This window comes from Pan paniscus, chromosome 1, assembly GCF_029289425.2.
Source record: "Pan paniscus chromosome 1, NHGRI_mPanPan1-v2.0_pri, whole genome shotgun sequence".
Taxonomy (NCBI): Eukaryota; Metazoa; Chordata; class Mammalia; order Primates; family Hominidae; genus Pan; species Pan paniscus.
In genome coordinates, this window is record NC_073249.2 from 83140769 (window position 1) to 83212857 (window position 72089).

The 72089-nt window shown below is 37.9% G+C and overlaps 2 protein-coding genes across 2 annotated transcripts; one reads left to right on the top strand and one right to left on the bottom strand.

Annotated features, from left to right (window-relative positions):
- Window positions 1-4836: 4836 nt before the first annotated feature.
- On the bottom strand, window positions 4837-15493 carry LOC100990887 (flavin-containing monooxygenase 5-like). The gene is given in 7 exon segments (XM_034933027.1): window positions 4837-5185; window positions 7255-7327; window positions 7473-7825; window positions 10800-10999; window positions 12503-12645; window positions 14263-14425; window positions 15308-15493. Coding segments are annotated over 7 exon segments (1452 nt in total). The 5' UTR covers window positions 15479-15493.
- Window positions 15494-25535: 10042 nt separating this feature from the next.
- LOC117974943 (endogenous retrovirus group K member 8 Rec protein-like) lies at window positions 25536-29880 on the top strand. Its single transcript, XM_034932956.1, has 4 exons — window positions 25536-25579; window positions 26185-26292; window positions 27926-28193; window positions 29824-29880. The coding sequence occupies exons 1-4, from the start codon at window positions 25536-25538 to the stop codon at window positions 29878-29880; spliced, it is 477 nt and encodes a 158-aa protein (XP_034788847.1).
- Window positions 29881-72089: the final 42209 nt, after the last annotated feature.

The window sequence follows — 72089 nt, forward strand, 5'->3', positions numbered from 1 at the left end:
TATAATGTATATGAATTCATGTATTCTACATATAACTTATAATTCATATAGAATATAGTGATATATTTCTATAACAATATATAATTAATTCATCATTATATATTATATTGTGAATTATATATATATATAATTCATATTGAATAATGACCTCCAAAAGATATCCATGTCCTAATCTTCAGAACCTATGAATATATTACCTTATATGGCAAAAGTGACTGAGGATGTGATTAGGTTAAAAATCTTGAGATGGGGAGACTATCTTGGATTATCTAGGTGAGTCTAATCTAATTACATGGGTCCTTATGAGAAGGAAGCAGGAGGATCAGAGTTAGCGAAAGAAGATGTAAAGATAATGCAAAAGTCAGAGAGAAAAAAAGATGCTGCTGGCTTTGCCCATGGAGAAAGGGCTATGAGCCAAAGAATGCAAGCAGTCTCCAGAAACTGGAAAAGGTAAGGAAGAGAGTCTCCCTTAGAACCTCCCAGAAAAAATGTAGTCCTGCTGACATCTTAATTTTATCCCAGTGAAACTGATTTCAGACTTCTGACCTCCAGAAATAAAAGATAATAAATTCATGTTGCCTTAGGCCACTAGGTTTGTGATAATTTATTACAACAGTGATGGAAACCTAACAGAGACACATTAACAGAATGAGAGATTTGGGGGCATTTGCAGATGGTTTAAGTAATGCAATGTCTATTTGTTCTCCTGGTAGAGCAATGAATCACTGTTTTGAGCCCATTATCATTATCCCAAAACACAGTAGTGTCTAGGTTTTTAATCTTTTCTATCTTTCTACTTTTTCTTAATTTCATATCAATTGTCTAATGGGGCAAGGGAAGTAAAGGCCAGAAAACAGTTCTTAAAGGAGTTGTAATTTTAGCCAAGTTTAAAGGACTGAATAGCAGCTTACAAGTGAGAAAAAGGAGAAAGAAGATTTTCCAAACAGAATAGTCTGTACAAAGATGTGGAGTCAACATGAACGTGACCTATTCAGGGACTTAGAAGCTGCTGGTATGCCTGGAGTGTAGGCTTATCCCAGGTGTCTGGGAGCAAGGCTGGAAGTGTCGGTGCAGGGAAATTCTTGAAGGGTACTGTCTGTCCTGGCTGAAGGGGATGTAAGGAGGAAGAGGATCAGATTTTCCCTCTAGATCTAACCACGGTGTTGTTGTGGAGGATGAATTGGAGGGAGGCTAGACAGATGGCATGGGCTTGGATAAGGAGTCTATTTCAATAGTCGAGATGGGAAATCATAAGCTGAACTGAAACAATGGCAGTGAGTTTGAAAAGGATGGGACAGACTTTAGAGATGTGCAGAAAGTAGCACCAGCAGGCATCAGAAACTTACAGCCCATTACAAGAGACAAAGGAGTATAATAGGACTTTCAGATTTTTGATATGAGCTAAGATAAGGAGTGTGGGAGAAGAGCAGTTTCTTTGGAAATAAAATGAGTTCAGTTTTAAAAATGAGAGTCTGAGATGCTTTTGTAGAAGACAGGAATAAACATGAGATTGTAGCTCAGGAGAGAAGTCTACGCTGAAAGATGAAGATATGGAAATTAGGTTGCAGCGCAAGATTGTACCTGAATGAAATAACCTGTAGAAGGAGGGAATGATAGACGCTTGGATCATCAATATTTAGGAAATAAGTGGGTGTGAGAATGAGGCTCACTCACAGAGGAGGCTAATCCAGGCATACTCTGTTCTTGTGGGGCTTGTAATATTAAAAAGCAATTAACATTCATGAGTTAGGGTTCATCCGAAAACATCTTGTTCTTGAAACACATGTATTATTACAAAATAAATTGGTATTCATGAATTAGGATGCATTTGACTACACCTTGTTCTTGGAACATGTACTATGTATCAAAGTAGTCAGCATTGATACATTGTTTTGGTATACCTCGTTTTTAAATATGTGAACTATGTATTACATAAACCCACATTGTACAGCAAAGAAAACAATAATAAAAAAGTAAGCTACCATGAAAAAATTCTAAATTAAAAAAAGCACTCTGTAATTTGGTTGAAAGTTGCAGATCTGTTTAGAAGATTAGGGGAGAGCAGGCAGATGAATTTCTGCAGAGTACCAAAACATACCCATGTAAAGTGAAGCAGCTGGTACTGTGTGATAGACTGTATGTAGAAAGGGCCAAATGCAGTGGCTCACGCCTGTAATCTCAGCACTTTGGGAGGCTGAGGTGGGTGGATCATCTGAGGTCAGAAGTTCAAGACCAGCGTGGTCAACATGGTGAAATCCCATTTCTACTAAATATACAAAAATTAGGTGGGCGTGGTGGCAGGCGCCTGTAATCCCAGCTACTTGGGAGGCTGAAGCAGGAGAATCTCTTGAACCCAGGAGGCAGAGGTTGCAGTGAGCCAAGATTGCGCCATTGCACTCCAGCATGGGCAACAAGAGCGAAACGCAAAACTTCGTCTCAAAAAAAAAAAAAAAAAAAAAGTCCAAGATTCCACCTTTAGCCATATTTTCTAACCATCTCTAAGCCTCTGCTTTTTTCCCACAAGGTGGTTGTTCATTCACGTATTAAAAAGTAGATTAAAGTGGGAAAAAAACCATTGCTCATCCTCCTACAATATGATTAAACTAGATAATATATGTTGAAATCCTTCATTATTTGCTATACCAAATTTAGTCTACTTTTAGTTTGGAAAAAAGTTTTACCCGTATTAATTTGAGCTTTACTGACCAGTGGGATGATGCTTATAGAATCCGGTGTAAAAAAACATGCTAACAAAGCATGAAGGAAAAAACTATAAAACGAAGGCATTTGAAGGCTTTTTATTTTTCAGATTAAGTCACATTCTTTATGGTCACTAAAGTACAACAATTATAAACATAAACATTGTTTTTTAAACCAATGGTCTTAACATTTTCGTTCCAGTTTTTAACTGTCTTTCTACACTTAGGAAGTATATCAATTTCTGATTGATGCTATAACAAATTATCACAAATTTAGTGACTTAGACAATACAAATGTATTCTCTTGTTCTGGAGGTCAGTAGTCTCACTGGGCTAAAACCAAGGTGTCAGCAAGGCTGTGTTCAAGCTGTAGGGAATAACTTGATCCTTTCCTTTTCTATTTTCTAGAGGCTGCCTGCATTCCCCGACTCATGGTCCTCTGCCTCCTGAAAGGCAGCAATGGCCTCCCCGGACCTCTGCTTCTTTTGCCACATCTCCTTTGACTCTCTTGCCTCCCTCTTTCCCATTTAAGAACCCCTGTGATTACACTGGGCCCACCTTGGTCATACAGGATAATGTCGCCATCTCAAGATCCTGATCTTAATCACGTCTTCAAAGTCACTCTTTTTTTTCCCATGGGTGGTAACATAATCACAGGTTCTGAGCATTAGTTGTTTAAACAGTTGTGAGTAATTATATTGTTCGTAGTAATGTTGTTCTTATCATTCTGAGGTGCTCATGCATGTCTTGTGGGATAAGGCAGCCACCATTCTACTTGAGTTACTGAGAGAGATGTGGAGAGACTTTTTTTTTTTTACTGTGTGTAATAAAGTTTTGCTGTGTGTAATAAATGTCCAGTTTATCATTATGAGACATTAGTAAATATCTAAATCTCTTTATGATGTTTTTAGTATATTTTACCAATATTTCTTCTTAATGCTACAGCTGTGCAGGCTGCTCAATTCCCATCCCTCACCCCACTCAGTTTTCACACTCTCATTCCATGGTGGTTTTGATTTTAACTGGGGGACAGGAAGAACACCCCTTTCTTGAATAATAGGCTGAGTCTTTGGAGGATTTCACATAGTCAGTTGGGGGAGAAGGCATTTGGGACAGAGAATTCTTCTGGCATCCTCGAAATCACAACAATGTGGAAGTCACCTCTTCTACATAGGGACAGGATCACCTCAAAAGCCAGGCAAAGTTACCATGTCAGCCAGCATGCCGTTGCGTTTGTTACTTAGATATCCACGTAGCTTTAGCTTAATAGAGTATAGTGACTGCTTTGTGCTAAATATTAAAAGTTTAGAATAATTAAATCATTAAAACTTCTGAAATATATTGCACTTTTTTCTTTAGTTGTTTCTTCAAAAGAATAATTTGTAAATGAATTGAAAAGAAAAGCATTTTTATTTGTTTCTAGTAAATTAAAACCTAAAACATTTAAATGTGTGTTTCTTAACTTCTATGCTGTAAACTGAACTTTCGTTTCTGAGTGAGAACTTTATAGAATCTCCTGAAAGGAAGGTTAAGGTTAAAAATAAAATCAGTGAAAAAGCAAAACTTTATGTGTAAATTTATTTTTATTTATTTTATTATTATTATTATTATTGATAACAGGGTCTCACTGTGTCACCCAGGCTGGAGTGCACTGGCACTACCTCAGCTCACTGCAACCTCTGCCTCCCAAGTTCAAGCCATTCTCCTGCCTCAGCCTCCCAAGTAGCTGGAATTACAGGTGTCCAGCACCACACCCAGATAATTTTTTGTAGTTTTAGTAGAGACAGGGTTTCACCATGGGTAAATTTCTACAAGAAGAATTCAGCTTAATGAAAACAATTTAAGTATACTCTGTTGCAGCATCATTTTTAAGGCTTAAACAGGATTTTTTTAAAATAAGATTTTCTTGTGCATTCATAACATTATGAATATATATAATTATACCCATTTTAAAAATAATAAATCTACTTGTAAAGTCTATCTAAACATTTCCTTATGGCAGTTATAGTGGTACTAAATAATATTGGACATATGCTATTGACTTTAAAAGATATAACGATCAGGATGAGTAGAAACTATTCCATGCTTTTCCCCCTCAGTGTTCTTTCATTTATTTCCATTTACCGTAATGAGTATATCAAAAGTATGCCAAGCCAGCAGCCAGAAATGCCAGGCCCACTGGGGCCATCTTTATCCAAGAGAGCTGTGAGGATGGGTGGCTGTCCTCACTAGTAATGCGAGTCCTCAGGGGCTTGATGATCCTCTCTCTCTGGATCAGGTTAGCTCTCCGGGCCCCATCCTATTTCCCGGGCCCATGGAGGTGGTACTGGTATGGGGTGCAGGGGCCAAAGAAAACCTCCATGGCCAGCTTTGGATCTGAGAGAAAGAGGAAGAGCAGGTTGGGTTTCACCCCTGCTAGCATGGCAATCTCATCCATGTACTCAATGTGATCCACTTGGATTGTGTGGCGGGGTGTCTTTACATATCTGAAACAAAAGGGAAGAATGTAGAAGACTCACAGTCCCTGGACAGAGATTTATATCATCCAAGAATCACACAAAGTTTAAACTCCTTCTACTCACTTTAGAGGTGAAGAAACTGAGAACCAGAAAGCTGAATTGACAAACCCAGCATCACTCAATCATTGAATGGCAGGGCAGACTCACAATCCAAGTTTCCATGCTCACTGTCCCTTCATGGTGACTGAACTGATGATGTTTGAAGGGATCCCTATCCTTTAAGATGTCCATTTTTTAAAATGAAGAATTGTCATCCAGTAAAATACTTCTGTGTATACTATGTAAGCAGGATGGAAAATTTTTAACTTTTACCCCCCCGTGTGTCTTTGTAGTTAACCAGGGGATAGATGATCAGCAGTCATTGATAACCTGGCTCCAGGAGTTTGATGACCACAATGGGAATAAGAATGTGGGGAACGTAGTCTCCTTTGCAGAGCAAGGTGACTCTGCAGCACTGCTGAGAATGGCAGCTTCTTGGGTAGCTCTCCCTTGCCCCAGATGCTTCAACTCTGAGCATACATTGCATGATGCAATGGGGCTGCATAACCTTAGAGGCCCCATTTGCATTGTAGATATTGTAGATTTGATGTTTATAATGAGAATTTGACTTCCAGCATTTGGAAGTAAAGTGTCCTGAGGAAGGGCTGCCCTTTTTCTAATTTGCAAAAACTTATTTTATGAGATAGCAGCAGCCCTGTGCACACCTGCTGTACAACACAGGGCAAGGGTAGCATGTCTTTCTGATGCAGGAATGCACAAAGTGTCATCTTAGAGATGTGTGGGAGTTGGCACCTCTACTGCATGTATTGAACTTTTGTTCATGTTGTAGGACCTTCCCCATAACATGGAGTTTGTAGCCCTCACAATTTTTCAGGTACTGTTACATAAGAAGAAGCAGCAGTGTTGCCATTTAAATTGCTCTCCATTTACATTGTACATAATCCTTTTGGAAATGCTTAGCAATATGACTAATACAATAGGCACAAAATACATTTTAATGAATTAACTTCTTCTTCCAAATATTGATGAGTACAACACTTGAAGGCCTTTTCAACGAATGGTTTTCTCTGTGTTGCAAAGTTTGTAAAACTGTAAAGTGTCTGTGTGTGGGGGCAGTTAATGGGAATGAATTTCATATCTTTGTATGGACACACACACACATAAAGTCTTTAGAATGCTGAAATAATGTGGCAAGGTTATTTATTAAGATATGAATTTGTATCTTTTCTATCTATATTCCTTTCTTCTGCTCTCTGCAAAAGTGGCCAAGCCTTTCCTGTTCCCTTGTTTCAGAGACATTTTTTGTTACATGACCAAAGAAGTACCTTATTCGCAAGACAACTCCCCTTCTAGTTTGTTATTTCTTAAATTCTGGGCTCATGGAAAAGAATAATATAAATGTATTTTAAGTTAACAAGAGAGGAGAGGGAGAGATTTCACACAGCAGGAAATTGAAAACTGGTTTGAAAAAGTCTAGGAATCTAGGGCAAGATGTCAATGAGAGTAGCTGTGTGGGTTCCTAGGGAGGCTGGACTCCAAGCCCATCTTAGCTGGAGCCCCCATTCTCAGTAAGGATTCCTGCACTCTACTTGTGATAGGGAAGCCAAAAGCCTCCAGACATGAAGGGTATACTTTAAACTTAGGCAACAAGGATGTCAGTAAAGAACACGATGTGGTGAAAATCAGAAACTATTCTCACATTTTGGGAAATCACATAAGCTTCTTGAGTTCCTGGGAAGAAATATTCATAATAAGATCCTGGGAGAAATATTCATAATGACTGAAATTGATATAGAGGGCTTAAATTCAAATTTAGTATGACTTAAAGAGAATAAATATATGACTATTCGTTGCAAAACTGAGTTAGGGAACTAAGATTCATACTTGTTTTGGTGTTGTATAACAATATAGTGTAGGAAATGGAGAAAAATGCCTGCATAATTCAATGAGATGAAGCATGTATTTAGAATTTAAGATTTAAAATTTTGTGATCCCTATGAAGGTCTCCAACTAGTTGCTACTAATTATTTATTTACCGTTTTTCCATAGCCCTTTTCCTCTGGGCAATATCTGCCATCATGTTCTCCGCTGAGGGTAATTTGATCAGCCCTAGAAGAGAAAATTCAGAGTTTGTCAGGATTCCTAGGAATAAGAGGGGTGCATTTTGCTGATAAGAGAGAACTAGTGTTGAGAAAAAACAGAATATTAACTTTAGGTGAAATATTAGGCCTTTATCCAACATTTATTCACATACCTTTGAACACTCGTGTAGCCCAACGAGATTGGAGCTCTGCAATAGGTAAGATGATGCCCAGTGGTTGGATGAGACCGATGACAGCCAAGGTTGGCTTCTCCAGGTCAGGAGGGAACATAAGCTTATACAGAGATACTTCATTGTTAGTAACCTTGATCAGACCATCAAGGAAAGAAAAAGAAAAACTGTATCCTGTAGCAAAGATGACAACATCAATATTCTCCTCTACAGTGCTGTCTTCAAAAATGGCATCTGTTTCTGTGAACTCCTTCACACTGGGCTTTACTTGGACTTTTCCAGAAATTATGTGATTTGGCAGGTCATCACTGATAGTTGGATGCTGACTTAAAGCCCTGTATGTAAAAATAAAAGTCCTGAGTAAGCAAATATACAAAAAGAAAATAATGCATATGAGAAGGGATTGAAGCCAACAACTTCTATTTTTCCTCTGACTCTGTACCTATCCTACTTTTTGCCTCTAATGGCAGAAGTGGGTAATTTTACACCTAAGTGCTTTAGTGGCTACCTCAGCTCTACATTTTTTCTAGTCTTACATTGTCTTGAAAACTTGCGTATATTTTGATTCTGTGCCATAATGCTTATTTGTTTTAGTGCTAAAATATTTTAAACTACTTAGAATTGAGGGAAAAATGATATATGACTATGGATCCCAGTTTGAAAAGATGTCATAAATTATTATTAGCCTTCTCTCCACCTTATTTTCTACCAAATTCTTATCATTTGTAGGCAAAATCAGTACTCAAGTTAGATATATAATAAATATATCTGTAGCAGAATTAGCTATAAAGTTGCCTGATATAAGTACCCATTCAAATATTTGCTAAATGGCAAATTGTTGTCTTAAAGAACTGTACCTCCAAGCATTGAAACAACATTCCAAAGAGGGACAATGAGAAAGAGGAGAGGCAAAGATTTATGTTGAAAACATTTGCCTTCTCAGAAACGCCATGCAGTGGATTTTCACTCACTCTTATTAGAGAAAACGGTGTCACATTACTGCCTTGTCCAGACAGTCTTCTGTTTTAAGAAAGGAGGAGCTACTCAGTAACAACCAGTGGGAGGATCTGTTATGGGTAGGTAAGACCTAGACTGAAAATGAAGTAGAGGGAAAGAAGTGAACAGAGATATAGGTCTAGACAAGCCAAGCATATATAGAAATGTGTGGAGCTAAGTTTGATTTAAGAAACTTTAAGGGAAGGAGTAGAGAGTAAAAATGCAAGGCCACTGTTTTCTACTTAATCTGAGGGTAATGTGAGCATTACTAGACATATGTAAATAAAATTCGACCCTTATAGTTACCAGGTTGAAAATAAATTCTTGATTGATTAAAGACGTAAGTATCAAAATTTTTAAAAAGCGAGAATCTTGCCAGTAAATTTTGGAGACTATTTTTACAATCTTGGGGCTGGGTAGACCTTCTTCATCTAGTTTAAAAACTCAGAAATGACAGAAGAGATGGAAATATATCAGTATTGAAAGTTAAGATTTCTCTGTATTTAAAAAGCTAAATCAATGGGAAAATGATATGATCAGAAAAAAATGTAACAGATGATTCTAAAAAGTATTGATTTCTGTAATATGCAAAGTATTCTTACAAACACAAAAACTCAAAATTAAAAGGAATCTCTGACTCTTGGTTTTTTATTCCACCAGGCAGATTAATTTTCTAAATTGTAGCTCTAGTCAAGTCACTCATTGTTCTCTTTTCTTTCTTCTTCACTCCTTGAGTTTGTTGCAATTTAACACATTTATTAGAATTTTCCTTATGCTATACATCCTTTGTTTAAAGTCTTTTTTTAACACTTACATTACACAATCCCAGATGGAATCTATCTATCTATCTATCTATCTATCTATCTATCTATCTATCATTTATCATCTATCTATCTAATCTATCTATCTATCTCTATCATCTATCTATCTATCATCTATCTTTTGTATTTTTTAGCGGTGGCTTGGGAGTTTCTGCAGGGGAGGGTTTCAAATTGTTCTGAGATGAAACTGACTAGGATTCTGAAGAAAGAAGCACTAAATGCCAGAGTGATCATTGCAAAGTGTTTACTAGGGGAACTTATGTACAGACGAGGCTGCTGTGTATCCTGGTGATGGACAATAAGACAAGGGATGTTCTGCTTAGGTATATCCACAGTGAGAGGGTCAGGTTACGATATTTATCTGAGAGCTTAAGGAATCTGGCTTAGGTCCAGGGTTAGTATCCTTTGGTGTTTGGGGCAATAACCTAAATACCTTAATCAGTGGCTGAAAATGTTCAAGGCCCAGGCCTGGGTTTAGGCCTGCAAGGGAAAACATGCAGCTGGCTGATATCTCTTGATCAGGAAAGAGAAAAAAGTAGGGGAAATGGTGGAATCCTACATGACGGTACATGTATGTGAACGGGTATATTTGTGTGCATGTGTGTCCACAATCCATCCTGGAATTCAGTGGTCTCTTTTCAATCTGAAAAAAATTATTCTATTATTTATTTAAGCACCAAGTCTTCTCCACCTATTCCAATTTCTCTTAATCTATCCAGTAACCATTTTTCCCTCAATTTATCTACTCTTGTCTTTAGTTGCCAAATGATATTCTTAAGCTCTGAATAATATTTCGTGTTTCACTTGAATTCCCCTTAAGATCTCTTCCTATTCCAATGCAAGTTGACTTCTTTTTCCTCCTCAATTTGCCTAGCTAGGCATGTGCTCTGATTTTCTGAATCATTTCTCTGGATACCGATTCATTTACATGGGATGGTACATTTTTGATAGCTCATTGGGGCTGATGTCTGGTTATCAGAATGCTCTTTGTGGTCGCTGTTCTACAGGCGGTAAAAGGTGAAGAGGACTACTTCTTTCTGTCCAAGATATAGAAACCAGTAATGCATTCTCTTGCTGATGTACATAGAGAAGGCCTTCCTGTCTCCTAATTTTTAGTCCTTTCCTGGCCTCAGGAAGGACTCAGCCTACTCCTTCATATTTTTCTTAACCTGTGCAGTGCTATTGCCAGGCATTCTTCATGAAGGGCTGACTTTGACATTTACCAAAGTCCACACCAAGTTCTTTCCAAGATCTGCCACTCTCCCATTCTCATCTTGGAGGTTCCTGAAGCTGTTCTCCAGACACTTGTCTGACCCATTTAGGTGCAATAATATATATTATATACGTCATAATATAAGTGATTTATATTAGCGAGTGTATGAGATTACTTGACCGAAATACATGTTAATTGCCAGAAGCTGAACTCTCTTTAAGGTAACTTCCCTTTTACACATACACATAATTGCATAAAGTAAGACCCCTTGGTGATCACCTGTGCTGAGGCTGCAGGCCACAGTGCGCATGATTAAATCTTGAGTTCATTATTTTCTCTAGCTGGTTATTTATTTGTGTTGTAGTTAGTATTTTCTGGAGAAAACTATTGAACCGAGTGAAAAATGAACTATCCGTGGGATACCCATTATCCCAAACATGGTGTAAAATCCATGATCCACGTCTAGTACAAAGGAATACCTGAAGGAGGCAGAGATAGAGCAAACCAGTGAAGGTGAGAGAAAGAGAACATTTTACAAGATATTATTTTATTCATATGCTACCCATTATGCAGATTTAACAGTGTTGGCTACTAAGGATTAGGTGGTAAAATACTACACAGTGGTCGCCATGCTGTGCTTGACCAGAGCTGCCCACTGATTTCCAGATAAAGGCTGCATCTATGACAACAAATTTCTGAATGAAAAATAGAAAATTGTATTCACTAGTTTACATGTTTCTGATTTACTATTTAAAAATGCTTCCCTGGACATTGACATAGCTATGCTTCATATATAAATAAGGATTTAAATTTAGAAGCGAATTATCATCATATTAACTACTACAGACTTCCACTCTATTGTATGCATCAAACCAAAGATACAAACATTAGAAACTTTAATACATCAGATTGTTCAGGATTAGTGTCCTGCTTAACTGAACGTAACCAGAATCCCTCTTCAAATCTTTCTGTAATATATATGTAAACTTGTCTGCATTCTGATCCAATTAGGAAATATATTAATTTGTTTGATTGTAGGTACTTTTGCAGTCTTGGGGACGTTGAATCTCAGTTCCTACTGGTCAAATCTGTAAAGTACAAGATAGATTAGATGGGTGCTAGTGACCAAACATTTACCTTTTTAAATGCTTATTAATTTTTTAAAAAATAAACTAAACTTCAGTAATTCACTTAGTAATTTCTTCTAAAAACTAACAATAAATGATGACAAATAAAGACAAATAAGTAACGATAATCAGGATATCTGAACATCCTCATAGGTAGGGTGCTTTATTAATTAAGGCTTTATTAAATGTGGCCAGCAATCCTGAATGTAAAAGTATCTCATTTTTAAAATAAACTCTGAGTATTATTAATTTTTTAAGAGAAGAAAGAATATTGAATAATCAAGCATAAATGGAAGTCTTAGATAACTTGGTTTTGCAGGAAATAAACTATGTCTAAAGCAAAATTTAGTATTTTATCTTCCCTCATAATTGTAGATACAACATAATACTTTAGCTCAAGAGAACTACATATTTATCATCATCATTAATTCTCCTCTGTTTTCTGTTCTTTAATTCTACCACCAAAACCCGCTGATCCCAGATGGATTTGCAATTTCTCATCTTTACCACTATTTGAATTCTATTTCATGACTAAGGCACTGCTGTGGTAGTAAAAAAAAGTCAGATTAATTATCTAACATTTTCTTTAATCTATGCTAATATTTTACTGAATTGGCTCAATTAATAGTAATTTGTTTACATGTATTTTTCCACTGTGAATATGAAGGATTTATTTTGCATTTATCCTCTGCTCCCCATTAATTTAAACACCTTGAGGCCAGGGTCCATAGATTTCACTTTCTTTTCTGGTCCTTCACAGACTAAACCTACATTCTGGATGGCACCTATAAATGCAGAGATTTCCATTAGTGAAAGTTGTGTTTCCATTAGTGAAGTTGTTCAAAACAAACAAACCTGTTTTGCTACACGACTGAGCTCCACCGCAATATCCACTCCAGAATTTCCAATGCCGATCACTGTGATTCTTTTCCCTGAAAAGTCCTCGGGACTTTTGTATTCCCGACTATGGAAATAACAGCCTTCAAACTTCTCAATGCCTGTGGTGGAAGAACATTTCTTATTATTAGGAGTATTTTTCACATTGCTAACTCAACACATAGAAAGTTATATTCTGGTTCATCTGGAAGAGCAAGACTTTGAGTCTGGGTTAGCTATATGGAACATTACCCTATGTCCTAAAAATGTAATTATATATTTCACAGAGCTCAGGAAAGCAGGGAGTAAACTCAGACTTAGTACCAATAGATGCTAAATATAGACTAGTGACCATATAAAGTATTTAGTAAATAGTAGATCTATCTGTCTTGGACCTATTCCAAATTGAAAGTTTCACAACAATTTCACTATGATCTAATTTATTCATGATTACATTGTCCTCTGCAGTCTTAGGCAAAATGATGAAGCTGGAAACTGGTTGTTGTTTGGTTTTGTTTCATTATTCAATGAGGAAGTATAGGGCCTTTCTTCACCAACTTGACATCTCCTCTGACTTCCAAGTGCCTAATACCCTCATGTTGTCCCTGGCTCTGCTGAGAGCTTCAGAACAGCCCTAATCTGTGTCTGGCATTCTCGGACATTGTCTCACTCTAGGCATGTTTGTATCTCTGTCCCCTGAAACCTATTAAAATATATATGTCCCACAAGTGTCTCTGTAGGGTGTGTCTCTCAGCCAGGAAGCAAGTCAAAAAGAAGCTGATACATATATTACAGTTATTAATATAATCTATATATTTTGTTATAATTATATAATAATTTCCAGAATATATTGCATTTTAACATTTAGAAAATCAGGTATTTTTATTTTGTAAATGTTTGTGTTGGTGTGCAGACACAGAAAGTTCAGGTATTTGTCATACATGACTCAGCTAGTCAGTTGGACAACCAAAATTCAAGTTTAAGTCCCTTGATTTTCATCTAGGACTCTTCTGTTTTCAGTTTGCCTCAACCTCCAAAGAATTTCTTATGATGGCTTGTTAGACATCATGGAAAGGCACTGAGATATCGAGTATTTCTTGATTGACTTCTGATAGCAATTGATGTAAAGGGAGGGGAAAGGGATCAGAAGTAAAGGGAGAGGCTTTAGTTAGAGGGGATAGGGAAGCTTTTTTGTTTTGTTTTGTTTTGTTTTGTTTTTTTTCAAGTAATAATCTCATTTGAGATGGGCACCATTTTATCAAACAGAATTCAAAGGAAACAGTAAGTTGCCAGTGTGTTTTTATCAACCAGTGCAAACCAGTGATAAATGAATGTTATTTAAAATTTTGTCTCATACTCTAAAATTTCTAAGTTTGTGGATTTGCCAGCTTTTTGCTTGATTTGCTTACCATTTGTCCCTTATTTTTAGTAATTTCACTTTCTCTGAGAGGAAGTGAGATAAGATGAATGGACACAAAACTAAAACCAGTTGAAAGTGGGCCAGGGCTAATTGTTATCATTAATTAGAATCTATTTAAAACTATAGAAAGTAAAAAACAGATGTTATGTGTTTGCCTATTTTTGTTGTTTAGTTTTGTCCTGTTAACAGAAATATTGGGCATTTAGTTGTTTGTTATTCAATGTGACCAGAGACTAGTAATAAAGTTCATGCTCAATCATTTTGCTCTGTGGGTTATCTGGAAAGTACTTTTCTACCAAACAGATTCTTAGCGACATACCTGGGAAGGACTGAAGTGGTAAGTAGGGATCTGTGTGGTGTCCACTGCAAACTAAGACCCCATCAAAGACCAAAGTCTCTTGTTTCTCTTCAGTCTCCACAACAACATCCCATTGTCCATTGATAGAAAAATCTGGGTGCTTCCTCACACTTTGCACTTCAGTCTGAGAACAAGATGATACACTATCACAGTCCTCAGGTTTAATCCCTCCTCCCCAAAACCCCATGAATCTGAGTAATATAACTTATCTGAGACTCTTCTATCTTCATCAGAGGCATTTGCTCTCTCTTTAGTTCCCACTCCCATAGTGACTGCCTTTGCCATGTGTGCATTTTCAAGATATTGTGGGTATTTTATTTAAAAATCCAATTTTCCATAGAAATAGAAATAGTTGATACTTAATGGTGAAAAAACAGAGGAGTGACTGAAGCTGCAAGAAAAATATCCTTCCAGGATGACTTCCACATGAAAGAGACTAATATTCCTTATATTTTTCATATTTTAGCACAAACTTCTCCAGTTTCCCTGCACTTGGCTTTTGAGTTTCAGACAGGAATTAATATCCCACCGTGACTATAGAGATAGATTTTTAAGTGTGAGTAGGGGGTCACAGTGGTAGATTATGGGAACTACATGGATCTGAAAAAAGTCTTCCTTGTGTTGTTTATATGACCTTCATTCTTATTCTACTTACACACAATATAATATGGCTCAATTACTACTGCCACTATTGTAAGTCCTTCAACAGTTGAATTTAAGGGTGACATAAAGGACCCTTACGATGCCACACCAAAGTCTTGTTAGAATAGGTTCTGTTGGGCAAAATTCTTCAACCTTATATTCAAGTGAAATATTCAAAACATTACTTCTTTATAAGTGGTGATTTTCTAGGGTGGAAGCTCACTGATGATCTCTTCCTCTGATCATACCAGAAGATGCCAAATATAGCTCATGTGTGTACAAATGAGTGTGTCTGCACACATACATGCAGGTGTGCTCACATGCACACACACATTTACTATGCAATGATTCATTTAGATTTTACCTTAAAACGAATGTAATTCAGGAGGCCAAAGTGTGTGGCATACATCCTGAAGTAGTCCATGAGTTTGGAGTTGTGCATGTAGTTGGGAAAATGATCAGGGACAGGAAAGTCACTGAAGCACATCATCTCCTTGGAAGTATTGATGGTCACAGATTTGTAGATACTAGGCATTTTCTCTGAAGTATTTTTCTATAGGAGAAAGCTTCTCTTAATAAAATAAGCTTTACAATAACAAGGGAATCTAAATAAAATATTTTAGAGAAGAAAAGTAATCGGGTATAATAAATAACATTGCCTTTTACTTTTCCACGAATATTTTCTCTCTTCTGTCCATATCTACTAGAGAAAAAAGCTACTCTGAATCAACAATAGGCTTATGCTTGATTGCTCAATGGAAATGATAGAAGTCAGAAAAACTGGAATGTTATCTTTAAAATGCTGAAATAAACTTCAATACCCAGTGAAAATATCCATCAAAATTGAAAGTGAAATAAACCTGCATTCAGACAAACAAAAACTGAGAGAATTTCTTGCCAGCAATCCCACACTATGAGAAACATGCAAGGAAGTTCCTCAGGCTAAATGGGAATGAACAAAGATGGAACCATGCAAATACAGGAAGAAATGAAAACACTAGGAATCATAAATATGTGGATAAACATAAAAATATTGACTAAAACATTAGTAATAGTAATATCTTGTGGGGTTTATAAAATATTCAAGTAAAATACATAATAACACAAAGGTCAGAAAATGAGGCTAAACTGTTGTTATAAGAGCTTTGCCTTCTTCAGGTAGAAAGTAATAAGTCAAGGATATGCATTAAAATTAAAAAGGATAATTCAAAAATGGATATCTAAATAATTAATGTACAAAAAAATGAGTAAAACCAAAAGAAAGAAGGAAATGAAGAGTAAAGAAAGAAAGATATAAAACAAATCAAAAGCATACCAGATAGTAAATTAAAACCCAATATATTAATGCTTGATTATATGTAAGCACTCCAATTAAAACAAAAAATAAAATACCAGACAAAAGCCTCTTTATTTTATTTACAAGAGACTAAAGGCAACTAGAGTGGCTACATTAGACAAATTAGATATCGTGGAAATATTAGAGATAAAGAGAAAGAAATAATAACAATATAAAGGTCAATTCTACAGGAAGATATTAAAATCTTAAACTCAAATGCACCTAGTAACATAATTTCAAAATATGTAAGGTAAAAATTAACAGAATCAAAAGGAGAAACTAATATACAAAGTTTTTCTAAGAGAAACTCATAAACTCATATTCATAGCTGGAGAATTAAACTCATCTCACTAACTAATAGAACAATAGAACAAAATTTGGTAAAGGCATAGAATATTGAAGAACATAATTAAACAACTTAATTGATATATATGGACAAATAAACCCTACAAATTTACACATTCTTTTGAGGTACATATGACATATTTTCCAATATAGGCCTGTGTTGGGACACTTAAACAGTCTAAATAAATTTTAAAAGATTAAAGTCAGAGTATGAGGCCAGGTGCGGTGGCTCATGCCTGTAATCCCAGCACTTTGGGAGGCCGAGGCAGGTGGATCACTCGAGATAAGGAGTTGGAGACCAGCCTGGCCAACACGGTGAAGCCCCGTCTCTACTAAAAATACAAAAATTAGCTGGGTATGGTGGCGCACGCCTTTAGTCCCAGCTACTCGGAAGGCTGAGGCAGGAAAGTTGCTTGAACCCAGGAGGCAGAGGTTGCGGTGAGCTGAGATTGTGCCACTGCACTCCAGCCTAGGTGACAGAGTGAGACTCTGTCTCAAAACAATAAAAAATAAAAGTAAAATAAAATAAAGTCAAAGTATGTTCTTCAATAACAGTGGAATTAAATTAGAAATTAATGAGAAAAAAATAACCAGAAACTCTCCAATTGTTTAGAAATTAACACATCTAAATAACCTTGGGGTCAGAGACTATATTACAAGGACATGAGAAAATGTTTTGAACTGAAAAATAATGAAAAGATAATGCATCAAACTTGTGGATGAAACAAAACAGTGATTAGAGAAAAATGTATAGATTAAATGCATATGTTAGATAAGAAGAAAAAGCTGTAAATGAAATAGCTAAGCTCCAAATCGAGAAGCTAGATAGGAGCTCCCAGAGAGCTGAACCCATGGAAGCTGACAGGAAGGTGAATCAGTAAAGACAAATTTTGACGTTTTTTGTCGACGATAATTGGTGCCCTACACAGGTGTCTCAGAGAAGACTCAGAACTCCCGAAGGAGTTGCCTGAACCCAGATCTAAGGTACCAGCAGGGGCCCATTGAAAGATCCCCCGACTTCACGCTTCCCCTCTGGTGGAGCTGCAAGAATTATCAGTGGAATTTAAGATAGTCAACTAGACACAGCCAGGAAACACATCTCCCTCCAAGAGACTAGGACATGGGAGGACTGGCACACTCAGAGCAGATCTTCAGAAGGAAGAAATGAGAGTGGATGGAGGGAGGACGCAGGTGCTGGCCTGAAGAGGGAGGAAGCTGGGAAGCCTGCATGAGGCAGCTGAGCACCAGGACTCATTCCTAACCCCCAGCAACTCCTGGGAAAGGGGTGAGTTGAACAGGTGACCTGCTCTTACTGTAGACTTCTGTAATCCTAGCAGCAAGAGACCCCATACCTCCCATGGACACTTGAGCTGACAGGAAAAGCTGCTTACAGAGGTGGTGGGGCAGGACTCAAGCAAATTCAGAGCCCAGAGGGTTAGGCATAGTGGAGCATGGCTGGAGCACCCATCTCCCAAGGCTCACTGTGTTCCTCTAGGAGACTTTAGCTTTAGGGTGATGACATTGGACTTGGACAGAGCAGGGTGGTCTTGCCTGTGGGATCAGGACAGTCTGATCTGAGTACCCCATCTGCTGGCCTCACGTGGGGTCCCAGCCTGGCTGCACCCGCTGGCAGTGCAACCATGGATGCCCAGCTAGGGTGCTTCCCAGGTCTTTCATCATAGCTCCTTCTTGGGCTGCCTGCATCCAACTATAGGAGAACTCCAGCAGAGAGCCACCCTTCCCCCACCAACACACAAGTAAAAGTAATAATCTGTATACCAAATCCCTGTGACATGCAATTTACCTATATAACAAACATGCACATGTACTGCTGAACCTAAAATAATTTTTTTAAAAAACAACCTAGATATACAATAAAATAAACATAAAAATGAAGAAAAAGAAAATAATAAAAACATAAGCTGAAATCATTGAAATATAAATTAAATGAGCAGTACATGGCATGATATTGTTTGTTATTTTAGAGGATTAAGAAAATGAATAAATCCCTAGCAAGATTAACTACCCCCAAAAAGAGAAAACATAAATTGTCAATATTAGGAATAAAAATAAAATAACACTATAGAATCTAAACATAATAAAAAATATTTTAAGAGGTTATTATGAATAATATCCCTCAAACTGTTGACTTAGAAAAAAGGACAAATTCCTTGAAAAACAATACTTACCAATCTGACATGAAAAGAAAAAGAAAATTTGAAATCCTTGTATCAGTTGAATTTGTCATTAAAAAGCTTCTTACAAAGAAAACTGGCTCAGATAGCTTCACTATTGAATTCTTCCGAACATTTAAAGAAAATAAAATAATGCCAATTGTACAGAAATTATTTAAGAAAACAGAAAAAGCAGAAACATTTCTCAACTCATTTCATAATCTTGAGTTAGAATGACCTTGATATCAAACCTGACATAGGCATTATAAGAGGGGAAAATTATAATACAAGGTCTCATAAACATTGATGAAAATTATATTTTAGCAAGTTAGAAATATCAGAAAAAATTAATCTAGCAATGTAGTCTAGCAATGATTAAAAATATTTTCAAATGACCAAGTAGGTTTTTCTGAAGACAAAAATTTATTTTATCATGTGAATATTAATCTATAAAATGTGTTGCACTAACATAATGCTAATTATTGAGATGTTGATCTCAGGTGATGCAGAAAAATCATTTTATAAATGTTAACATATGTTTGTGACTTTAAAAAACTCTCCATAAACTATTTATAGATGGAAATTTTCTTAATCTACAAAAATCTTAGCTAACATCATGCTTACTGGTAAAATACTGAGCAGTTTTTCTTTTAGGCGAGGTTGGGAAGAGTAAAAAGATATCTTCTATTAGCACTTTTATGTAACATTATTCTTAAGGACCCAGCTAATGCAATAAGGAGCAAAAAGAAACAAAAGTCATAAATATTGGAAAGTGAGAAGTAAATCTGTTATTAAGCATAGAAGTCATGATTACATACATAGCAAATCCAAAATAATCTACATTCAAAGCATTACAAAATTTAGCAATGTTGCTGGTTACAAGGCTCACATAAAAATTAATGGTTTAATATACTAGCAACAAATTGAAAAAGTGAAATTTCATAACAGCTATTATTTACAATAACATAAAAAACATCAAATACTTAAGAATAATATAACAAAAGATATGCGAGGCTTCTACATGATTGCTGAGAGAAGTGAAAAAGTCATAAATAAATAGAGAGAGATACTATTACATAAATGAGATGACTCAGCATTATTACAAATTTAATCCTTTCCAACTACATCCATAAAGCCAATGCAATCCCAAATAATATTCTAGCAGATATTTTTGTGAAATTGACAGCTATTTCTAAAACATATTAAAATGTAGAGATCCTTGAAAATTAAAGAAAATACTTATGAAGAAAAACAAAAATACCAAACTTTACTATAAAGATACAGCAATGATGCATGGATAGAAACATGGACCAGTGAAACAGACTAAGAAACAAACTCACATATAAACAGCCACCAAATTTCCAAAAATGAATGAATAAATAAAAGGCACTATTGTAACTCAATGGGGGAAATAATGGTCTTTTCAATAAATGGTGCTATATCCACTGGATATCCGTATGTGGGAAAAATGAATGGGATCCTTATATCTCACCATACACAAAAAATAATTCAAAATGGATCATAAATCTAAACATTAAAGGTACAGCAATAACAGTTCTGAAGGAAATACAAGGAACCATCTTCAGGACTTTGGGATAAATAAAAGTTTCTTATCTATAACACAAATAATTACAAACCATTAAAAAACTGGATAAAGTGGGCTTCATTAAAATCTTGAGCCTCTGTCAAAAGTTATACTATCTTTATGACAATAAAAACACATAACACATACTAGGAGATATTCACAACAAATGCAGGCAACAAAAGACTCATATACAAAATATAAAAAACAATTCTTACCAAAGAAAAAAGATAGATGAATTAGATTGACAATGGACAGAAGACTTGAACAAATTTTTAACAAATGAGAATATCTATGCCAATAAGCATATTACAAGATGTGCAGCATCTGTACGTATGAGGGAAATACAAAGCAAAACTACAATCAATACCACTCCATATCTACCAGAATGGTCAAAATAAAAAGACTAACAATACTAAGCATTTGGAAGGATGTGGAGCTCTCATACGTTATTGGTGGAAATGTAAATTGATACATTCATTTTAGAACACTGCTTGGCAATATCTACTGATGCTTAAACTTTGAGCCAGTATTTTACTCCTAGGAATATTCCCAAAAGAAATAAATTCGTATCCACCAAAAGGCATGTGCAAGAATTTTCACAATTGCCAAATAGTAAAAACAACCCAAATTTCTACCAAAAAAGAAAGAGTAAATACGTCGTGGTATATTCAAACAATGGAATACTATGCAACAATTAAAGTTTTTAGATGAATTAAAGCTATTCTCATATAATGAATACATTTGACATACACAAATGATGGGTGAAAGAAACCAGACACAAAATTTTATCAACAGGAGACTAAGTGAATAAATTGCAGTGCTTTCATATACTGGAATACTACACATTAATGGTAAATAGAAAAATAAATTACTGCTACATACACGATTTGAATAAATCTCAACCACATACATTAAAAGTCAAAAAAATACAAAAAATAGTATAAACGCATTATTTCAAAGACAATCAGGAGTAATTAATGGTGATAGACATCAAAATAGTGGTTATTCTGGGAATGGCTAAGTATTGACTAGGAAGAAACACACGGGACTATTTTAAGATTCTGGATATAGTCTATATCTTACTTAAGCAGTAGTTGTATAGATATATAAATATGTAACAATTATCAAGCTGTACACATAAGATCAGCTTACTTTATGTATTTTAATGCATACATTACACCTCAGCACAATTTTTAAAATAAGAAAGATAGAAGGTTTTACATTGAACGATAAAGTAAAATCAGATTTTATGCAGGCAAACCTAAAATAAAATGAAGTAAAATTGAAAATTAAGTGATGGAAAAAATATGCTTATCAAGTTATAACAAAAATATCTACTTTAGTAATATTTTAATTTTACTTTTAATTTAATTTTAAATTCATGCATACCTGTGATTAATAGCACACAATATAATTAAAGGTAAAAGGAACAAAAAGATATTTCATATGGATAAAAGGAACTATCCACTAAGAAGATATAATAGACACAAACCTTTTTTAAATATATGATAAAAATTCAAAAAGAAATAGAAAAAAGTCAACATATAAGAAATTATAAAATATTTTTTAAAAATCCACGTATCTAGAAACCTGGTACAGTTTGCTGTGATCTCCCATTGGAATATTATTGAGTAGCTTTCAAACTGGACAATTTTCTTTAGCATTTCTTTGTTCTATTCTCAACAGAGCAATCAGGGTTGTCTTTTACAATTAAAACACAAGCTGTAGAACATTGCTCCTTTATTTAAAACCATCTTATGGTTTTAATCTATATGGAAGTCAAAGTCCTTATCATGGCCTCTAAATGCCAATATGATCTGGGCTCCCATTCCCCTTCTGACCACCTCCTAGACTTCTTCCTCTGGGCCACTACGGTCTAGACCCACTGGCTCCCTGACTTTTCTCTAACATACAAGGCATGCTCCCACCTCACAGCTCTGCACTTGAAGATTCCTCTGAATCCCCTTCCCCAGATCTCTTCTCAGCTTTCTTTCTTACATTACAATTCTTTGTCAAAAATCATTTTGAGGCTTTTCATGACCACTTATTTAATTTATATTCGTGAAACTCTCATTTCCTGGTTTATTTTTCTCTATTATACTTACCAGCACTAACCATGCTAGTTTTTAATTTAATTATCCTTTCCCATTAGAATGTAAACCTTTTAAGGGCAAGGATTTTTGTATTCATATTTACTAATATATTTCCTGGCACCTAGAAAAGTTTCTGACACATAGTAGGGCCCAAAAAATATTTGTTGAATGAGTGCACTCTTAAATAAGAAACAAAAATGGGTATTATAGGACTTTTAGAACTGAAGGTCGATTAAAGCCACACACAAGAAAATCCAAAGGTTATGGAGGAATATTTGAATGACCCTAACATCAGGTTGGAGGGTCTATCTGAATGCTGCTTGGGCACTGATTTGCTCTAGTGGCACCTGAGGAAAGTCCCTGTGGGGCAGCAATGTTGATAACTTTGCCTCAAGCCCACTCTCCACATTCTGGATGGAGAGTGTTCTGGCTCTTGAAACATGGCCTGGGTGGGCACAAGAGCCAGGAGCAAGAGAACGAAATCTGCTCATTCATGCACACCCCGTGAGAAAGCCAGCCATGACTGGTGAGCAGAGTGGCTCTCTGGGATTATCAGAACTGGAAAATACTGACCAGAAGTGCTGGACTTCAAGGGCACTTCCAAAGATGGCAGAATGAAGCACCAAAAGAAGATGAGACCACCCAGGAACTTAAGCCTATTCAACGTTTGGCACCAAGTTTGAATTCCTCATGGCAATAAATCTCCTGCTGCCAAGAACTGAGAGAAATAAAAATCATTGCCCTCTGATTGACAAGATAAGATACCATGCAGTGGCCAGTCAGTCAGCAGGTGTGACCACAGAAGAGAAGATGAGATTACATGGGAGAAGCCCTGCAATAGATCATCCTACCCTACCCTATACCCATGCTAAGTCAGGGGAAAAAATAGTGTGACATCTCTAACTTTGAGCACAATATCATCTGATCAGTTGAAAGAATCCTCAACCACTATATCTTTCTAATATTTTTGATGACCACATGGAATCTCAGCTACCCTGAAGAGAATCTGATAAATTTCATGGCTTAATCTGAAATTGACATATATTCATATAATTCCTCAGTTAATCCATAATATAAGCAAGAATGTTAGAGTCATTACATAATTCCTAATATGTGATGCGCTGTATGTTTCCTCTGAGGAAACCAGCATCGAATTGTTCTAGCTTTTTTTTTTAAAGTTACATGCCTAAAACCAAATGAAATCTAAACTTACTTGAAATTTCCAGAGACCTCCAATATCATCATTTCTTTCAAAGCAGGTGGGCTCCAGATCTTCATCCAAGCAGCACTTGATGGCCCCCAGTCCGCTAATTCCAGCTCCAATCACAGCAATCGCTTTTCGGCCATCGTGTCTCAGCTGGTTAGTAGAAACTTAGAGCTCTGTCACTGTCATCCATCCCATTTAAACAAAAATTACTTGTCACAAGGACCTTCAGTCTGTTGCCCTAAATTTTCACTATTCTTATTAACAATGAGAACACCAGTATGTTGATTACCAATCAGGGACTATGATAGGTATAGGGACACAAAAGTATACAGAAATAAATATTCCTTCCTCCCACCAAATTTCTCGGTATAGTCAGAGAGAGAAATGCAAACATATAATTTGTAGGCTATGTGATAAATGTAATAGTACCATCATACCCTGTGTGCTATGAGCAGGCAGCATAAGGAAGGAATATCTGACCTGCTGCGGAAGTGACACAGTACAAAAACCTAAGGATGAATGACTAGGAATCAGCTAGGTAAGAGGCCAGGAAGGGAGGTGTGTGTGTGTGTGTGTGTGTGTGTGTATGCTCGCACATGTGCATGTGTGTGTGCATGTGTGTGGATCGTGTGACATTCCAGGTAGCAGAGACAACATGAGTGAAGGCAGAAGTGATAAATGCAGAGGAATATGGAGAAACATAAGAAGTTCAGTGAGATAAGGACATCCATTAGATGTACGAAGGTTGTGTCCATTTGTGATCCTTGCTAGAGAAGTTTCAGTGTGCTGGGTGTGGTGGCTTATGCCTGTAATTTCAATACTTTTGGAGGCCCATGTGAGAGGATCACTTGAGGCCAGGAGTTCAAGACCAGCTTGAGCAACATAGAGAGACCCCATCTCTCAAAAACATTTTTAAATTTAGCTGGGCATGGTGGTGCACATCTGTAGTCCTAGCTGCTTGGGAGGTTGAAGTGGTGGGATAGCTTGAGCCTAGGAGTTTCAGGCTACATTGAGCCATGATTGTACCACTGCACTCCAGCCTGGGCGACAGAATGAGACCCTGTCTCTAAAAAGAAGGAGAGAGAGAGAAAGAGAGAGAGAGCAGTTTCAGTGGAGTAGGAGGGTAGAAGCCGTCTTACAATAGTTTGAGAAGAAAATAAGACCAGATTAAGTAGACACACTGACCAGTAATTACACTGTAGAAAAGCCTATGAAAGCAAAGTAAATCCAACATATTGATTTTTTTCTCTCTTATTTAATGATCTGATAAAAGCTGACTGAAATAACAGAAATTTCTTTAAAACTATATATTCAAAATTATTATAAAAATACCGAAACTTAGTATCTCTAAGCCATAGATTGTACATTCATTCATTTACTCCTTATTTATTTGTTCAACAAACACTTATTGACTCCTAACAGTGGACCAGGTACTGTGCTTGTTGCTGAGGCCACAGAGAAGAATATGACACGGTTCTAGACCTCAAGGCCTCAATCTAAAGGGAGAAGAGGGTGGTGCAGATAAAGTTAAAGACACTACATTGTAACTGCTGAGTTTAAGATACATGCTGTAGGGAAAAGAAACAGAGATCAGACTATTACCGTGTCTGTGTAGAAAAGGAAGACATAAGATACTCCATTTTGATCTGTACCCTGAACAATTGTTTTGCCCTGAGATGCTGTTAATCTGTAACTTTGCCCCAACCTTGAGCTCACAGAAACATGTGTTTATGGAATCAAGGCTTAAGAGATCTAGGGCTGTGCAGGATGTGCCTTGTTAACCATATGTTTACAGGCAGTATGCTTGGTAAAAGTCATCGCCATTCTCCATTCTCGATAAACGAGGGGCACAATGCACTGCGGAAAGCCACAGGGACTTCTGCCCCGGAAAGCCGGGTACTGTCCAAGGTTTCTCCCTGCTGAGATAGCCTGAGATATGGCCTCGTGGGATGGGAAAGACCTGACCACCCCCAGCTTGACACCTATGAAGGGTCTGTGCTGAGGAGGATTAGTAAAAGAGGAAGTCTCTTGCAGTTGAGATAAGAGGAAGGCCTCTGTCTCCTGCCTGCCCCGGGAATGGAATGTCTTGGTATAAAACCCGATTGTACATTTGTTCAATTCTGAGATAGGAGAATCCCTGTGGAGGGAGGTGAGACATGCTGGCAGCAATGCTGCTCTATTACTCTTTACTCCACTGAGATGTTTGGGTGTGGAGAAGCATAAATCTGGCCTAAGTGCACATCCAGGCATAGTACCTTCCCTTGAGCTTATTTGTGACACAGATTCCTTTGCTCACATGTTTTCTTGTTGACCTTCTCCCCACTGTCACCCTGTTCTCCTGCCACATTCCTCTTGCTGAGATAGTGAAAATAGTAATCAGTAAATACTGAGGGAACTCAGAGACCGGTGCCAGTGCAGGTCCTCCGTATGCTGAGTGCCAGTCCCCTGGGCCCACTTTTCTTTCTCTATACTTTGTCTCTGTATCTTATTTATTTTCTCAGTCTCTTGTCCCGCGTGACGAGAAATACCCACAGGTGTGGACAGGCTGGCCTCCTTCACCCGCCGCCCAACATGGGTGCCTTTCTCCAAGGTGAAGGTACGCTAAGAACGTGAGCATTGAGGACAGTGGATGAGAGATTCCCGAGTATGTCCACTGTCAGCACAAGTAAATAGAATAGATCACTTAGCCCCACTCCAACTTTTGATTTTTGCTACTGCACATTTGCCAACAGGCATTATTGTTCCAATGGATTTTGTGGAGTGGTCATTCCTTCTTCATAGTATGATTAAGACTTTTACATTGTACTCAGATCAAATGGCTACATTAACTGGTCAGACAAGATTACGAATAATAAAATTGTGTGGAAGTGACCCAGATAAAATCATTGTTCCTTTAAACAAGGAACAGGTTAGACAAGCCTTTATCAATTCTGGTGCATGGAAGATTGATCTTGCTGATTTTGTGAGAATTATTGACAGTCATTACCCAAAAACAAAAATCTTCCAGTTTTAAAAATTGACTACTTGGATTTTACCTAAAAATGCCAGACATAAACCTTTAGAAAATGCTCTGACGGTATTTACTGATGGTTCCAGCAATGAAAAAGCAACTTACACCAGGCCAAAAGAACGAGTCCTTGAAACTCAATGTCACTCGGCTCAAAGAGCAGAGTTGTTGTTGTCAATTCAGTGTTACAAAATTTTAATCAGCCTATTAACATTGTATCAGATTCTGCATATATAGTACAGGCTACAAAGGATGTTGAGACAGCCCTAATCAAATATGGGGTAGATGATCCGTTAAACCAGCTGTTTAATTTGTTACAACAAACTGTAAGAAAAAGAAATTTCCCATTTTATATTACTCATATTCGACCACATACTAATTTACCAGGGCCTTTAACTAAAACAAATGAACAAGCTGACTTGCTAGTATCATCTGCATTCCTGGAGGCACAGGAACTTCATGCCTTGACTCATGTAAATGCAACATGATTAAAAATAAATTTGATATCACATGGAAACAGGCAAAAGATATTGTACAACATTGCACCCAGTGTCAAGTTCTACACCTGCCCACTCAGGAGGCAGGAGTTAATCCCAGAGGTCTGTGTCCTAATGCATTATAGCAAATGGAATCACACATGTACCTTCATTTGGAAAATTGTCATTTGTCCATGTGACAGTTGATACTTATTCACATTTTTTATGGGCCACCTGCCGGACAGGAGAAAGTACTTCCCATGTTAAAAGACATTTATTATCTTGTTTTGCTATCTTGGGAATTCCAGAAAAAATTAAAACGGATAATGGGCCAGGATACTGTAGTAGAACATTTCAAAAATTCTTAAATCGGTGGAAAATTACACATACAACAGGAATCCCCTATAATTCTCAAGGACAGGCCATAATTGAAAGAACTAGTAGAACACTCAAAGCTCAACTGGTTAACCAAAAAAGGAAAAAGACAGTGAGGACTATAACCCTTCCCAGATGCAACTTAATCTAGCACTCTATACTTTAAATTTTTTAAACATTTATAGAAATCAGACCACTACCTCCGCAGAACAACATTTTACTGGTAAAAAGAACAGCCCACATGAAGGAAAACTGATTTGGTGGAAAGACAACAAAAATAAGACTTGGGAAATAGGAAAGATGATAACATGGGGGAGAGGCTTTGCTTGTGTTTCACCAGGAGAAAATCAGCTTCCTGTTTGGATACCCACTAGACATTTAAAGTTCTACATTGAACCCATCAGAGATGCAAAGAAAAGTGCCTCCGCAGAGACAGAAAACCTGCAATCGAGCATCATCGACTCGCCAGGTGAACAAAATGGTGATATCAGAAGAACAGATGAAGTTGCCATCCACAAAGGAAGCGGAGCTGCCGACCTGGGCCCAACTAAAGAAGCTGACACAGTTAGCTGAAAAAAGCCTGAAGAAAACAAGGGTAACACAAACTCCAGAGAATATGCTGCTTGCAGTTTTGATGATTGTATCTACCGTGGTAAGTCTCCCCATGTCTGCAGGAGCAGCTGCAGCTAATTGTACTTACTGGGCCTATGTGCCTTTCCTGCTCTTAATTTGGGCAGTCATATGGATGGATAATCATTGAAGTATATGTTAATAATACTGCATGGGTACCAGGCCCCACAGATGATTGCTGCCCTGCCCAACCTGAAGAAGAAGGAATGATGATAAATATTTCCATTGGGTATCATTATCCTCCTATTTGCCTAGGGAAGGCACCAGGATGTTTAATGCCTACAACCCAAAATTGGTTGGTAGAAGTACCTACTGTCAGTGCACCAGTAGATTTACTTATCACATGGCAAGTGGAATGTCACTCGGGCCACAGATAAATAATTTACAAGACTCTTCTTATCAAAGATCGTTAAAATGAGCTTTGGGCCAAAGGGAAGCCATGCCCCAAGGAAATTCCCAAAGAATCAAAAGACCCAGAAGTCTTAGTTCGGGAAGAATGTGTGGCTGATACTGCGGTCGTACTACAAAACAATGAATTTGGAACTATTATAGACTGGGCCCCTCGAGGCCAATTATATTATGATTGTACAGGCCAGACTCACTCATATTCACAGGCCCCATCCATCTGGCCCATTAATCCTGCCTTTGATAGTGATTTAACTAAAAGGCTGGACCAGGTTTATAGAAGGTTAGAATCACCCTATCCATGGAAATGGGGTGAAAAGGGAATTTCACCACCTTGACCAAAGTTAGTTAGTCCTGTTACTGGTCCTGAACATCCGGAATTATGGAAGCTTACTGTGGCCTCGCACCACATTAGAATTTGGTCTGGAAATCAACTATAGGAACAAAGAATCATAAGCCATATTATACTATCAACCTAGATTCCAATCTGACAATTCCTTTGCAAAGTTGTGTAGAACCCCCTTATATGCTAGTTGTAGGAAACATAGATTAAACCAGATTACCAAACTATAACCTGTGAAAATTGTAGATTGTTTACTTGCATTAATTTGACTTTTAATTGGCAGCACCATATTCTGCTAGTGAGGGCAAGAGAGGGTGTGTGGATCCCTGTGTCCATGGACTGACCGTGGGAGGCTTCGCCATCTGTCCATATGTTAACAGAAGTATTAAAAGGAATTCTAACTAGATCCAAAAGATTCATTTTTACTTTGATTGCAGTGAATATGGGTCTTATTGCAGTCACAGCTACTCAGAATTGTGGAACTCTGAGACCCAAATAGATCAAAAATTGGCAAACCAAATTAATGATCTTATACAAACTGTCATTTGGATAGGAGATAGGCTCATGAGCTTGGAATATCTTTTTCAGTTACAGTGTCACTGGAATACATCAGATTTTTGTATTACACCCCAAGCCTATAATGAGTCTGAGCATCACTGGGACATGGTTAGATGCCATCTACAAGGAAGAGAAGATAATCTTACTTTAGATATTTCAAAATTAAAAGAACAAATTTTTGAGGCATCGAAAGCCCATTTAAATTTGGTGCCAGGAACTGAGGCAATCGTAAAAGCTACTGATGGCCTTACAAATCTTAACCCCATCACTTGGGTTAAAACTATCAAAAGTTCCACTATTGTAAATTTTGTATTAATCCTTGTATGCCTGTTCTATCTGTTGTTAGTCTACAGGTGTATCCAACAGCTCTGAAGAGACAGAGACCAGAGAGAATGGGCCATGATGACTATGGCAGTTCTGTCAAAAAGAAAAGGGGGATATGTAGGGAAAAGAAAGAGAGATCAGACTGTTACTGTGTCTATGTAGAAAAGGAAGACATAAGAAACTCCATTTTGATCTGTACCCTGAACAATTGTTTTGCCCTGAGATGCTGTTAATCTGTAACTTTGCCCCAACCTTGAGCTCACAGAAACATGTGTTTATGGAATCAAGGTTTAAGGGACCTAGGGCTGTGCAGGATGTGCCTTGTTAACCATATGTTACAGGCAGTATGCTTGGTAAAAGTCATCGCCATTCTCGATTCTCGATAAACCAGGGGCACAATGCACTGCGGAAAGCCACAGGGACCTCTGCCCTGGAAAGCCAGGTATTGTCCAAGGTTTCTTCTCCCTGAGATAGCCTGAGATATGGTCTTGTGGGATGGGAAAGACCTGATCATCCCCCAGCCTGACACCTATGAAGGGTCTGTGCTGAGGAGGATTAGTAAAAGAGGAAGGTCTCTTGCAGTTGAGATAAGAGGAAGGCCTCTGTCTCCTGCCTGCCCCGGGAACAGAATGTCTCGGTATAAAACCTGATTGTACATTTGTTCAATTCTGAGACAGGAGAAAAACCGCCCTGTGGAAGGAGGCGAGACATGCCGGCAGCAATGCTGCTCTATTACTCTTTACTCCACTGAGATGTTTGAGTGGAGAGAAGCATAAATCTGGCCTATGTGCACATCCAGGCATAGTACCTTCCCTTAAACTTATTTGTGACACAGATTCCTTTGCTCACATGTTTTCTTGCTGACCTTCTCCCCACTGTTACCCTGTTCTCCTGCTGCATTCCTCTTGCCGAGATAGTGAGAATAGTAATCAGTAAATACTGAGGGAACTCAGAGACCGGTGCCAGTGCGGGTCCTCCGTATGCTGAGCGCCAGTCCCCTGGGCCCACTTTTCTTTCTCTATACTTTGTCTCTGTGTCTTATTTCTTTTGTCAGTCTCTCATCCCATCTGATGAGAAATACCCACAGGTGTGGAGGGGCTAGCCCCCTTCAATATGCGAACAGTGCTTCAATCTTGCTGAATCATTTGTAGTGACTTTGTAAACTCATGCCGTTTCTTCATGAAAATGTCATTTGTTGAAAATGCTGTTTACACTGCAGAAGTGACCTCCCCTTTCTCTTGGTTATTTCCTATGTAAAACCTTCCCCAAACTTCTCAGGCATCATTAAGCCCAACCATCTTGGTGACCATACAGTGCTTTGCATACATCTCTATCATTGCATTTCCCATATCATTTTATTAGTTATTATCCTGTCTTATCTTGATTGAATAATAAGCACCTAGAGATTTGAGACTTATAGCTAATAAATATCTACAGAATAAAATTTGAGTGAATGAATTAATTTCTAAACTTCCCTACTTTTCTTTTACTTGCTAACATAGTTGGGCAATCAGAATACTACATCATGTAATTATAAGTAGATAAAATATGTTAATGCCTATCCCCATGTTTCCCACCAGAAAACAATATATAGTTTTGTGGCAAAGATAAGAGACCAACCTTTGGAAAGAAGGAAATCCAAATTTAATTTCAGCTTCTTAATGAAAGTAGATATATTGACTCCTTCTCTCTTCTTGAAAACAAAGTCATTCCACAGCAACTTGAAGATATGTATAGGTTATCAGATTAGTTAATGTATAATCCCTTCCCATGAGTCTTACAATTTGGATTTAAAAAATTGCCATGAGCCTTTTAGGGATGGGCTGGGACCATGTCTAATGTGATGGTATTTATAATTTACCTACTAATATTGGTCTGCAATACATTTTAATGCTAATTGACATATTTTAAAGACCACTCAAATGAAATCATTTTCATTGGCTGGGAAAAGTATAACAAATATGTTGGGAAATAAACAATGTCATTAATTCACTAGTCAGAAGTCAAAACCTTTGTATCTTTTTAGATAATTTAATATTAAGAAAAATTATAGTGTAGACAATGAAAATGTCCATTTAATGCATATAACTTTTATGAGAAAACAAAATAAGATAAAAATTACAGAAGAAATATATCAGATTGTTACTAATTATTAAACTCGTGTGATAGAACTATGAGTGATGGTGTTTTTAATCTATATACCTTTCTATACAAAATACATAAACATAAAACAAGTAAAAATGATCGTTATTAAATACCTAGATTTTGGGCTCTCACTTACAACCTAGGAAGAATTTTAGACCCACATCTTTGAGTTGAAAGGGAAATTTAAAAGTCATCTAGTCCAATTTTTTAACAAGCTTAGGAATCCTCTTTACAGTACAGCTCACTTCGTTTATCAAGTCTCAACCACACACCATGATGAGGCTGCTGCTGTTTCATAGACAGTATATTCATTTTCAAAAAGCTCTGATTATTAGAAAGTTCTTTCTTACCTTACATTAACACCTGCTTCTCTTATGTACAATAGTCCTTGTTCTGTGCTTCTATTCTGTTTTCCGTATGATGACTTTGAGACAACTGTCATCTTATCTAGCCTTCTCTTTCACCAAAGAAATTCCCTCATTTCATTTAACTGGTTTTTTGTTTGTTGTTGTTGATTTTGTTTTTTTGAGACAGAGTCTCACTCTGCCACCCAGGCTGGAATGCAGTGATGTGATCTCGGCTCACTGCAACTTCCGCCTCCTGGGTTCAAGTGATTCTCCTGCCTCAGTCTCCCAAGTAGCTGGGTTTACAGACATGCGCCACCACACACGGCTAATTTTTGTATTTTTAGGAGAGACAGGGTATCACCATGTTGGCCAGGCTGGTCTGGTGCTCCTGACCTCAAGTGATCCGCCCACCTTGGCCTCCCAAAGAACTGGAATTACAGGTGTGAGTCACTGCACCCTGCCTAACTGTTCTCTTAATACAAGTTGTGACATGGTACCTATTCTGGGCACTAAATAAATATTTGTTGAATTGCCCTTGGAAGTGAGCTCCTGTCATAGTCACAATCTCCACCCACCATCCAGAGAAGGGAAATAAAGGGCAGGGGTCACTAGGGTCATCTTAGAATTCTGCCTATCACTATAACCTTCTCTTCCTTCCCGCTAATCTTCACTTGTTCTATATAGAGGCATTTTGTAACAGCACCACATAATAGGATATCCTTTTATCAGTCAACACTCTATGACATACAACAGCAGAATGAAAATTTTGTAATGGGAAAAAAATCTCAACATATGATTAACTGATAAAATCAGAAATGTAAAAGCAAACAGAAAAAAATTCAAATGAACAGAAGCTCTTTGAACATACATTCTAATTTAACCAAGTAATGTAAAACTTAGCATTCCATTGCTGCAAGTGTCTGACTTTGTGCTTTCTTTTTTTTTTGTATTTCTTTTTTTATTAATTTGTTTATTTTATTTGTTTTTTAAATTATACTTTTTTATTATTTATTTTTATTATACTTTAAGGTTTAAGGTACATGTGCACAACGTGCAGGTTTGTTACATATGTATACATGTGCCATGTTGGTGTGCTGCACCCATTAACTCGTCATTTAACATTAGGTATATCTCCTAATGCTATCCCTCCCCCCTCCCCCCTCCCCCCACCCCACAACAGGCCCGGGTATGTGATGTTCCCTTCCTGTGTCCATGTGTTCTCATTGTTCAATTCCACCTATGAGTGAGAACATTCTTTCTTATACTATATTTCTGTTCTATGCTTCAGAATTTCTAGGAGATGAAGGACATCACTGGTTTATTCAATTCACAGACATTTCAAATGACAGTTTCCTGTACATCTAAAATGTTACATTTTCTTCTCGGTGTTGTTTTTCTCCTTCCAAAAAGATCCATGGAGCAAACTCTCTCTTCATGCCTTTGAGCCATATCTACACCTAAAGTATAAATCACAGAAAAGCATGGAATCTTACACCTATGGGCTTCTCCCCGGCCCCCTGTCCTATTGAAAGCAAACATCATCTCTCATACCTGCTTTTCTCATGCTGTTGCCTCACACTACTCTTTTGGATGTAGGTATGGAAAAAGAAAGCGATAACCATGCAGTTACTACTGATAAACATTTTTTTTTTCTGAAAGCATTTACAAAAACTCTTGTTTCTGAAATATAAAATGCAATAAAACTAACTTTAAGTTAGAAGAGAAGTCAAATTTGATTTTAAAGTTCTTGGTTTGGCAAAGAAATGTATTTCTATATGTCTGAAATGCTAGGAGTAAATGTACTGTCTACTCTGCTCTCAGTTGAATTAAGTTTATCTTTTTGTGATGGTTCATAGACAAACAGGACTCCTTGTTTATCTTTCCCCTCTGCTTGGTATTAGCAAGTCTGACACAGTCATGGAAATTTGCATGCTGTCAATATTTTCTAAACGCAGTATCACGGTTGACTTCACAGGGCAGAATTGGGCTAAAGTTTTGTATGAGGGAAAACAAACTACGAATTAAGAACTTAATCTCACAGGAAACATTCAAAGAAATAGTGACTTAGTGCAGATTTGAGAACTGTTGCCACATCTGCTGTGCTATCCTGATTCCTTCTCTCTGGCCCCAGTTCACCTTTACCACCACCACCGCTTGTGCCTCTGCCACTTAGGAAAGTCTTCTCCAAGATCACTTGCTCAGAGCTCTCCTCTGTGCTATATCTGTATCTGGGGAACATTTTATTTCCCTGTATTTTGTAAATAATTTCCTGTATTTTTATATTTCTTATATATTTACATCCTCTCATAGAGCAGGGTTCCCCACACCCCTGGGCCAGCAGGAGGTGAGCGGTGGGCAAGCTGGCAAAGCTTCATCAGTATTTACAGCCACTCCCTGTCACTCACCTTACCTTCTGAGCTCCACCTCCTGTCAGATCAGCAGCAGCATTAGATTCTCTAAAAGCTTAAACCCTATAGTGAACTGCACATGTGAGGGATCTAGGTTGCATGCTCCTTATGAGAATCTATACCTGGTGATCTGTCACTGTCTCCCATCACCCCCATATGGGACCATCTAGTTGCAGGAAATCAAGCTCAGGGCTCCCACTGATTCTACATTATGGTGAGTTGTATAATTATTTTATTATATATTGCAATGTAATACTAATAGAAATAAAATGCACAATAAATGTAATGCTCTTGAATCATCCCAAAACCATCCCTTATCCCTACCAGTCTGTGGAAAAACTGTCTTCCATGAAACCAGTCCCTGGTGCCAAAAAGGGTGGGGACCACCGTCTTGGAGGATGAGATCCTTACATACAGAACCCATGTCACTCATCTGTGTTATAACGATAAGGGAACAAAATGAGAATAGAGAAGAAATTGCAAGCAGTAACATCATGAAATGGCTTATGATGTCTAAAAAGAGAGGGCCAGTATTTAATGCCTCCAAAAATAAGTAGTCGGTAGGCTTTCTACTTAAATTTCCCTGCCATTAGCATGATGTATCACTTTATGTCTATGCATGGGAAATAAACTCTCTTTTAGAAGCAAGTTAAAGATGCATTAAAATAGCAGAGCCAGCTCCAAGTCTTTGCCTCCAGTGCTCAGGCATTTCATTATGGTCCCTACCACTAGAACTCATCCCCCAGGCCCCATTCTGGCTTCTTCATCTGTGGCCCTCTGCACTGTCACACACGTTACCACAGCAACTTGCTTCCACACAGACTCAGTCCAGCTGAAACTCCACCACTTCTGCTGTGAAGGCTTAAAGGAGCACAACCCACACAGCTCTAGTTTTGTCCTGCTTAGGAAGAAATCTTACTAACTACCATCCACTTTTGTCCAACCTATTTTGTTGGGAATCTTCTGCTGAGAACTCTGGATCAATATATCTTCTTGTCCAATTGCCTTTTCAGTAGCTCAAGCATATAGAAAAGTGTAAAAAATAATATAAAGCAGAGTGTCCCAACTGTGTGCAGGAGGATGCTGGGGAGTGGGAAATGGGTGATGGGTATGCTGGGATATTATAAATCTCTGAGTCCACGGTGCTGGCGAGTAGTGTCCTGGAGCTGCTGGCTCTTCTTGGCCTGCCACATTAAACTTCCAGCACCTCTGTATGTTCACCCATTGTGCTATAAACATTTTATTTCCAATGTGGGCCATGAAGTCAAAATAATTGGGAAGCACGGATACAAGGTATTTTTATACTCACCAGCTAGATTTAACATGTATTGCCATTTTGCCATGTATGTTTCAGAATACTATTTGAAGTAAGAGCTAAGGCTCCATATTCTGCTCACCCTTAATTTCCCTTCTTCACCATTCCCCAAAGATGACCACTCTCCTGGAGGTGGCATGCATATGTAATATACGTAACGTATTGTGCATATGTACACTTAGCAGTCTACACTATTGTGTGCTTATCAACTTTACCTACTCTCCCACTGCAAGAATTCTTTCACACTTAAGTGTTTAATTAGGCATAGTACTTTTACAATTAAAATTTGGCTTATTTGTACTTTTTTTTAGAATTACTGATATATTCTAATTTATTGCTGCCTTATCAGGTTGTGTTTTCTATTTACCATGTCTTTTCTTTGTTAATTTTTTTCCTTTTTATCTTGCATTTTGATTTATTGCATTTCTTTCTCTTTTTTTTAGTGCAACCTATGCTCTTTCCTTCTACAGGTTTGGAAGCCCATATTTTATTTCTGTTTTTTTGCTGATTACTCTTAAATTTTAATATGCATACCTGAGGAATCATGGCAGCTAGTGAATAATGTAAGAACCTCAGAACACTTTATTTCTAATTACTATTTACTCCCCCAGTTTTCACTTATTCCAACTTACTGTTTTCAGATATTTTACTCCCACCTATTTAAATTACCAGTTATAATTTACATTAGATTTTAGGTAATTATTTCATAAACTGTTTGTTTGTTAGTGCTTTGTACATGGTTGCATCTTGCACCCCATTGTTTCCTTCTTTGGATCTGTGAATGATAATCTCTCAATCATTGTAAAAAAAAAAATAAAAAACAAAACAAAAAAAAACCCAGAAACACTCCCCAGAACTAAAGCTTTATTTTGCCCTCTTGAATTATAGTCTAGCTAAGAATAGAATTTTAAACTTTGGAGCTGTTTTTCCCTCACACTTTAAAGATATTTTTCTCCTCTCTTTTCATGCCAATAAGAAATATGCCAATATAATTATTGTTCCTTTGTTTATGGTGGATTTTTTCCCCACATCTGAGTATATTTAAGATTGTTTTCTTTGCTCCTAATATTAATGCAGGATTTTTGCTCCTTAGCTCAGCTAGGTCTGGGTTCTTGTCTCACAACCAGGAAGAATTAGGCATGTGGGCATGAAAGAGTTAGTGGAGTAGAATTTATTAAGTGAAAAGTAAGCTCTCAGCAAAAAGAGGGGACATGGTGGGTGGTCTCCTACCTGAAGACAGGAAAGTTCTCCCAATATGGCTGAGCCCCGGGGGGCTTTTTATGGGCTCAGAATTAGGGAGTGTATGCTGATTGGTTTGTGAGTATGCAAAAAAGGTAAAAGTGAAGACCTCATTCAAAGGTGGGCATGGCAGGGTAGAAAACCAATTAGGAAAGGGTGAGAATATGTATAATAGGTGAAGGATGGGGAGCAATCAGAGGAAAATGCACCAAATGGTAAGGCGGGTTCTCAGTCTCGTCTGAGGGTTTATCTCGGTCACTTTCTGGCTCGAAGGTCAGGTTTCACTGGGACCCACCCCTTTCTGCCTGGGCATTTGTCTGCCTCCTGCCTCTTATAAGTATGATAAACTTTCATTATAATACCTTTGCATTGGAATTTATTTTAAAACTTATTTGCTCAAAACTATTCAATATGAAGATTTATGTTAGTAGTCTTGAAATATGCCTTTTTGCCATTCTTTTAATTGTTTATTTCTGGACTTTCTATTAATTATATATTCAGCTTTCTTGGACACATAAGAAATCATTCTTCTTAGGACATCATTCCCAATGTGTCCCAAGTTTTCTTTAATGTTTATATCACTTTATTTCTCACATAGCATGATCGATAATTCTTTCAATGTATCTTCTAGTTCTCTGATTTGTTTTCCAGCTATGTCTAGTTTAATTTCTGATTTTTTTATAGAAATACTTTTTCTTTTTTATATTGTTTTTCTTATGACATATTTGTTCTTTTGTCTTTTTAATAATTTTAAATTCCTTTTTTGTTTCCTTGATATTGTTCTGTTGTTCTGAGATTGTTCCATTGTCTTGGATTTGAAATTGTCCTACTATCTCAAATATTTGAGGTATTAATTATCCTGTTTTTGGCACTGTCTCATCTTAGATAATTTCCATTTATATGGTTTGAAAATTTGATCTCACCTTCAGTGGAGATTTTTTTTTTCCTTTGGGAGTTCCTTATACTTTCATGTATATAAAAGAAATTCTATACCTGCTATTGATTGCCATATACTCTAGCTATTTTGGAATCTGTCAATTTCTTGCCTTGTAACTTTAAATACCATGTGGAGAGTGTAAATTTGGTCTCCATACTCATGTATGTTGTAGGCCTGAAGTTTCTCTTTCTCTTGGGAGCTTATTTTCCTAATTCAGAAACCCATATAAAATTAATCTTCTTGATACTTCCCTGTGATAAAGGTCAAAGTTATTCTATACTCCATTTTACTCACAGTGGTGTCTTCCCTTTAAGCTTCCCTTAAGCTCCCTTAAGCTCTTGGCTATATGCAGGGATCATACTTTGAAATCCCCATGTCACATGGTCCATGTGTTCAGCTGGGGTTTCAAATTCTAGTGTAGAGTCCACGGGCCTCTTTAAGCATGGTATTTCCTTTGGCCTTTTGGACATGAAATTATGAAGTTATTGCTCTGACTTCAAGTTCCTTCTTCACTTCTGAATCCAGAAATTTCCTGTTCTTTTTTTTGAATTCACTTTGTGGGCTCATATTTTCATGTTTGTTTGTAGTGGAAATAGGTGAATAGTTGTCCATGTTGGCTCAATCTACCAGGTTGTTAGAGCCAGAAGTCTCTTAATCCTTTAGATCACAGGGACTTTTGATAATTTCTACAAAGTTCTCTTTTATTTATATACTATTAAGATCTACTTTAACACATATTTATGTATTTATACTCTCATGTATATGTATGTATCTCTCCATGTATATGTGCATATATATATATATATGAATAAATATTGTTTTATTACAAATTCATCCCCATGAACATACGTGCATGCAGGGTAACTCACCACATAAACGGCATTTGTGTTTCCTAATTCATTGATCAGTCTCAACTGCTTTTTGGCTGGTATACATGAGACCAAACCTATTTCTTGGGGTATAATAGAAAATTCAGACTCTGGGGAAAATGAGATATCCCTTATGGAGGCTCAGAAATCTGTTTTTGTTAGAGACTCCAAGAATTTTGTAAGAGTCATCAATCAGCTCCCATGTACGTCTGAAAGTCCTTTATCGCATCCCTGAGTAAGGGCCACCCATTCCTTCCTTAACACTCTCTAGAAATGGGGATCTTGTAACTTCCTAAGCCAGCCCGTTCATTTTCAGGCAGCTCTGATTACTAGAACAATCTTCTTCACTTTGAGCTGAAATGTATTTCTCTACCATGTCTACTGATCAATCCTAGTTTTGTCTTCTGAGATGACATAGAATAAGTGCATGTTCTTTATAAGACAATTCTCAAATGTTTGAGAAAGCCACTTTCAATTTTTCTTTTCCTTCATGAAATATTCCCTTATTTAATGATTCCCCATATCTTGTGATTTGAAATTCCATTACTATCCTGGTCATCTTTTCTTGACCTGCTCCAGTTTGTTAAGGCTTTTCACAAGATGTTGTGCTCAGTGTTCCATATAATAGATGAAAGCACAGTGCAGGACCATGGATGAACTAGATTTCCTTCCCTAGAGGAGATTTGTGGAAAGTTTTTGCTTTAGTGAGTCATTTATAGACAATACTTGATGAGAAATTACATAATGGACACAATGTACATGACTCCAGTGATGGATACACTGAGTCCGGACTTCGCCACTATGCAATACATCAATGCAACAAAATTACACTTCTACCCCAAAAATTTATTTTAAAAACCCACAATACTGTAAGTTGGTCCGGATTTCCTTCAGATTTTTAATAGCAATTTTAATCTTCATAATAATCATATTTAATATAATAAGTGAACAGAACTTAGTAAGTTATACATATATATTTTGTAAGTAATACAAAATAATAGTGTATCACACCTTATTTGGTGCCAATCCAAATATTTGTACAAATGGATTGTTATAAAACAAGAGGCCCAACAGAAGATGAATTCACAGTGAGCTTTTTTGGGTCTCAAAAGAAAAGCACCTCTACACTGGCAAGCTATGGCTGCTAGCATATGGGTGGCCAAATCAATAAAGACCAACTTACAATTTTTATGTTTTGTTGAGGAAATCTCCTAGAGATCTCAAATATTATTGCCTCTGGTTTAAAGAAAATATTTAATCAGAAAAAGCCAAAATGCATTTAATGCTAAGAATCTTATTCATATTCTGGGGGTTTTGTCCAATGAATAGAGCATGGCCATTAGTGTTTCTAGACAGTAAGATTCAGATTCCAATAAGCATGTGATAAAATAGCTCTGGATGAGACGACATCTATTTGGGATAATATTAAAGTATAGAGAATAACCACCAGTCCCTTGGAGTTGTGCCTGAGGCAGAATGTCTTGATGCCAGTCAGGTGGAATGAAATTTAGATTGGCCCCACTTCTTTTGGAGAAAGGAATTGCTAAGTAGAAAATCATTGCATTCAGTTCAATAGTCAGGTTTTGAGCCACGTACTGGGTTAGGTATTGAGGTAGAAGCCTGAATAAGATACAGTCCTTATCTTCAAAAAGTTTGTTTTTAGTGACAAATACAGACCTATAAACCAATAATATAACATGATCCAGGTATATTAAGGTGCTCTACAAGGGAGGGCAGGGATCGCGTAAGGCCATAGCTTTGGTGGTTAGGGAAGGAAGGCAGGCAATGCATTCCATTTTCCACATGGTAAATTTGGCGTGTGCTTACAGCAGAGAGTTGGATATATGGATCTAAGTGTACTGTGGAATTATTGGAGTTAGGATGTAGATCTGAGATTCACAAACATATGCTGTTATGATAGTTAAAACCAAAAGAGTGGGTAAAATTGCTTAAATGGGGAACATCTACTGAAAAGAGGAGTAGGTCACCATTTAAATGGCAGGAGGAGGTTGTAAAGGCAACTAAAAATGAATGATCCAAGAGGTAAGAGAACCAGGAAAGTGATGATGAAGATGATGAGGATGTGGATGTTGATGATGGTAGCGATTAGGCTCTATTCCTAATGCTTTTTTATTCATTAATTAATTTTTTCCTCCAATAATGCAATTTTTATCCAAATTTAACGACCATGAAATTTTGGGCCCAGAGAGAGCCAATATCTTACAGCTAGCAGGTGGCAGAGTGAGTATTGAATCCCAATGGAATGGCTCTTCAGTTTGTACTCTAAATCAGGGATCCCCAACCCCAGGGCCATGGACCGATACTGGCCCATGGCCTGTTATGAACCACGCCACACAACAGGAGGTAAGTGGTCTGCTGGAGCAAAGCTCCAGCTGTATTTACAGCTGCTCCCCATAGATCACATTACTGCCTGAACTTCACTTCCCATCAGATCAGCAGCAGCATTAGATTCTCATAGGAGCATGAACCGTATTGTGAACTGCATATGTGAGGGACCTAGGTTGCATTCTCCTTATGAGAATCAAATGCCTGATGATCTGTCACTGTCTGCCATCACCCCTAGATGGGACCATCTAGTTGCAAGAAAACAAGCTCAGGGCTCCCACTGATTCTACATTATGGCAAGTTGTATAATTATTTGATTATATATTACAATGTAATAATAATAGAAATAAAATGCACAATAAATGTAATGTTCTTGAATCATCCCGAAACCATCCCCCAACCCCCACCAGTCAGTGGAAAAATTGTCTTCCACGTTACTGGTCGCTGGTGCCAAAAAGGCTGGGGACACCTGCTCTAAATAATGCACTGTTCTGCTTCTGGGAGTCAGAAAGGATAAAATTGTATTGGAGTGGTGGTCTGTGTTGTTAGAAGTAGCAAGGAGTCCAGTAGAAAGGTCTGACCAGAATTAGCTCCATGGGTGCATGACGTGTGCTGTCCCATGGCCCTGCTCTCAAGACCTGGCAGTTGGCACTACTCTGCCATGAGTGTCTTTAAATTCTTAGTGAATTTTAGGCAAAAGGTCCTGCATTTCTATTTTGCACTGAATCCTGAGAATTATGTAGCCAGTCCAGGGTCTGAGTTATAGAAATAGCTTTTTGTTTTCATTTAACCCCTAACACAAGTAGCTCAAACAAAGAAATGTGCAAGAGAAGCCAAGTTTCTGTGGTTAAGTGTGAAAGAAAAGTGAGACCAAGGATCTGGGAATACAAAAGCTTGTTTGAATAGAAAAGGGTGAAATAAGATAATAGTCAAAAAGTTTGCAGGGTAAAGAGAGAATGGTTGATTCTTGCTTGATTTTCTTCACAGCCTGAGGGAGAATTCATAAGAAAGTGGGTCAGGTTGAAGATGTTAGGGAGGAGGCATAATTGTGGTGGAACCCAGAGAAGGAGGAGGAGATGGATTCCAAGGCTCCTAATGGGGATGCTGGCCTTGACCCTGAGAAGGTTCTCCTCCCAGACTGGAGGGAAGTTTGATGCAAGGGTAGATGATACAGGAGTTTGAGTCAGCTCATAGTTGATTGCCTCAATTTTTTTAATGATGTAGGAGGTAAAGTGGTGTTCTGAAGGAGATGGGAGCTGTGGATGGGGTCTCAGAAAGGGTAATTTTTGTTTGTTTTGTTTATTTTTACAGACAAGGTCTGGCTCTGGCACCCAGGCTGGAGAGCAGTGGCATGATCATAGCTCACTGTAAACTCAAACTTCTGGGCTCAAGCAGTCCTCCCACCTCAGCCTTCTGAGTAGCTAGGACTACAGTGTGCACCCCTATGCACAACTAATTTTTCATTTATTTTTTGTAGAGATAGCATCTTGCTATGCTGCCAAGGTTGATCTCAAACTCCTGGGCTGAAGTGATCCTCCAGCCTTGGCCTCCAAAAGTGCTAGGATTACAGGCATGAACCACCATGCCCAGCTCTTTGTGGGATTTCAGGAAAGCTAGAAGACTGGAGGGAGCCACTGAGAGGAATGTGAGAGGGAGCTGACATGGGACAATACAAAATCCCTGGTGAATCCCATCATGAGGGCCCTGTCTAAAATTGCAGCCTCCCTGCTCATCCTGCCTGCTCTATCACTTCTGATCCTCCTTAATTCACTCTATTTGTCCCTATACCATTGTCAGCTTTAAAAATATTCTATATTTTATTATTTTATTCAGTTCCATGTTGGCCTCTTATTACTAGAATGTAAATTCCATAGTTGTCCATTTTGTATACTGATGTATTCCCAGTAGGCAGGACTGGCATGGAGTATGCACTGGTACATATTTATTGAATGAATGCATGAATTGCCATGCAGCATTGAAGGTGGAAACTGGAGCATTGCAGATGCATCAATATCACATAGATGTAGTTTTTCTCCAGCAGTACTTAAGAGGGGAGTAAAGATTGTTCTGGATCTGGAGTAAATATATTACTAAGCTGATGCTGCAGAAGAGCAGGGATCTCATTGATCTTAGGGAAGTAAGGATGTGAATGGGGCTAGGAGAGCATGGAGATGACTAAAGTTTGGCACAGTACAGATGGAAAAATGACCCATTCCAAATGTCGCCCATTGATGACAGTGAGGCTTTAGTGCACTTCTTCCCCATCAGGATCAACTGAGGACCTGAGAAGAGCTGCTCTGTGAGTAACACCTTCAGTGCTACTGCTAAGCAGGGAAGGGAGGAAGGAGGTGAAACAAGAAAGTGGATCTAGCATGTTCTAAATAATTACTGTAGCTTGAAATAGAGTATTGTCTCTGGTTTTACGTAGGTGTGGCTTTACTTATGCTTTGTTAGCTAGTCATATACCAGATTAGTGATCTTATAAGAGAGGTCAGGGACTAAACCTGCCATTGAGGTGCAGGAAGAAAATATTACCCTTCTACCATATTTTTGTTTGAAATGCAAGAATTGCATTCCGCTTTACTGTATTTAATATATGGGTTAATGTTGACATAGGTCCTGTGTCGAAAGGTCACAAGCCATTTGTGGTCACCCCGAGGGATGTGGAGGGCTTGGCTATGGCACCCTCACTAGGTCATTTGCTCTCGGCATATTGTGGCCTGTGGCAGCTTGCCTGAGCTGGGTTCTATGGGTTTATAGATTACATCATTCCAGTTCAATGAAACTAAACTTCACAAGAAGGACATGTGGCTTAAAAAAGATTATTGCCAAGAAATCCTTGATTGATGATAATATTAATAATGCAATCACAAGTTACAAGGAAGTCCTTGTTGACATTTCTGTGATTCCTATTATGAGCCCTTCAACTTCCCCAATAAGGAGTGAAAAATAATGTAAGCTCATCAGATTTGCCAAGTTCTCCTGTTTTGTCAGTGTGGAGAGGCACTGAGGCATATTCCACGATGCCCTACCCTCAACAACTCCTGCTACAGCCTCCCTCTTTCACTTACAGGATGATTTGATTTGTGAAGGATAGTTTATATCAGAAGTTGTCAAACTATGGCCCATGAGCCAAATCTAGCCCACAAGCTAAGAATGGTTTTTACATTCTAAATAGATGGAGGGGGGAAGAATATTTCATGACACTGAAAATTAAATGAAATTCTAATTTCAGCACCTATAGATAAGTTGTATTGGAACACAGCAATGTTCATATTTTTACATGTCACCTATGGCTGCTTTTGCACTACAACAGCAGAGTTGAATATTTGTGACAGAGACCTTACAGCTTCCAAAGCCTGAAATACTTATTGCCTGGTCCTTTACAGAAAAAGTTTGCCACCCCTTGGTTATGAGCACAGTTTGTAGAACTCATATATTATGTAAAATAAAAATCCCAATTTAAAAATTCTTTATGTTTATTGCAGAATTACCATGTGAAATTGATTACATGAGTAAATAGTGGATATTGTGGGCACCTGGAATACAATCAGTAATGAAAGCAAAGGGGCCTGCCCTTTTGCAGCTTATATTCTAGCAGAGGGAGACAGATTGTCGATAGTTAAAACAATGATTGGCTGGGCGCTGTGGCTCATGCCTGTAATCACAGCACTTTGGGAGGCCAAGGTGGGTGGATCACCTGAGGTCAGGAGTTCAACACCAGCCTGGCCAACATGGTGATACCCTGTCTCTACTAAAAAAATACAAAAATTAGTTGGGTGCAGTGGTGAGCACCTGTAATTCCAGCTACTCGGGAGGCTGAGGCAGGAGAATCGCTTGAACCCGAGAGGCAGAGGTTGTGGTAAACTGAGACCGCATCACTGCACTCCAGCCTGGGCAACAGAGCAAGACTCCATCTCAAAAAAAGTGATTAAATAGCATGTAGGAAGGTGAAAAAAAAAGAAAAAGTAAGGGAGATGGAGAGTGTAACCGGTGGGTGTGAGGTATGTCTGCCTTATTATTCAATTTGTTTTCTTTTTAAAAAATATATTTAAGACCTACAACATCATGTTTTGAAGTACATATACATAGTGAAATGATTACTAGAGTCAAGTAAGTTAATTTATTTTCTTAATCTTTATGACTTATTACCATTTTTTCACTCCAAACTTATGTTATATAAAACAAAATAATTTAATGGTCTACAAAGCTTATGTGTTCCTCTGAGTACCTGGGAAAAAGAGAAAATACAGAAAAAATGTTCTAATCCTTAGTACATCTACTTTCCAGAAACAGAAACTCAATTGTAAGGATGCCTGAGGAAATTCCTTGGCAGATAATGCACATAATCCTCTGAAATGAACCCTGGTCACAGGTCAGGAGTTTTTTTTTCAATAAGATTCTGTAGAAATAAGCAATGTTTTCCACAACATCCAACTGTATTATATATCAGCAACAGTAGCTGAACATACAGCTAAGCTACTCTTCTGGCTCTCGATCACTACCAACATTACTTCCTTCATTTTAATCCAATGGACAATGCATGTGAGAACATTCTTTAGAACTTATTCTTATCTAATTAGCAAACATGGAAACACATGATGACAATATCACTATGGTCATCTGTGTCTAGTTCAAGGCTAGCTGGAAAGGTCTGCTCCACTCCTTGAAGTCACCGTCTCTCCTCGTTTTTATACCCACTCATTCATTGTTTAATGAATGCCTTCTGATGGGGGCTAGCAACAAAGTACCATGAAGGATAGAAATCAGTCAATAAAAAGAAAGATACAAATGAACAATATAAAGAAAACTGCAAGAAAGAAAAAAAGCGGAAGATATAATCCCAATGTTTGAAGAATTTTCATTATGGAAGAAATTACTTAAAACGCTATGTTCTCAGCATTAGAAATGATCCATCAATGAATCTTTCTTTCGATTTTGATCACCTTAATTTGATAGTTTAAATAGGTGCTTTTTATCTTGCTGAGAAAAAATAAATTGAAACTTTCTACTAGTGAGATCTTTCAGTAGCCTGGTCCTTGGACACAGGTAGCTCTTATAATTTCAGGGTTTTTTTTTAAAGATTTAATTCCAATAATGCCTATCTATCCTTTTAAAACTTTTAAAAGTACCTCTGTATACGGAATACTGCAGCTGGTTGCAAGCCATGTTCCCTTATAATATAGTCTGACCTGTAACATGATGTGAGAACTTCTTTAGGTACTCCTAGGCGATTTCTCTCTGTTCACTTTTCCCCTGACTTCTTCGTTACTTGGACAATAATGTGCAATGCCCAAATTTACAAAGGTGCCAAAGGGTCATGCTAATTAAATACATTAAGATGATGGTCATATGAGGAGGGAAATGTTACAGAATTAAGCACATAAAACAATTTTATGACTTAGAGTCGGCCTAATGTAATGATAAGCATATGGTATGAGACAGAATCAGATATTTTATTTTAAGCTCATTATAAATGATATCTCTTTCTTCTCATTTATGTACAATGACTGGGGTTTTGTCCTTGAAAGATATTTGACAACAGCAGGAGCTTGGGTTCTTTGTGTTGAATTACTGTATTTAAGTGAGTCAGATATGGTTCCCAGTGAAGAAAAACAAAATCGAAACAATGAAAGACACTGGGGGTCAGAGAGAAGTTACCAGGTTGGGGTTGGAGACTAGAGACTGGAACTGAGGGACAGTAGGCAAAATCAATATGTAATAAGGTTTAAAACCCAGTAATTTAACATTAGAAGGGAAAATATATGATTATAGGAGAAACAGTAGAAGACAGAAAGCGAATCACGGCTTAAAGTGCCCGGAATTTAAAACAGCTGACCCCACTTGGTGAGTCACCTCTTCCCGGCTACGGAGCTTGTAGAGTTCCAATAAAATCAGATTATCCTGACAAACCCTTTCTCTCAAAACTCCCAGTAGCCAGTTACTCTTGATACTTGAGTAATTTCTTAACAGTTGTTCAGCTATTGGTTAACATAGCATTCCTATTTCCTTCTAGATCATAAACATATTATGATATATCCAGGAAGGGCTCGAGGAGATTATATCATTACAAAGATCACTTTTGGGTCAAATGGGACCAACGTGTTTTGTAAAAGGGACTGGTAGTGATGCAAAGTCTTAAGAATGACCCCGGTGAAGAAAAATAGACAATATGCAACTCAGGGCAAAATTGAAATTTGCTGGGCCTGTCGCCAGGGAAATGTCAGCCGAGTCTTGGTAACTAAACTGAATGACACTTCCACAGGGGTGTATATTTTGATCTATTTTCTCAGTGAGTCCTGCAAAAAGATTAAAGTAGGAGAAAAGTGAAGACCGTCAGTAGAAGCAGAAAGAACATAAAAGCTCCTCTGCTGAGCATTTTTCCCCTACATACTTCTAAGGCTGCATGTACACTGTGTGGGAGAGCCAACCCTTGCTAGCCCAAATGAGCAGCACACACAGTAAAGATGGCCCACGAGGAATGTTGCTGAGTCCTACGGTGATGTACTTCCTGGAGGAGATGTAAGAGCTGAGCCCTGGGAGAGCACACCTGTCCCCCATCAGTGACTGACCACAAGGCCAAGTTTGCCTAACTGCAATCACCAAGTCGTTATGCTCTCCCCACATTTAATGTCTGCATATGTATTATTTCTCTGTGTATTTATACTAATTCAGTTTTGCTCTATGAACTTGTATTGTGTGTGCTACTTGAGACTATGGGTCTCTCAGTCTTATCTACCACTGTATCCTCAGTGCCTGGAACAGAGTTGGGTGTCATAGTTAATTTTATATGTCAATTTGCCTAGGCTGGGGTGTCTATGGTCAAATACCAATTTCGATGTTGCTGTGAAGGTATTTTTTTAAAATGTCATTAACATTTAAATCAGTGACTTTGAATAAAGCAGATAACTCTTCATAAAATGGGTGGGCCTCGTCCGATAAGTTGAAGGCCTTAAGGGAAAAAGACTGAGTGACCTGAGAAGGAAGGCATTTGCCTCCAATCTAAAGACTGCAACATCAGTTCTTCTCTGGGTCTCCAGCCAGCCAGCCTGACCTGCAAATTTAAGACTTGGTAGTCCCCACACTATTATATAATATCTATCTAAGTATCTCCTATTGGTTCTCTTTCTCCAAAGAACGCTAATACAGTGGGCATGCAATAATTATCTGTGTGATAAATGATTAGGAGGGAGAACGGGGATGTGGCGCAGCCATGCCTGCTCCAAGTAAATAAATTGTCCTAGGAATGTTGGGATAGTATATTCTGCATTAAGACACTATTTCATGACATCAATTGCCTGGAGAACTCATCAAAGTATACATTATCTTTTATAGGTGGTCCAAAATAAATTAGTGAATTAAGAGATATGTAATGGAGACATGGGCTCTTTGTTTTGATAATTCAGAAGAGTTGAAGGAATGGGTTTCTTCTACAGCAGGAGTGGCTTGGCTCCTGGCAAATAAGCCCACTCCAGCTCAGGTGGAGAATTCCTTTCAAACTGGGATAGAATGCCCCAGGCCATTCAAAGAGATGAGTACACATTATACATAGGTGAGCTGGGATGTTTTCGGATTGCAGTTTAAAAAGTTTAACCCAACATAAGAATAAATATAGAGAAACAGTACATCTGCCTATTTTTGAAAACATTATATTAAAAGCATTTTGGCTTAATGAAATTGTTAAGAGTTCTCATGTATGTTGTAAATGTGTACTATAAATAATTTCCTAAAATTTTTCATATGCCTTCAGCTGTGTTGCTGGTTTCACTCAAACACCACTCTCTGAAAAGAAGAAAATTAGAGACTGAAAAATTGCTTTGGATGGAAAGAAAGACTGATACTTAACCTTTATTGTTGGTAAAGAAAGAATTATGATTTGGGAAATTAAGTCTGTACCTTGCGGAGTTTATAGTGCAGCTTACAATAAAATTGAAATATGTAGGTTGTTCTACTCTGAGCTCATTTTACCCTTAACACTCAGCAGTTTTCTATACACTTAATGAAGGCTGACAATTCAGTCCACTTTATTAAAAATATTTAATTCCTCTTTCTATTACATATCTTAGTTTATTTTTTATTGTCCAACCTACGGATCGGATCAGTAAACTTTTTTTGTAAAAAGCCAAATAAATATTTCAAGCTCTGTGGGCCACATAGTCTTTGTCTTAACTGCTCTAGTCTGCTGTTATAGGTTGAAAATGGCCACAAAAAAATCTGTGAACAAATGGGCATGGCCATGGTCCAATAAAACTTGATTTACAGAATCAAGCAACAGGCTGGGCTGGATTTGATCTGTGGGCTATAGTTTGCCAATCTCTGGTGTAACCATTTGTGTCACTTTATTTTTTCTTCTACATAGACTTTGTCGTATTCAACCAATTCGAGAGCTTTACTCATTTACAATTATTTTCATAAGTGATGTTTGGGCTTTATTTCTGTCATTGTGTTTTATAGTTTCCATATTTTAATGTATCCATATTTTTCCTTAGCTAAATGAACAGGGATTTCTTTGCTTACCTCTTATCTGGCATTTACAAAGTTGTATGTATTGGTTTTGGTTTTATTGGTTGAAGTTTTCAGAAGTATTCTGTAAGCTATGCTTGTGTCATCGTCATCAGGGAGTTCAAAGAATTCTGCATCAAAGAATGATTTTTAAATTTTTTAATGCTTGAAAAAGAATGTTATTTCATGACATGAACAAATTATATGAAATTCAAATTACAGTGCTCATAAATAAGGTTGTGCTGGAACCCAGCCATATTTGTTAAAAACAAACCACGGTCTATGGCTGCTTTTGTGCTACATTGGCAGAGTTGAGTAGTTGCTGCAGGACTATATAACCCACAAAACAAAAATATTCGCTATCTCAACCTTTGCACACAAAGTTTGCTAACCCTTGCTCTAGACTCTAGAGAAAGAGGTTGGAAAACAATGTGAGCAGTGTATGTTGGTTGCTGTTAGTTGGTTCAATACTATAAGAAAGAAATAAGCACAGATGAGACTTGGCCAGTTTGCAAGCAAGAACAAAAGAAATAGAGAATCTAAAACTTTGTGGGCTTATAGGATTGGAAGAGGCAATGGCTTCTGAACCCAATAAGTAAAATATGAAACTGGGAAGACCTTTGAGTGGCAATGGTTGATTAAAATTTAGCCTTAGGAACAGAATTAAATTAAGGGTACAGCCAACCTACTCATTGTTAAAGCCTTGGAGTAGACTAAGGTGCCAAGGTCTAGCCAAGGCAGTGATGCCAGGAAATCCTTTTGGTTGAGCAAAATAACTCAAGGTGTTCTCTCCCATTAATATCTGACAAGGCCAAAGAACATGCAATTGATTCAAGGCAGGATTCAGGGACAGAAGTAGAAAAACAAGAGGTAGGGGTGTGTGTGTGTGTGTGTGTGTGTGTCAAGGTGGAGAAGCATAGTTGTGAGAAGCCAAAGAAATGCAGTAACTATAGGAAGCATGTAAAGAGAAGGCAGTGGCTATGGCTATTGGTACTTGGAGTAGTCTGGAACCAAACAGATAAGAAGCTGAAGTTGTGACAGAGTTGTACTGACAAAAAAGCCGTCTGCCTAGACTAAAATAGATTGTAATTGTTTGAGATTAAAAATGACATTGGACTGCCAAACATCTGTGAAGATAGACTGTACACAGGAAAAACTGCTTAGTCACCGAGGAGGGCAGAGTCCCTAAGACCCATTTCAGGTGTGACCAAGAAAGATAACTGAAAACGCAGAACTGCCCAAGTGGTGGAACACAGAGTACACCAAATTTGCAGAAAGTGGAATCAGGGCCAACTCAGAAGCACTCCTCACTCCCAGTGGTGTCTCAGAATTACCACAGTGTAGTCACAAGTGAATGAAATGTTTCAAGTACCCCCTTTTAAATTGGAGAATTTATTAATAGCATGAGTTAGTCTCTCTTCATCACAACTTGTGTTAAGATAGTTTGAGATTTTAACTCCAGGTTTCTATTAGTATTTTTAAATCCCATCATTATTATATAACTTATTCTTCAGAAGATGACATTGGCCTTTGTGTTTTGTATTGTACTTGGAACTGAAATAATTGTTAGACATTTCTATGTTTACATGGTTTCAGAGAACAATTCCATTCTTACAATTTCTTTATTCTCAAGCTCTTAATTTTCTTCATTTCTCTTGGTAATTTTTCAAGAAAATTGAAGGGACTGTGACTGGGCAACTGTGTTGTTTCAGGCACAAGATATAACCCTTAAGAGTTCCTGGATTTTAATCTCCATGCCTAGTGATTCAGTGTGCAGCTGTAGGCTAGACAGCTTAACATATCTGCTTCATTTCCTGAGTATAAAAGGATATTAAAACTTTCTGACCTCTGAAAGATTTTGTACAGAGTATTATCTGATGTCAAAAATTATAACACACATGCAATGATTGTTTCTTTCAAATAGAAACCATCAAAGATTTAGGGTAAGCATATGGTAAGAGACATGTTCAGAAAATGCTTTGCATTTACACCGAACTCCTCCAGCATATTTGGGTTCAGTGGAACTTGATTATTTGGGCATAAGTATTTATTGTGAATATCCACTGGTGTGAGCTAGGTGTTGTGTGTATAGAAGCTGTTAGAGTAGGTGTTTTTTTACCCAGGGCAGGGCCAGCCTCAGGCAGAACTGGCTGTGACCAAGGAAGAATCTCTCTCTACGTCTTTGCCTCACCTAAAGAGGGTGCTGACCTGGTTGTCTTAGGGTCCTGAAGGTCTGGTGTCTACCATCTCTACATTGCCCGTGAGATTGTTCTCAAAGTGTGGTCCTCAGATAGCAGCAACAGTAGCAGCAGCATCTTACAATTTGTAGAAATGGAAATTCTTTGTCCTTACCCCAGATCTGTCTAATCATGATCTTTGGGGGTAAAGTGCTGCAATCTGTATTTTAAAAAGCACTCTAGGGGACTATGATGCATGTTAAATTTAAGAACCATTGTTGGAGAGGATTATTTGTCAGTGAGAGGTCAGACCAAAACTATGAAAAAAACAAAACAAAATTCTCCTTTTTGCTTGTAATTACCCTTATGTGATTATGTCTGTAGCAATGTGGGAAAAGAGGAGACATGGTAAAGACGTGTCTCCTTGGAAGTCTCATCTACTGAGAGAGGTTCGAGGTGGAGGCAATTGAAATATGTATCACATTCAAATTTGAGTTCCAACATCACCTTTCTGGATTAATAAAGTAAAGAAAGCTTAAATAAAAGTGGAAATTCTTGCTTCATTTTCAACCTATAAAAAGAGACTTTAAGTGCAAGCAAGGTAAGGAGTTTGAGTCCAGTCCCACAGACCACAAAGAGTAAAATTAAGGTTTTAAGCACAGGAATGATGTGACCAGATTGGATTTTTAGAAAGTCAACTCTGGTGGCAGTTTGGGAGATGATGTGAGGTGACAGGAGAGGCTGGATGCAGGGAGACCAGGACCAGGGCACAGGGGAGAGAAGTCGGGGGTCGGGAGGCTGTGATTCTGACTCAGATGAACCAAAGGAATAAGAATCAGTGTGGTGAGCAGAGGGTCTCCCAATTATGTCCCCAGACTACCTCTTCAGGTTCATCTTCCTCACCCAGTCCCACATTCCGGCATGCAGGCTGATCTACTCGCACACACACACTGCATATTTGATGCCCTTCTCTTTTGCTGGAAAAAGCTCCTAAACATCTTCCTGTGATCTAAATCAACTTTCCTCTTCTCTGCAAATCCTTCCTAATTTCCCTTCATTGAGTTCTTTGCTCTATCCTCTGAGTTCCAACAGCATTTTGTTCATATTTTGGTTATAGACTGAGGCACCAATGCTAAATTGTTAATTATCAGTTTACATGCCTATTATTTCTCATTGTGAGTTCTTCAAAGACGGGGATAATATCTACTTGTTCATTTCTTCAACAAACATTTTTTAAGGACCAGTTTGTGGCAGGAACTGTTCCAGACAAAACAGTGAAGATGCCTGTCCTTTTCGTCACTTTGAAGAGGAGACAGAAAAACAAATAAATAACAGAGTAATAGTTGTTATGTATTATGACAGGAAGCAAAATAATGCAGTATAAGGAGGATAGGAAGTAACTGTTTTGAGGCATGCTGTCTTACGCAGAGCAGTCATGAAAGACCTGACAGACAAGGTGACTTTTTTTTTTTTTTGAGACAGTCTTGCTCTGTTTCGCAGGTTGGAGTGCAATGGCGCTATCTTGGCTCACTGCAACCTCTGAGTCCAGGGCTCAGGCAATTCTTGATTCTCGTGCCTCAGCCTATTGAGTAGCTAGGATTACAGGCATGGGCCACCATGCCTTTTTTTTTTTTTTAAGTAGAGACAGAGTTTCTACTAAACCAAACCTGTTGGCCAGGCTGGTCTCGAACTTCTGGCCTCAAGTGATCTTCCTGCCTCAGCCTCCCAAAGTACTGAGATTACAGATGTGAGCCACCACACCCAGCCCCAAGATGACATTTGAGCAAACATCTGAAGGATGTGAGGGAGTGTGCATTGTGGACCCTCTGGGGGAAGCATTTTCCTGGAAAGGGGCATGGCAAGTGCAATGGTCATGAAGTGGGAGTGGGTTTGGCTTGTTCAAGGAGTGAACATGGAAAAGAGTAGTGGTAGATGAGGTCAGAAGAGCAGTGGGGAAGCAGATCAGGAAGGACTTGTAGGTCATTATTAGGGTTTGGCTTCTACTCTGAGTGATGTGGAAGCCACTGGCAGTTTGAAGCAAAGTATTTCATAATCTCACTTACATTTTAAAAATATCAATTGGCCGCTATAAGGAGAAGAGACCACAGAGATTAAGGGGGAATTGAGAAGTCCAGTGAGGAGACTACTGCAGTAATACCGACAGAAGATGGTGGCAAGGGCTCAGGTGGTAGCAGTGGAGGTGGTGACAAGTGATGAGATACTGGATTTATTTTGAAGGTGACAGGATTTGTTGATAGACTGAGCATGGGGTATGAAAGAGAGGAATCAAAAGATTCAAAACTTTTTGGTTTGGGACTGAAAAGATGAAGTTTTCATTTATAGAAATGGGGAAGCCAATCTCTAGAGTAAACCACCAGAGTTTGGCTTAGTTAAGTTTGAATATGCTGAATAGACACGTGGTTAATGTAAGTGTAAGCTTTAGACTTCAGCCTTTTAAAGTGAGGTCGAAGGCTAAAGGTCTGTGATTGGGCATCATCAGTACACAGACGGCACTAAATCCACAAGATCAGATGCTATCCAGTGAGCCTGTTTATTCCCAGAACTCAGCACAATGTCTGATGTAGTGGATGCTCAATAAATACTTTTTTGAGTAAATTAAAGAAAGAGTAATATATTTCAGATAAAAAACAAGCTTATACAGAATATCAGGACTAGGTTCACTAGTAGTGATTGAATCAGAGACTAAAATACTTCATCTCTTTGATTAATTATTAAAGTGTTTGTAAATGTTACAAATACCTTCTACTCTTTTCACCCACATCTGCTTCTTATTCTTCTGAGTGTGTTTATAGAATTTTGTATGTCTACTATGTGACTTATTCAATGGATTTTCAATAGTTTTAAAATAACACAAAATTATGTATAGTTCCTGACTTCTGTTATTTCCTCTTTTTCTCTCCACGCCACCCTCCGTACCTTAAAAAAACTTCAAACATACCTGAAATAGCCTGTTACTTCAATATCCATGATTCTATAGAATGTGGCCCTCGTGGAAAGGGTTTCTGGTGATATTTTTCACTGTTAACATTTTCTAGATTATTTGAAGAGATACTTTTTCTTAGCCTGTGCTTCAGATGCAAAAACAAGAATTTACCAATTGCAAGAAGCCAACAAAAAATGTGTTTAGTATAAAGAGATGCCTAGGAGTACTTGGAATAACTCAGAATATTTGTCGTGTTACAGAAATTAAATGTGCAGTTCGAAAGTAATTTCTTACACAAACCACTTTACTTGAAATCTCTGTTTACAAAATCTCCATTTTGGCCAAAATATCCGCACATGGGAAATTTTGGAATTATTGGACAGTTCACTGCACTAGTCTAGTCTGGATTGAGAGAAAAACACTTGCATATGCTGGGCTCTTAATTATTGTGTACCATTGTTTGTCTATGCTGTAATAATGCACAAAGGAGGATTATCCTTTAACAATGATGAAAATGAGGACAAAGATGAGAAGGACTGCACTGATACTTTTAAGCCAAAATAACAGAGAATGAAGGCTGGTCACGAGTAAGGATACGAGTCCTCAGGGGCTTGATAATTCTCTCTCTCTGGGTCAGGATGGCTTCCTGGCCTCCAGCCCACTTCCCTGGCCCCTGAAGGCAGTACTGGTAAGGTGTGCATGGTCCAAAGAAAACTTCCATAGCCAGCTTTGGATCCCACAGGAAGAGTGAGAGGAGGTTGGGTTTCGCTCCAATTTCAGAGGCAGTTTCGTCCATGTAATCTACATAGTACACTCCGTGTGTATCTTGAGGATTTTTCAGCAATCTGAGACCAAAAAGGAAAAAATCAGAAGCCTTGTGTCACATGATAACTTCTATCCCTCCAAGCAGTTTCCTGTAAATACTGGGTAGACCTTGTGTGAGGAGATCATCTGTAGGGAAAAGATGATGGCTATCAGTGGCTTAATAGCAACTATGTCATTGACAGTTGCTTCAAAAAGCAAGAGATAAGTCTGGTTTCCTTATTTTCTGCTACCCTGGTTTCAGGAGTTTCTAACGAAATATTCATGTAGGTGTATTTTTCTCCTTCAAATACTTGGAAAGATTTTTGGATAGCAATAGGTGTGTTTCAGAAGATTTTTGCCTTACTAATCATATTTTTTCCTTTTCCTAAATTCTATATTTTTGCCATGCATTTGGTTTTCATTCAGGAAATAACCTCATCTTGGTAAATTGGTGGTGGGAACTGTGCTCTGTGAATTGTACATGACAGTTATTTAGGTATATGTGATGTTAATTTTATGTATTACTGAAATGCAACTCTTGGCTAACCTTCTTAAATCAAAGTTACTGGATAACTGACTGTTCTTAGGATGTAAGCCCTTTGATCTTAGAAAACACGCTGTGACATTCACATTGTAGATTCTCAACAGATACTTGTTGAATAGAAATAAATTACATCCCAACCCTAGTGGTTGAGAATAATTTTCCATTAAGAAGGTCTGGCACAATCTACAAGCTTCTGAACTCACATCAGAATTTTAATTGGATTCTATGGTGATTCGCCAACTCATTTCTCACATTGATTTATCTTCCCAATTCCTTAAAGGAAATAACTCCTTAAACTCCTTAAAGGAATCCTGGGAAATAAAACAATCTTTCAATTCATATTACATTTTTCTATGCCTTACATTTATAAGGCTATCATAAATTTAAAACTGTATGCTGTGGCTGCCATTCCATGAACTTTAAACAAATTTCTGAAGTTTTCATGAGGGACCATTCTGTATCCATTTCACCCCTAAATATTCCATACATGATACTATGCTTGGTTAAGGGGAAATTTAAAAGTTGATAATTTGAGATCTCACCTAGGTAAATAGATCAAGACATTATGATGAGTAAAATAAAAAAAAATTTGGTAAGCAAACAGCTCCACCTAAGCCCTTTCAATTTACTTTTACCAAAAAACATGTTTCTTATACCTTTTCCAACTTTTTTCTCTTCTTTCTTATGTCAGCCATCATGTCACTCACTGAAAGTAGTTTGTTCAATCCTAGGAAAGAAATTCTGGATTTCAACATGGCTTTCTTATTGAGAAGATACGGTTTCAGGAAAATATAGACACCCCGAAAGTCCGTTTGGTAAAGAACATCACGAGTGAGGTAGCACAGGCATGGGGAAGATGAATCCAGGGACAGCTCTGGAATGCCCTCCACTCATTGTTTTAACAGTGCACATGCCTGCCAGATGCAAACATACGTCTTTGTCACATGCCTGATGAGTTCACATTTTGATTAGCAGACCTCAAAGCCCTCAAAGCCCACGAAGAAGGATGGACTAAAGGGTTGAGTCTCACCCAACTGACAAGGCACAAATGAGCATGTTTGTAGTTCCATTATCAGAATATATACTCTGGTTCTCCTTTAAACAGGGAGTTAAACTTGTTCATTTCTATTACTACTTAGTTTACAAATATGGATTGTAGCTATTAATGGTAATTCAAAGTCTTCTGATTGTTTTCTTTACACCAAAGTTTCCTACTAATTTTCCATCTTAGTGGATGGAAGTCACCTTCTTACAATTCTGTTTCATTCCTAAAATGGGTGACATCCTACATTTTGAAAAACACAGAATGTTCCAGGAAATAAGGAAAAGTTTTTAAAAGAGAAAGAGACAAATAAACAGAATTACTACAATATGACTGGCATCATTTTATAAAGGTAGGTTTTGAATTTGTTGTCACTGATTCATTCTTGAGCTTAGAATTAATGGTAAAATAAAGAATAATAATAACGGATTACAACAATGGCTAATCTCTATTTATTCGATCAATATTTACTGAATGCCTCCTAAAGTCAAGGTGCTTAATTGTTAATTCTTACCATCCTGCAAAGTAGATATAAGTCTTCCCATTTTTACAAATGAGGAAATTAAGGTCAAGTAGCAGGTCAAGATCATGCAGCCAGTACATGGTAGAACTAGTTTTTAATCCCAGGTTTATTTGATTATAAAGCCCTTGCTCTTTGAATTGTGCTGTAGTGTTATTCCAGTGGCTCTGTGACTCTGCCAAATTTACCTGCTTGTTTTCTTTATATTTTGAATGGACACTTGAAAGATAGGCAAAAAATGCTTCCTTTAATTTTCGCTTATTCCAGAATGACCCTAGCAACATTGGGAAGTAAGAGAGCTGTTATTTCCCACCTCTACTTCATGTTGAGATCTTTTTTTTTTCCCTGCTGCTCTCACTTTCTATGCTACATACATCCCCGTAGTGCTCTAAAGAATTACTTGCCAATAAGTTGTCATTAATAACTTAAGAGAGTAGTTTTTATTTTTCATATTTACACAGGGATCATGAAGATTAAATAAGTAGCCATCAAATACTGAAGTAACAGATCTCAAGTGGCAGAATTTCAGATATTGTAAAGGTTTTAACTTCAGAGATGCTTTACGGCAAAGGACTTTTGCAATGTCTCTGAAATCACACCACCTGATGGCAACCTTTTCTAAATATTCCTAAAGTCAGCACATACCTTTAAATACACATACAGCCCAACAGCTCTGGACTTCTGGAGTGGAAATGGTGGCTCCCACTGTTCGAAGGATGCCAGTGAAAGCTAGTGTTGGCTCCTCCAGCTGAGGAGGGAACACATGTTTAAACATGGAACATGGCTGTCCAGGATTGATGAGTCATCCTTCAAGAAAGGGAAAGACAAGGTGTAGCCTGTGGCAAAGATGACGGCATCAATCTCCTCTTCTGTGTTATCTTCAAAGATGGTAGTTGTCTCAGTGAACTCTGTCACATTCGGTTTCATCACGAGTCTTCCACAAATTACGTGGTTGGGTAGATCATCACTCATAGTAATTTGATGGCTTAGGAATCGGAATAATACAAATTGAAGTACAGGAAAATTAATAGTAAGTCATTTTGCTTACTATTAATTACTATTTGCTTACCATTAGTGACTCAATGCTTAATGAAAGAGCCACATTTTTGTTTTACAGAAATATTTCTTTTCCTCAATTCCTTTTCTGAATTACTTACTGAAGAGACTTTCTGTATTTATCAGAATGCCAATGATATTTATTAATGCTTACTATATGCAAGGAAAGATTTTAAAATGTCATATAAAAGCTTATCCTGGTAATACATTAATATCTAACTTCTTTTAAATAATTTCATTCATTAGAAAGTTTTAAAAAATAGTTGCCAAGGTGTTTGCATTGGAACAGGAAAATCATACCATATTTTTATTTTTACTTTATATTGAGAATATACATGCCATTTTAATAAATTTAATAGCACTATCTAATTTCAATACCATTAGTCGTCTTCCTGCTTCCACCCTCGACTCCCTACATTTTCTCTTACACTTAGCAGCCTGAATGATTCTTTTAATATACAAAAACATTCTTCAGTGGTTTTCTATTTTACTGAAAACAAAAACCCAAATCCCCACCATGCTCTAGTCCTACAAAGCCCTATGTGGTCTGTCCCTGCCTACCTCTTCCACTTTCTACTACTTCTCTTTCCCTAGTACTCTAGCTATATTTTCAAGCAAAGTTTTATTCTATTGACACCATATTTGAATTAATCATACAATGCGTAAGTTTATACTTATCCCAAATTTTACTCTTTTCAACATCGTGAATATTTGCTGTTAGTCTGTAGTCAGCATTGAGTGAATTCCACATTCCATCTTTCCTCAGCCCCACCATATCTGCAGATTTCTACTGTCTTCATGCGGCAGACCATCAGTCTACCTTCATCATTTTCATTGTCTTTCTGAGAAGATTTTTCTAGCTCCATTATGTATTTTTTTAGATTCAGTGTTCAGAATACACAATTGTATGCTTCAGATGCAGACAAAAACTGTTTTCATACAAAAGTTGAGCGATATTTCCTCATTTGTTTCCAGCAAACTTCCCTTTTTGAGTTTTGGGTCATGGAAGTGGACGAGTTCACTCTTTTAACTCACATATTGGCTACTGATACAATAAGGAACACACAGAAGGTGCTCAGAGAATATTTATTGATTTACTACACTTGACATTTGGCCATTCCCTTCCTGAAATTTTCTTCTTTCTATTTTGCCATCCTTGCTATTGATTCCTCTACTTCTCTGCCTTGTTCTGGCTTCCGCCTGACCAAACATGGTGCTCCTCTATGGCCCTGCGTGGTATGGCACACCCACTTTGCTTGGGAAATGTAAGTAAATGTAAGTTCTTTCAATGGCATTGACTTCTTCATGTTGTCAGTCAGTCACCTCCATAAGTTAAAATTCCATAGGTATAATTTTACTATAGTTAGAAAATTAATAATATAAAACAACACAAATTTGTTGAGCATTTACTATGCATTAGGTGCTAGTATAAGCTATACATGTGCTTTCTCCTATTTAATGCTCAAAACAATTTTCTGAGTTGGTGCTAATGTTGTCTCCATTTTATATAAAATAAAAATTAGGCATAAGTAAGTAGTTAAGTAAATTTGGTGATATCACATAACTAGTAAATGTTGAAGCAAGGATTCAGATAGCTGTCTGGATCCAGAATTCTATTCAAGGCAAAGAAAGCATTTGCTGCATTTCAAAGGATTCTCCCTGCCCCAAGTCTCCTCTCTTATTGCTCCCCTTATATTGCCAGATTCCTGATTCTTTTGGCTTGGGAAAATGGAGGTGATGCTTTATAACACAGTATACCATCTACTGCCTGTCCACCTTATGCAGGTCTCAGAGTCTAAAGAAGGAGTGAATTTCAGAAGCCGGAGAACCATGAAGGAAATGGTCAAACACCAAGTGTAATAAATGAATAACTATTATCTGAGTATATTCTGTATGTTCCTTATTATATAGGTAGCCACAATGTGAGTTAAATGATATTATCTGAGTATCTTCTTTGTGTTCCTTATTACATAAGTAGCCAGTATGTGAGTTAAATGAGTGGGCCCATCCACTTTCATGCCCCACTTAGGTTCCAAATTCCAGAAAAACTAAATAATTCAAGGAGACTAGAAATTAACAAATTGACACATAAATCCCATCCATCATCTAATTACAGTATTAATATTACAGTGTCTAGAGCACTTTGTTAATCGTGTCTCTAGAATCTAAGTATGGAAGGAGTCAGAGTTGGAAGATGGTGTCAAATCACAGGTGAAGCTGCCACCATAATCCTGGAACATGATATTTTCCTGTAAGATAAGTGAGTAGAATGGTTTAAAGAAGCATAATAAAGGGAACAATGATTAACATTCTCCTAAGATAGTTGAAGTTTATTTTCAAGATGGTAAACATGGACTCTAAACCACTTCTATGTTTAGCTGCTGCTAAGTCTCAGCTGCTGACCCCAAAAGACCCCACATTATTTTTTAAAAATCCCAAAACATACCTATGTGGGGATTGTAAACCATAGATTTCATGGTTAAATCGAGTATTTAATTTATTCTCTGTCCACCTGTTGATTAAGAATGCAGGGTGAAATTTGAGGACAGATTTAAAATGAGTAAAGAGGGCAGTGTCCATGAGCATCCCATAATCTCAGACCCAGCTCCACATCCATGCACCCTGTCTTGTGCTGAGAAACACCTAGGAGAGAAGACAAATATACGAAAAATAACTGCCTCACAATGTATTTCCTTTCACAAGATGTTTTCTCAGTTCTTCATATATCTCTTATTTGGCTCGAGAGGATAAGTGGATAAGAACTCTCTTGCCTTTTTAGCCTGAAGTGTTCCTTTCTTCTCAAACTCAGTTAGACCAACAGATACAGTCACACATATACTCACACATACAGACACACCTAACATTGCTTATAGCTCCAGAAATCTGCCCAGGCCTCCCTCTGGATCTCACCCACTAGCCCTTTGAACCTTCTTCAAAGCAGTGTTTCATCATATCATACAATCACTCAGGTTCCAAATTCCAGAAAACTAAATAATGCAAGGCGATTAGAAATTAACAAATTGACACGTAAATCCCATCTATCAGCTAATCATAGTATTACAGTATCTAGAGCACTTTGTTGATCATGTCCCTAGAATCTAAGTATGGAGGAATCAGAGTTGGGAGATGGTGGCAAATGTCATGTCAATGGAAAATAAAGAAATTTAAAAAATGGTTTTCTGGTATGTTGATTTTTGAAACCCTTGGCTGAGCTAATGAAGAGTCCAGATGCTTTAGTAAATATAAACGATATGGCAGTCATTAAAGTTTGAAGTATTTACTTTTAATACATTTTCAAATGTTTAAAATGGATTACCATGATGTCTCACAAAGAAAACAGGTGTGAAGAGGTAATTAACAATCAAGACTCTGTGTGTGATGGGGTAGATGCTATACACATTTCATGCAATGCTCAGAGAAGTGGGCAGGTTGCGCTGAGGGGCAGAGAATTTTAGGGGCCAAACCTGTATAGCTACATGGCTGAGCTCAATGGCCAAATCAGCTCTGGAATTTCCAAAGCCAATAACAACAATTTTCTTCTCCCAAAATTTATCTGGCCTCTTGTATTCCCAACTGTGAATATATTGGCCTTTGAGACTCTTGATCCCTGTGGGAAAGAACAGAATTACTAAAGTATTGGTCATTATTCCATTTATTTTAACTGCTGGTATACTCCAAAGCTTATCACTGAACTCAAAGGTCATCCTACTAACGCATATCATTTGCTGGTCTACTGATGCTAGTGTCATGGACCCTGCCAGCCCAGCATCATCAGGCAGAATGAATCCTCCTACAGATTTGTTCTAGACTGTAAATTCCAAGACAGAACAGACCCCCAGACTTCTAAGAAACTGAGATATCTCACCACTGACTCCTTTTTACTTATCTGTATTCTGCAAAGCCTTCAAGGACGAGCTCAGCTCTTATTTAAGTAATATATTTTCCTCATCCATCACTCATGTTATTCACAACTACTGCTCTGGACTCAGTTTCCTCTGTCTTGTCTTCCCTGGCCAAGCTTCATCCTTGTATAGCTGTTTCCTTTGCTTCCTGGGCCAAGTACACCCTTCCTACTAGCACTATCGCTCTGTTCTCCTACTGGGGCCAAACGCTCCAACATCACCCACAAGATCTGCAGCTAAGAGGACGTAAGAACTTATTTTTTCCTAAAAAATAAGTTTTTTACTTTGACTTAAAGAGAAAGATTATATAGCAAAGCCATAAAAGCTGATTGATTTTGCAGCATTTCATCTTTTAAACAATATTGGGGTCTGCACATATGGGCATTTGCTCCTCCTGTGACACTGCACAGCCTTAGTCAGTCCTGATGGTGGTTCAGTCTTTGCTGTGTCCCCTTTTCCCTACAGAATTTGCTCCAAAACATTAGCTTTCCCTTGGAAACAGTTATTTGATTCTCACATAGTGAACTCCTGGCATGGATCCAATTGTTCCTAAACTCTACGTTTGGCAAGTTCAATTGCCCATGGATAGGATAGACTCCCTATCAATTATCTTACTGCAGCTACTTCAATTATTTCCCCTTTCCTTGGTGCCAATGTCACCCCTCTCATTCCCTGAAAATAACCTTTCTTCTCATTTGTATGAAAACAACAAAGTTCTTAGGTGAGTTCCTCAACACCTAGAAGTTAGTGTGTTTTCATCTATCTTTCCTCCGTCTTCTTTTCTCCAGGAGAAAATGTTTCTCTTTTATTCCAAAATGAACCCTTTGCCCTTGGAGTCAATGTGACTTTTAACCTAGGCATGAACCTCTTAGTAGTTAAATTTGTAATGTGTAAAGTGGAAATTATTTTACCTATTGCATAGGAACGGTATAAGGATCCCTTGATATGCTCCTATGACATAGTAAGTGCTTAGAAAATAAATTTAGCTCTCTCCTTTGAATGTTTTCAATCTTATTCCATTCTGTCCCACTTGCAATGAGCATCTCTGGAACCTGGTCATCCTGTGGCCTCCTCAATCTCTCTCCCTCATGCAGGCCAACAACATTGGTATTATCTTGGACCCCTCTCTTTTTGTCACATCCCATTTCTAATTCATCACTAAATCCTGTCATCTCTACCATTAAACTACATGTGGGTTCCAAGCACATCTCTATATATCTCCATTGCTACCACCTCGATACATGTCCCCATCATCTCTATATCAATGTATGTCCCCATCATCTCTCACCTGGGTTAGTGCAAGAGCATCCACACCAGTCTCCTAGCTTCCACCATTACCATCTTCTCCCAGCTATTCTTAACACAGCAGCCAAAGTGGCAGGAGTATGCCACTCCTGAAGCCCAGAGTCCAAAGTCAGAGTCCAAACATAATATTTAAAGGCCCTTCTTGATATGGTCTCTCTTTCACTTTCTGTCATCATCTTCTTCCCACTCTTTCCTCTGGTCCAGCCACACTAGAATTGTCAGGCACACTCCTACCTCAAGGCCTTTGCACATGCTGTTCCTTCAAAACAGTATGCTTTCCCCAGATACCTGCATCACTTCCCCAACTCCTTTGGGTATTTACTCAAATGTCCCTTTCTAACTGAGGCTTGCCTTGACACCTTATTTAATGTAAGACAATCCCCTATTGCTAAAACTCCTCCTCCTTCCCTGCTTCCCCTTCCTTCAACAATTATTGCCTCCAACATATTTATCCCATTTGTGTCTGTCTCCATCAACTACCATGCACACTCCTTGAGGATGGAGGTTTGGTCTGTTTTGCTCTCTGCTGAGCCTCTGGTAAGTTGGTGCTCAATAGGCATTTCTTGAATTATTATTGAATGCATAAATACAGGAATGTTTAAATCTCTAATTAATTAACTAAACAAAAAATAGACCTCTCTTGGCCAATTATGACCTTCTCATCTTTTTATACACTGGGAAAGAAACAATGGATGTGGAGAAATCCAGAGTCTCCTGGGAAACTTGAAGGAGCCTAAGGTTCAGCCCTCTTCAAGAAGACTAAATACTTATCATATTTCTAGAGATGAACAGAGAGATCTTGTGCAGGGAAATCATTCCTGCATCATTCCTAGTATTCAGGGTGCTTGAGCTTCCAAATAGCAGAGCAATAACATTGCAGTCTATTTTAAGATGCATGGTAACACCAGCAAATAGCTATTTATATTTGTCATGCTATGCATATACATACACATGAAATAAAGCTAAATCTCAAAATATTTTCTGTGGCTTTGATTTTCCTATTTACTCCAAACTGTTACCAACACAAAACAACCTTCCAATTGTGTTAAAATGTGGGACTTTCCTCTTAAATAGCCCAGATGCTGATGAGATACTAGTAATTTTTATTTTCAATTTTAAAACATTATGTATTATTGAACGGACTTTCAAAGAGCATGCATGATTTCACAGTCAGAAAAGGTAATATTTATTGTAAAAATAAGGTGACTTTCGGAGTTGAAAACTTTAAAAAAAATCAATAACAATGATAGAACCCCATAAAAGCAACACCTTAGCATTCTATATGACATACTTGGAAAGTCCTGGAGTGGTAATACGGGATGGCTATGAAGGCCACTACACACCATAATCCCATCAAAGACATAGGATTTCTGCTTCCCTCCATTCTCGACCACAACATCCCATTGCCTTGTGCATGAGAAGTTGGAGCACTTCTTCACACTGCACACCTTTGGCTGGGAATGAGACAAACTCAGACTCATGACCACTCCTCCCACTTGCCCCACTTCCAAAGAACTCTTGGCCTTAATGAATAAGGTTGGTTATAGCCACTCTCCTCTGGGATTCCTTTAGAATTGATTTTGCTACTGAGGCCTCTTTAAGTAGAGCCTTATTTAGTCCGGTTTTCTCCCAATCGTGGTTGGGATCATAGTTAGGGGTAAGTCTACAAGAGGGGTCCAGTCTGATGTTTCAGCCAATCCACCGTATTTTTTTTTTCCTGAAGGAAGAGAAGAGAGAAGCTCCTGCTGATTTCACTAGAGATGTATGTAAGGTGAACCCTGTCACCCTCCGAACTGAACGGAGGCCTTGCTGTACTTTGTTCTGGCCTGGTTTTCCACCCTCCCAAGATGGTTCCACATTAAGTGCCCTCTACCTCATTTACCATAAACTGGATGTGCTTCAGAAGATGGAAGTGTTTGATGTACATCCTGATGTACTCCATCAGTTTGGAATTGTGCAAATAGTTGGGAAGATGGGCAGGGAAAGGGTAATCACTATAGGCTGATATTTCCTTTGAAGTATTGCTGGTGACACATTTATAGATGCTTGCTCTGCTACCTTCAGCCTTCTCCTACAAGAGAAGAAGACACTCGCCATCTTTTAGAATACAAGAGTAATAAGTTAAAGAAGAAATCTCTTTATATGTAGAATTATGAGGTTCCTGGACTAAATTCTTTCAAAGAAAGCAATTTCACATTACCTTTACTAAGAGATAAGATATGTTCTGGCAAATAGTTAAGAAGAGCAAAAAAAATTTTAATGGGGAACACACAGAAAGACAGGAAAATAAAAATGTGTATAGTACACCAGAAAGTGAAAATAAGCAGAGGAAGATAAGGGCTGCTTCTCTGCCTGCAGAGCTTTGTAGGGTTTCAAGTTCCAGACTGATGGGTGACTGGAGAGTACTGGGCAGAGGGCATCCAGGAAGCCCTTGGCTGTTTGTAGTGACTCATAGAAAATAGAGTGATCATACTTAGACTTTCTTTTATCCTTTATTTTTTATATTGGCAATTTTTTCTAATTACAAGAGCAGCACATGTTTATTATTATTATTTTATAGAAAATTATGGTGAAGACTATCATTCATGATGATCTCTTTAAATATCTTGATGTATACCCTTCCTATCACGGTCTATCTTTCAAGATCTCTTGCTACATATATTATCTATTTATCTATACACATACAGATGGGTATATAATGTTTTAATACTACTGTACTTACGGTTTTGAAGAGTTTTCAACATACAATAACTTATAATTCAATTCTATGACGCACATTATTCTCCTTTTCCAAGATATAATAGGAGTCCATACAACATACAGTATCTGTTGTGTACATTAACAGCCATTATCGATTTTTTTAAAAAAAATTATGGCTACATATCTAAGTAATTTAAAGCTAAGGTAAAACATACCACCACTGAAAATACATTGTTTTCTCCTAGAAAAATTTATTGTAATCCTAACTACATTATTTTAATACGTGAACACACAAAACACAATTTTGGGGGTTTTAATAATGTTTTGTATCATGTGTAATATTTCAAGCCATGAAATATGGAATCTAATTCCTGCTAAAGTATACCAGCTTTAGGAAAAATCAAACCATATGTTTTCTTCTTCAAACTGGAGAGCATTGTTTATTAATAAAACTTATTTTATTGATGTACCTGTATACAAAAATACCCCCTCCTGATAAGGTTAGTCTCTGCAAATATGACCAGCAGTTTAATAAGTGACAGCCTAACATGTGAGCATCCCTAGTGAAGTTAGATGACATGAGGTGGTATTTTGATGTGGTTCTTGATATATATCATTGTGTGGCTTGGAAAAAGAACCTGACATCAAATCATTTCTATGAATCTATTTCTCTGTCTGTAAATAAGTCTTTGCATTGTCCTTGCAGTCACAGTATTGTTATGAGGACAAAATAACATTGCAGGAAGTCAGGGACCCCAGACAGAGGGACCAGCTGAAGCCATGGCAGAAGAAAGTGGATTGTGACGATTTCATGGACATTTATTAGTTCCCCAAATTAATACTTTTATAATTTCTTATGCCTGTCTTTACTGCAATCTCTGAACATAAATTGTGAAGATTTCATGGACACATCACTTCCCCAATCAATACCCTTGTGATTTCCTATGCCTGTCTTTACTTTAATCTCTTAATCCCGTCATCTTCGTAAGCTGAGGAGGATGTATGTCGCCTCGGGACCCTGTGATGGCTGCTTTAACTGCACAAATTGTTTGCAGAGCATGTGTGTTTGAACAATATGAAATCTGGGCACCTTGAAAAAAGAACAGGATAACAGCAATGTTCAGGGAACAAGAGAGATAACCTTAAACTCTGACCACCAGTGAGCTGGGTGGAACAGAGCCATATTTATCTTCTTTCAAAAGCAAATGGGAGAAATATTGCTGAATTCTTTTTCTCAGCAAGGAACATCCGTGAGAAAGAGAATGCATCCCTGAGGGTAGGCCTCTGAAATGGCCGCTTCAGGGGATGGCAGTCTTTTATGGTCGAAGCTGTAGGGATGAAATAAGCCCCAGTCTCCCATAGTGCTCCCAGGCTTATTAGGACGAGGAAATTCCTGCCTAATAAATTTTGGTCAGACTGGTTGTCTGCTCTCAAACCCTGTCCCCTGGTAAGATGTTATCAATGACAATGCGTGCCTGAAACTTCATTAGCAATTTTAATTTCGCCCTGGTCCTGTGGTCCTGTGATCTCACCCTGCCTCCATTTGCCTTGTGATATCTTATTACCTTGTGAAGCATGTGATCTCTGTGACCCACACCCTATTCATACACTCCCTCCCCTATTGAAAATCACTAATAAAAACTTGCTGGTTTTACGGCTCAGGGGGCATCATGGAACCTGCCGACATGTGATGTCTCCCCCGGACACCCAGATTTAAAATTTCTGTCTTTTGTACTCTGTCCCTTTATTTCTCAGACCAGCTGACACTTAGGGAAAATAGAAAAGAACCTATGTGAAATATCAGGGGTGAATTTCACCCAATATCTGGCTGAATTTCCCCCGATAAAATAATCCACATAAAATGCTTTGAAAACCTAAGACAGGAGATCAGCAATCACATGCAGTGTGATAGATGTAATAGTGGTGTGTCCACAGGATGCTTTGGACCTGGAGGCAGGTGGTGTTGGGAAAGCCTTCCTGGAGATGTGTCTGTAACAATCAGGGATCAACCAGGAACATGGAAACTACTCTTAACTTGAGACAGGGAAGGTAATTCAGGGAATTGATCTCACAGATAATGAAAGACCTCAAAAGCTAATGAGGTGTTGGTGGAACATCCTAGAAATTAGCAAAATCAGGTAGCCACCCCACCTCTAGGCTAGCCCTAGGCAGTTATGGGTCAGTCGCCTTCCACCTTCTCTCTTTTCCCTTCTGTGGCACCCTTGGAGGCTATATGGACCAGGGATATAAGTTAAATTTGGAGAAAGGCTACTTAATCATATCTGCTATTGTTATTATGCTAACCTCTTAAGGTTTCAGAATTTGTCTGTAAGACCCTTAGTGTTAGTTGCTCTAGCATACGTATGTTGTTAGGCTGAAGATAAAGATCTAAAGATTATATATTAGCATATACGGCAGCTGAAGTCAAGAAGGGATAAGGAGATAGCCTAAGGAATGAGCAAAAAGTTAAAAGAACAGAAGATTGAAATAAAGCTACAGCCAGCCACATCTAGAGGCCAAGTGGAAAAATATTGAAAAGGAAAAGCAGAGAATAAAAGAGAATGAAATTGTAGAAGCTAGGGACGAATGTTTTTTAAGAAGGTTTGTTGGGTTTTAACATTATTAGCTCTCCTTGAGAAAGCAAAAAACATTAGGCCAGAAGGTCCACTTGATTTGACACCTTTGGAAACAGCAATGAGAACAGTTTTCAGGAAGTGCTGGGGATGTCCATCATGTAGCAATGGTTGAAATGTGGCGGGAGGTGAGAAAGTGCTGAGAGCAAGCATACATTCTTCCTTCAAGAAGCTGGACTCCCAAAGGAAGAAGGATGGACTGAATATTAACCTTGAGGAAGAGAAGAGAATGAGATTCAACACACAGGTGCAGACATTAGTAAAAATATTTATTATTATGCTGATAATTGAAGGATAAATTAGTGCTGCAATTCTTATATTTCTATTTCCCAGGTGTGGAAGTCACATATACATAAAAACATAAGACCATTCAAACTTACCTCATATCTCCATACTCCTCCAATGTCACTGCCTCCTTCAAAACAGGTGGGCTCCAGTCCCTCTTCCAGACAGCTCTTAATAGCGTTTAATCCACTGACTTCAGCGCCAATCACTGCAGTTCTTTTTCCTGGCATTGTTTCTGACATCAGGAAACTTCTTAATATAAAATCAGATTTGTATTGCCATGTATTTTTCTCTGTCGTCCAAGAGCATTCTTTTTTTTCCTAAAATTGCTGGTTAGTGCATTTAAGGAATGTCTTACTCAACATTTTTATGCCTTTCAAAGGCTCTTAGAGTGACAGAAAAGCCTACCTCACACAACTATTTCTCATTTTCAAGTACAAAGTAGATTGTTTTCAATACAAGTTTTGACTCTTAAAATGCTTCTGGCCATATGACTTCATTTTTACATTTCTTTTTTGATACCTTCCTTCTACCTCATACATTCACATATGCACACACACACACACACACACCCCATGAAAAACCTCTCCATACACAGATTTTGCCCAAACTGAGTCTGCAATCCTTCCAATACTACTATCTGCTTGTTGAAACACTCATGTTGGGTATTTTTGTACAGTTTATTTAGGCCAGGGAATCCCTATATTTTCCCCCATGACATAGGGTCTGAAGTGCGAGGTAGGGGAGGAGGAAACCCCAACAAATCATTTCATCAAGCATCACTCATTACACTCTGCATGAGGTACAGTGTAAGCCACATAAGTGGTTTTTAGAACAGTTATCTAACTGCCTTCATACAAGAGATTAATATTCTGCTAGTCATTTAATTTAATAAATATTTATTGGGTGCCCGTTATGTGCCAGACACTGCTTCAATGGGGAGATACAGCAGTGAAAAACTCAGATATGGTTCCTTAAAAACATCCTAATGGGGTAGAAAGACTAAACAAATAAGCAAATAAAGAATAAGCCAGATGATGATATGTACTATGGAGAAAGATGGAGCAGGGTAAGGGCTATGGGGAATACAGAAGGGAGGGTATTATCTTATATAATATGTTAGAGAATACTCGCTGATGTCATTTAAGCAGGAAGGGACCAAGCTATGTGGGTATCTGAAAGGGAATTCCAAGCACAGACTCTGAGGCAGGTACATACTGGAATTTTTTTTTTTTTTTTGAGATGGAGAGTCGCTCTGTCGCCAGGCTAGAGTGCAGTGGCACAATCTCGGCTCACTGCAAGCTCTGCCTTCCGGGTTCAAGCGATTCTCCTGCCTCAGCTTCCCAAGTAGCTGGGACTACAGGTGCACACCACCACGCCCAGCTAATTTTCGTATTTTTAGTAGAGACGGGGTTTCACCATGTTGACCAGGATGGTCTCCATCTCTTGAACTCGTGATCCGCCCATCGTGGCCTCCAAAGTGCTGGGATTACAGGAGTGAGCCACTGCGCCCAGTTGGACTTTTTTTTCTTTTCTTTTCTTTTTCTTTTCTTTTTTTTTTTTAAGAAAAGCAAGGGAAGCTTTGGGAGTGGGTATGAAAAAAGTATAAAGGATATAAGATGAAGTCAGAAAGGCAGAATCAGGTATTAGTAGCAGAGTCAGATCAGGGAGTGCAGTTTTTTTAAAAGGATGAAGCAAAGAAAATGTATGGACTCTACAGTATCGACAGGTATTCAGAAATGCCACTTACCTGTAAGTATCTCTGGGGACACTACTTTTCTCTGAATTCTATCTACTCTGCAAGGGTGTGTTTCACCATCCACCACTCAGCTGAACCAGAAGGTAATACACTTTTCTTAAGCTAATGTCTCCTTAATTTATCATCCGATGATTGTCTCCCTATATCTTTGCTCTCTGCCCTGAATTGAAAGAGAAACTGAGTAGAATTCTGTACTGCACATTAACAAGTTTGTGCTATAGTGGATTACCACAGCTATTAAAATATGAGACTATTTTTAGATCTAGAGTCCCTTGGCAAGTTTCTTTAACTTAAGGCTTTTTAGCATAACCTTGTACCATTGATACATTGCTACTTGAAAGTGTATCCAGAGGCTAATAAGCAAAGAGTTTAACTAATACAACAGCAAATAATACCAAAATAATCCCTCGTGAGTATACCTGTTGATGCAGAGGTCTTCCAAGTATTCGGGATTGTAATGTCAGCTAACACTTGGACCACACAGTAGCAGAATAACTCTATATTAACAA

Excerpts from the sequence above, each read along its gene's own strand:
- LOC117974943 (XM_034932956.1), top strand. The coding sequence starts at position 25,536 with ATGCACTGCGGAAAGCCACAGGGACTTCTGCCCCGGAAAGCCGG. Across the intron at positions 25,580-26,184 it reads CTTCTGCCCCGGAAAGCCGG|TCTCTTGTCCCGCGTGACGA; the intron begins GTACTGTCCAAG and ends TTATTTTCTCAG. Across the intron at positions 26,293-27,925 it reads GGTGAAGGTACGCTAAGAAC|TTCTACATTGAACCCATCAG; the intron begins GTGAGCATTGAG and ends AGACATTTAAAG.